Below are 72089 nucleotides of genomic sequence, written 5' to 3'. Positions count from 1 at the left end.
GAAATAAAAGATGGAAGGGGAATAGTTATCCCTCATATATGTATGAAGTGAATGTCTGAAGAGGGATAAAATTATGCATTTTTTGTTAATGAACTAAACTCCTTGCTTATAAATTAAAACATATATACACAGAATGCTAAAGGTATCTTTCCAGCATAGAAAGTGTTTTTTAATCTCTATAGTGTTAACCGGCATAACTCATGCCTTTCAGCCATACAGGGGTTATAGCTGGTGAGAAATTCTGTGTGTTGCAGTCCCAGTGCATATGGCAGACACTATACTGGGAAGACTGAATTAGCCAACATGGATAGGGAGGTCTTGTTATCCATCTGACTCTTTTCCCCTTGAAACTAGACAGCCCTGTGTTTTGTTTTTGTCTGTTTGTTTTGCTGCAACAAAAGGACCTGATTGATCTTGGCTAATCTCAAAAAGCTAAGCAGGGACAGAACCAAGTGTTATCTGGATGGGAGAACCAGAAAGTCCAAGAGTGTAGACTAGATAATGTAGTTAAAAGAAAAATCCTGAAAGAAGGCAATGGCAAAACATTTAAGTATTGTTGTGAATAACATGAAATTTTAGGATTTGAGGCTGATGTGGACTTTACCTTTTGATATAAAACAAAATTCTGCTTTACACAAAGAAGCTTACGTCATAACTGAGGAAAGCAACATTCCATGGCTTGCGATAATAAGTGGCCGTGTTCCCATCACGGACCCGATCACAGATGCCATTGAAAAACTCATTGTGAAATGGGCTTTGAGCCGGTTTCATTCCCAGCACGTTCAGACTTCAAGGAGAGGAAGGAAGGAAGGAAGGAATATTATTAATAAACAACCATCTCATTATACTATTAAATGCCATATATTATCAGAAATAACAAGCAGGAACAACAAAAACAAATAAGTAATATACGTATAAGTAATAAAGAGTATTATGATGCCTTAAATATTAATATATTTGTTGTCTGGTAGAATTTATTTAAAAAATCATTTAACTCAATTTTGAGGCTGCCTGACTCCTTAATGACTCTGGGTGGCTTACAAATAATAAAAAAGAAAAAATATATAAAACAATCATAGTTGGCCAGTAAAGACTAGTAAAAAGCATAACTTATGAGAACTCCACAATCACCTTTTCCCATGGCCTGGGAGAACAACTAGGTTTTAAATTATTTTCTGAGTGTCATTACAGTGGGAGCTGTACAGATGTCTGGGGGGATGTCATTCCAGAGGGCAGGTGCCACAACAGGGAAGGCATGCTTCCTAGAACCCACACGATCACACAGTTTCAAGGATCACCATCCACATTATCAGATGCACATGGCTTTACATCTTATACTATATACATCTGTTAACAGGCTACACTGGATTCATCTGAAGCCTCTTTCTAAAGCACGACAGGCTTATTTGGAATAGATTTTCATTCAGCTAGAGAAGAGCAGTGAATCTGGTCCACTTTGTATTTAGACATCTGTGAAGATCCGGGCTTGATTTATTTGTACTAAGCTGGCATGCTGCTGCCAGGGCAGCTGTACAAAACAGAAGGAAAAAAAAACTGGCTTTGCTAACATCCATAAAATGCCAAGGTTAGGAGATAGAAAATTCTATTCAGTGATGAGCAAGTCTGTTCCTTGTAGAAGCAAGTAAAAATGATGAAAAATGATGAAAATCTCACATCTTCATGAAACATGGGATCAGAAAGCAGAATTCCTTAGCAGCAAGGGATTGATAAAAGGTCTGTAGCACTACACACAATTTGATTTTTATTTTATGTTCAGACTTCTTTAAAAAATTGCTCACGTCATAGAAATGCGTTATCCATGACCTGAAAAATTAGTGATGCTGATCTCAGCTTCTTTCTACCATGGAAGTGTCTCTGCTCAGCAGAAGATACATGACAGTCCAAAGCAAAATCAAAGAACACGCAGAATGCAAAACTCATCAGTGTGCCCCAGTACTTTCCATATTATAAACACTATTTTTGTTCCTTTGGGAATGGCCAGAGAGGGGGGAGAGTGGGGAGGGCTTGTTAGTTCTCTATACACATTTTAAAATGTGGATAAAATATTGTTAGACAAGACCCACACATCAAAGACTTAATCCTTACTAAAATGTTTTTGGACTGGTGTCCATGTTTGGAATTTTTAGTTAAACTTATGCAAGTTTATTTGCATTATGCCAGAAAAGCCAGGATTCGAGATGAATGAAAAGTGAGTTGCGACCAGCAGGACTGTCTGCTGACAGTCTGGTCAATCAAGGTGATCAAGGTGATTTGCATTATGTATCACATGATTTCAGACTGACTCTGGGCAACTCACAGTATAAAAACAGATAAAAATACATAATTTACTTAGAAAAAGTAGAAAAGATAGCAGTAGATAGAGCATCTACTGTCACAAAATGGCTGTGTGTGTGTGTGTTTCAATAAAAAGTCAGATAGGACTGGGAGCCTGGTAGAACCAAGAAACATCTGCAGAACCTTCACATTCTTGGAAGCCATTTTGAGGACTCCAGCCTCATCAGGTAGCACAACATGCAATTTGTCTTCTTCTCATGAACGTTTTCTAGAACTCACCCTTGGCCAGCTGTTCTTCCAAGTTCTGATACCTCCATGTCACGATCCCCACAGGGTGGGCGTTTGGTTTCCCCACAAGCATCTTCATCCGAGAAGTCACCACAGTCATTTTCTGTGTTACACAGCAACCTATTCTTTAGACAATATCCTTAGTGTAGAAGAAAAAATGAAACATTTATAATCGTAAGAACTGGATATGTAGAATACCTTTATAAATCAACACTGCCTTCCCTGATTTGGTGCCCTTTGGATGTATTCGACTTCAACTCCCCAAATTCCCAGCCTAAATAAAACAAACTGTCATTTATATCAGAATGCCTGATTGATTTACAGTGTTAATTTCCCATGGGGAAAAATAGTACACTACTTGTTTGAATGATATAATATCCTTTTGTATATCACCACACTGTTAAAAAAAATGACTGAGGTTTTTTGATTTGCATTTCATAAATTAACTTAACCTTTTCTTCCTGAACCTGTATGTAATGTGAAGTATTAAAAAAAGGTTTCATTTGGTGAAATACAACAATCATTATCATCTAATAATAATAATAATAATAAAATGAAAATAATACATGATGGTGTTTAAAGTATACTAAAAATGAACAAAATATTCTTCAGTATTTTTTTTAATGGGAAAACATAATACTTTGGTATTTAATATTTCTCTGAATATTGCAGTGTGGTTCTCCCATCAAAACCTGCCTTACAAAAATGCATGTATAAAGAAAACCTTCTTGCACAAGTGGTATTAGCAAATTGAACATCCACCACCACACTGTACTATGGAAGTTTCCTGAGAGTAAAGATGCAATGGGAGAAAGCTGCTTTTCTTGCAGCTTAAAAAGCAGACAAAAACACATCAGCCAGTGTGCCATTTCCTCCATCTGGAGGGTGATCCTGAAGCCACTCCTTGCAATAGAAGCCCATTTTCCTAGAGTTTTAAATCATAGGGATGTGGTGGAGCCTCTGAATCATCACCTTGTCGTCAGCCCATTGCACGTACAGTACCACTTTTGCCTGGCAGTGATGGCAGATAGCGAAACGGTGTCCAAGTCTCCACACCTACCATTTTCACATTCAAACTCTCCTTCCTCACAGTGACCTCCCTCTTCCGGACATGGGCTTTCTGGCTCACAGTGGCCTCTATCGCTCAGAGGTGCAGTGCATGGTTTTCCCCCGAACTGTCCAAACTTCCGGATACCCCTTGAGCGGTACTTTGTGGGAGATATTAAAAACAAAATTAAAAGAGGCTCTGCTGTGGAGGGGACCAACAGTTGGGGAAGATGATATACAAGGGGAAAGGAATGCAAAGTTGTTGCGTTACTCCAAAGTGGAAAGAATGGGGAATTCATTGTTCACAGCTATACAGGAGGACAGACTATCACTCCACCACTGGATGATCACCTACAACGGTGTTTCTCAACCTCAGCAACTTTAAGATGTGTGGACTTCAACTCTCAGAATCCCCCAGCCAGCCATGCTCAATAGCTATTGAGGCTATCGTAGCTGTGGACACCTAGACTGTGAAAAGGATTGAAATGGGTGGTTTCTTACCATCCATTCAAATTTAACAGTCACTGGTTTGGGATGGGCAGCTATATAAATTGAATAGATAGATAGATAGATAGATAGATAGATAGATAGATAGATAGATAGATTCTATGATTAGCGGACAACTAGTGATTCAAAACAAGAAATCTCTTCCTTTCCTTTCCTTTCCTTTCCTTCCCTTTCCCTACCTGAAGCTAATGCCCACCAATAAGCCTACACTTCACAAACAGATTTTCTTTATGAAGCCCCTTGAGGCAAATGAAAGGTAAATTATGGACACACTACTTACTCTTTCTTTTGAGCATGAACTACATGGTCCCCAATCACTCCAGGTAGTCAGCAAACAGTCAATGGGCTCCGGAGCGTTAGGCTCTCGTGTCACCCTTAGAATGAAATAGTCTTAAAGTAAATTGAAATGTTTCTGGTTTAACACTTTGTAAGTTCCTGTTTGTATGTATGATGTTTGCATGTACATATTGCAAGGGAATGTACAGTATGACCTTGTTTGCCTGGCCATTTAGTAGTGATGCATGCCATCCTGCTGCCTGACAATACTTGATCTGGACCATGCCATTTCAAGATGCACGTGGGAGCTGCCTATTGGAAGATGAACCTGAAAACTTCACAACCATAGGAAAAAGGGCGGTGAGTCCAAGTGATTTGCAGGTTTTATGTGCAAGCTTCTTTGCTTGTCTTAAAAACAGAATTCAAGCATGAAAGATGCTACCTGATATTATACAGCACAAAGAAACTTTCTTACATGATTTGATGGGTTTGTACATTCACATTTTTAACAGAATTCTCAGGAACTTTCTCTGTACCACTGATGTAGGAAAAAACAATAATGACCCAAGATCAGAGCATATATGTGCATATATGTGTTTGCATGTGGCTGCTAAATAGTTGCCTTTGTCTTATATTTCCTATCAGCAGACCATGGAAGGAGGCAGTGTTTCACTCAACTTCTTCCGTGCTGTTCCTATACCGGCCAGCTATCCTTGAAATAGACCTCGGCAGTGAGATTAGGTTGGCCTCATCCATCAAGCCTTTAGGCGGTTTTAGAAGGTCAACACTTAGCAACAAAGGCTTACCAAGTATTGAGCATTTGAACTCACTGTGTTCCAGTTTGTACATTTGCTAATTTTATATGCATTTCAGGCAAGTTAGAGATGCCACTTGAAAGAGCTAGATTGTTGTTGTTTTTTACAATTCAGATTTTTTTTTTTTTGCAACAAAGTTTGTGGACAAATAACAATTACACTTGTCAGGACTGGCAGAGACAATTTTGGGGACGGTGGGAAAGAACAAGCAGATTATATAAAGTAGGTCCATCCTTTCTAAAGAGTGTCAGAGTCTGACCAATTTGTGTTTCATGAATACTTATAATGTAACAATATTTGCTTCAGCAAAGGTTCGTTACCTTGTCATGGTGCTGGAGCTTGAGCACCTCAATGATGCCATGAGCTAAACCGTGAAGGGCCACCCAAGACGGGAAGGTCATGACAGAGAGGTCAGACTAAATGCGATCCCTGGGGAAGGTAATGGCAACCCACCCCAGTATGCTTGCCGTGAAAACTAAATGGATCAGTACAACCAGAGATATGTCGGTATACCATCGGAAGATGAGACCCCCAGGTTGGAAGATGATCAAAATGCTACTGGGGAGGAACAGAAGATGAGTTCAACTAGCCCCAGACATGATGACGCAGCTAGCTCAAAGCCGAAAGGACGGCTAGCAGCTGACGGTGCTGGTGGTGAATGGCGAATCCAATGTTCTAAGGATCAACACACCATTGGAACCTGGAATGTAAGATCTATGAGCCAGGGCAAATTGGATGTGGTTATTGGTGAGATGTCAAGATTAAAGATAGACATTTTGGGCGTCAGTGAACTGAAATGGACTGGAATGGGCCACTTCACATCAAATGACCACCAGATCTACTACTGTGGACAAGAGGACCACAGAAGAAATGGAGTAGCCTTCATAATTAATAGTAAAGTGGCTAAAGCAGTGCTTGGATACAATCCAAAAAATGACAGAATGATCTCAATTTGAATTCAGGGCAAGCCATCTAACATCACAGTGATCCAAATATACGCCCCAACTACAAATGCTGAAGAAGCTGAGAGCAGTTCTATGAGGATCTGCAGCACCTACTGGACAACATGCCTAAAAGAGATGTTATTTTCATCACAGGAGACTGGAATGCTAAGGTGGGCAGTGAAATGACACCTGGAATTACAGGTAAGTATGGCCTGGGAGAACACAATGAAGCAGGACATAGGCTGATAGAATTTTGCCAAGACAATTCACTCTGCATAACAAACACTCTCTTCCAACAACCTAAGAGACAGCTTTATACATGGACTTCACCAGATGGACAACACCGAAATCAGATTGACTACATCCTTTGCAGCCAAAGGTGGCGGACATCTGTACAGTTGGTAAAAACAAGGCCTGGAGCTGACTGTAGTTCAGATCACGAACTTCTTCTTGCACAATTTAGGATCAGACTAAAGAAATTAGGGAAGACCCACAGATCAACTAGATATGAGCTCACTAATATTCCTAAGGAAGATGCAGTGGAGGTGAAGAATCGATTTAAGGGACTGGACTTAGTAGATAGGGTCCCGGAAGAACTCTGGACAGAAGTTCACAGCATTGTTCAGGAGGCAGCAACAAAATACATCCCAAAGAAAGAGAAAACCAAGAAGGCAAACTGGCTGTCTGCTGAGACACTAGAAGTAGCCTAAGAAAGAAGGAAAGCAAAAGCCAACAGTGATAGGGGGAGATATGCCCAATTAAATGCAAAATTCCAGAGGTTAGCCAGAAGAGATAAGGAATTATTTTTAAACAAGCAATGCGCGGAAGTGGAAGAAGACAATAGAATAGGAAGGACAAGAGACCTCTTCCAGAAAATTAGAAATTAGATGCTGACTGCAGTCAGGAAATCAGAAGACACTTAATCCTTGGGAGAAGAGCAATGAGAAATCTCGATAAAATAGTTAAGAGCAGAGACATCACACTGACAACAAAGGCCCGCATAATTAAAGCAATGGTGTTCCCCATAGTAACATATGGCTGCAAGAGCTGGACCATAAGGAAGGCTGAGCGAAGGAAGATCGATGCTTTTGAACTGTGGTGTTGGAGGAAAATTCTGAGAGTGCCTTGGACTGCAAGAAGATCAAACCAGTCCATCCTCCAGGAAATAAAGCCAGACTGCTCACTTGAGGGAATGATATTAAAGGCAAAACTGAAATACTTTGGCCACATAATGAGAAGACAGGACACCCTGGAGAAGATGCTGATGCTAGGGAGAGTGGAAGGGAAAAGGAAGAGGGACCGACCAAGGGCAAGGTGGATGGATGATATTCTAGAGGTAACGGACTCGTCCCTGGGGGAGCTGGGGGTGTTGATGACCGACAGGAAGCTCTGGTGTGGGCTGGTCCATGAAGTCACGAAGAGTCGGAAGCGACTAAACAAATAAACAATAACAACAAACAATATTTGATTTTTGGTTTGAAATTCCAGTATTCAAAAGATGGTCCTGACGAACATAAATTTTAGCAATCTAGAACTAATGAAATAATGCACATTTGACAGCTTGATTTTACATACTTTATATTTTATGCATGGAAATACATTCTATTATTTTCAATAGGACTGACATATTGTTCAGAATTAATGAAAGCATCTGGATTGCTAATATTACTTAGAGTTAATAAAAGCATCTGGAAAATTGCAGGAAGCAGGTAGTTCTCTTACCTTTTACCTTCCAGAAATTAAAAATAGAGTACTGGGAAATTTGGAGATCACCCACGAAGGCTACCAAATGTTATCTCTATCCCATATATGAACTTACCTTGCTTTCCCTGCTGGGAGAAAACTATTTGCTCCTAAAATGCAGAGAACTCCTATAAGAAGCAAAGAAGTAGACATGGTGGTAGGTCTACTAAAAAAAAATAAGACCCAGATTCAAGCCTTTATTCTGTTCATGTTTGTTACATATTAGCAGGACAATAAATAAAAAGTGGTGCCAGAGGATGATCAAATCTAGTCCTGACTTCCAAGAAGTGCCCTGGAGTTCATTGACAATACTCAATTTGGCAAGTCTGTTTGTACAAATAGAGGAGAAGTCCAGATGGAAAACCCAGGCCTTTGAACTTGAATTCAGCAAGCCGTGAGCAGTGATACCTCATTATTTCCACTGCAGAATAAAGTATGGCAGCAATGGGGTTGGGGAGTGACATTTTAGTGCCAGAGGCAGTATTGATCAATATACAGGAACTGACTGAAATAAGACATGCAATTAAGGACAGCATCCTATATGGTAGTGGGTATTGCTCATGGCACATTAAATTCTACTCTTCAGCATATCACTGCTTCTTATCAGCCATCTGAGTGGACAGTCTCTGTCCAATAATAGGGCTGATCCTATTAGTTAAAAAGTGGAAGAGCAAGCTAGATTACATTTAGTGCAACCAATTCATATGAAAGGGTATGGCTGGAATGAGGTCTTCAAATTGCATCAACCAGGAAACCGCAGATCACTACTGAGAAGACCATAATACACCGATAAGCAATGCCATAGAACTCCTAAACCCTCCTCTCAAAATGGGCTCTCAATCCACCTACTCTCAGCTCTCCACTGAGACTCAGTGGAGACTCACTCTTCAAAGTCTCTTATAATGTTCAAGGGACTCTGTTCTGTCTACTAGCAGGACTGGTCCTACCATTAGGAAGACTGTTCATTTATCAGAGTTTCTTCTGTAATCTGCAGCCATGTGGGAGGTAAAGCACATTCTGAGTTCCTATGGCCGAAAAGAACATGTGGTAGGCAGGAACTGTGATCTAAGCTATTGCGTAGGTAATAGACTGAGATGATAGAATGGGCTTTCCCTTTCAGACCATAAATGGGAGAAATTTTTTTCCCCAAAAAATATTTTCCACATTTTTAAAGAAACCCCACTGCAAAAGAAAAAGGTGGCAGGGGGGAATGTTGTAAGCAAGTAAATGTGTCTGTTTCCAGGGACTTTTTTTTAAAACTCGGGACAACATTTGCAAATATTTCTCATTTTTGTCCTATTCCTGATTCCAAAATGGTGCAGCCCATTCCATTAACTAATGCAATATTTCAAGATTTCATAGTTAAATAATGTGATACAATAGTAATTAGTAGACAGCTTCTGCATAGTTCAAGACTTAATAAGAACAGGGTTTTTTCCATAAAGTGAGTGGCTGTAGTATTTTGTGAGAGCTGAAATTTTAGTTTCATGTAAAGTTTGATGAAAATATTGGAAGCTAAGCCCTTACTATTTGCAATTAAGTCACACTATTTACTTAAGAGATTATCCTATGGAGAGGGCAAGTTTCATTCTTTAGCAAGCTATGTTTGATAAAAGAAATTAAATATTTGCTAGTAGTTTCTTTTTATATTTGCGCTTGCATCTTCAGCTGCCCAGTTCAGGATGAATCAACCCTCTAGCCACCCAGAGTCGTTGTGTACAAGATGGGTGGCAGAGAAATTTGATAAATAAACCAATTTTCTATCGTGTTGAGAAAGAGAAGGTCCCCTCACTACAGCCTTACAGATCGTTTTAAGAACTATATTTAAGGAGAAAGTTATAGCATTAATAGGGTAGGTAGGATGTAGAATCTCCAGATGTTACTGAACTTTAATTCCTAGCAGCTCCAGACAACATGGCTAATGCTGAAGCATGCTGGGACTTGTAGTAGTATTTTGGAGGAACATGAGTCAGCACTGAGAACATGCTTTGAATGCAGGAGGTCCAACCTGCAGTTTGGGGCACTTTCAGTTAAAGCAGTTGTAATGGTATGTGGGAATGACCTTGGGAGACAGGGCAACAAGATGCAACCAAGGGAACAGTCAGTTAAAAGGCAGCTTAGCCCACAGCAGGAATGTGGGAGGGCAAGAGGCTCAGAAAAGATTCTCCCTAGTTTTGGGGCTGTAAAGGGGACAGGGGGAGAGTAGTACTTTCAGACTTGCAAGATTAATGTCAGCCTTACGAGGTAGAACAGACAGGAAACAGGACCAGATAAGCTAATTCTACTTTATTGTAAGGTTACATTAACAGAATCTTGCAAGTCTGAAAGGACTTCTCCATGCCCCCAGTCCACTTTACAGCCCCAAAATTAGGGAGGGTCTCTTCTGAGCCTCTTGTCCTCCCCACATTCCTGCTGTGGGCTAAGCTGCCTTTTTATCTGACTGTTCTCTTGGTTGCATTTCATTGCCCTGTCTCCCAAGGTCATTCCCACATACCATTACAGCTGTCTTCCTTCCTGCAACTTGGGTATCTTCCAAATGTGAAGACTTTAATTCCCAGAATTCTCAGTGATAGCTTTGCTGGCTGGGAATTATTGTACAGTGTTCTAAAGCAGTGTTTCTCAAACTTGGTAATTTTAAGATGTGTGGAGTTCAGCTCCCAGATGAAGTCTACACATCTTAGACTTTGCCAGGTTGATGTTGCCAGGTTTGAGAAACATTGATCTAAAGGGCATCCAGGTTTGGGAAGGCTGAAATAAAAGGATCAGGTGGTCACTTCTCTGTGTATGATTGATTGTGTACCATTAAGTCGTTTTCACCTCCTAGTGACCACATAGATTTTCTCCAAGACAATCTATCCCCGTGTTCTTTCAAGTCTCCCAATGGTGCACTTATCACCACTGTAACTGGGTCCATTCACCGGCTGCTGGGCATCTTCTTCTCTTTCCTTCTACCTTTCTCAGCATTAGAGCCTTCTCCAGAGAGCTGGGTCTTTGCATCATGTGTCCAAAGCAGGATCATCTGAGTCTGGTCATTTGTGCCTAGAGTGAGAACTCTGGGTTGATCTCTGTACATGACAGCTTCAGATAGGCTGATTAGAAATTATATTTATTTAACAAACATGCAATTTTTCAGTGAGGTAGATCAAGGAAATCTATCCTTTCTCATGCCTTCTATTTGTGATGGAACTCACAGGATTGGTCACCGTTAGAGGGCATCTGGTTGAAGAAGTCTATTATGTATTCACAAAGTCCTTCAAGTCCTTCAAATCAACAAAGATGGTCTACCCTTTTTATGCTTGCAGGCCTGCCTCGAGTGGGATTTCAAGCAAGGCCTGCCCAAACTAAGTCCACCAGTTATACATGGCACCTATGTGGAAAGTTTCCCTCAAAGTGAGAAGAAAACTCTTGGGACTGTTTTTAAACACAAGGCTGTTCACACAGGAGTGGTGGCACGCAACTTTGAGCGGCTTTGCCCTAGGCACTCATCCATGGTGCAGAATAGAACAGTATTCCTAGAACTCTCCAGCATTAATAGGCATTGTTGAGAAAGAGGAAACATGTGGTTGAAATGACTAGATTTGCATAATGTTTGCATATGCTAATATGCATATGGGTTCACATTTAAAAAAAAAGAGATTAAAATGTAGGGAGAAGTACATTGTCCCAAATGAAGGAAGATTTTATGCAGGTGGCACACGTGGCTAGTCAGTCTGTTAACCGTTGATGGGCTAAATGTTGCATATGTTCCCTTGGATCTTTTAAGGTTCCTGAGCCTTTAATCTTGGAAGTGGACTTGGATCAGAAAGCCATTCAGATAAAGGGCTGTCCTTTGAAGTAGGTTGCATTTTGCACACACAACACAGCTTCCCAGAAGATGGCTGTATCCACGTTACACACTTACCCATGATTAACTGATCCAGAGTTTATTTCAGTTACAGAATTTTTGAGCTCCACCCTACCCAGAATCAGGGACGCGGTGGCGCTGCGGGTTAAACCGCTGAGCTGTCGATCGGAAGGTCGGCGGTTCGAAACCGCGCGGCGGGGTGAGCTCCCGTTGCTCGTCCCAGCTTCTGCACACCAAGCAGTTCGAAAACATGCAAATGTGAGTAGATTAATTGGTACCGCTTCGGCGGGAAGGTAACGGCGTTCCGTGAGTCATGCTGGCCACATGACCCGGAAGTGTCCTATGGACAACGCCGGCTCCAAGGCTTTGAAACGGAGATGAGCACCGCCCCCTAGAGTCGGACACGACTGGACTTTACGTCAAGGGAAACCTTTACCTTTACTACCCTACCCAGAACCATGAACAATTAGATTTGCACAACACACTTCACTAAAATCTGGTTGGCTAATTCATGGATAAGTGTGTTGTCTGCCTCCCTTTCACACTACTTTATCAGTAAATTAGCTATGGCAACATGATCATCTGTATGAAATAGTCCCAATTCACTGGTACTACTAGACTAAAGGGGGACCTGGGCAAGCTCCTGCCTTTTCAGCAAGCCATCTCTTCACCAACCGCTGACATTCTCTCATTTCTCCATCCAATGTCTTCTCCACATTTTGTTGGGCAAGAGCACTTGGCTTCTTTTCTGTTATGAGAATGTAAAAGCTTGCAATGCAAAGCTACAATAATGCCTAATAAAATTATTTCTCAGGAGGATTTTTAAGACAAGGACGAGGATGGGAGAATAATAGGGCCTCTTTCCTTCCCAACAAAAAAGTTGGTCCTGCACTGAATTTGGGGCACCCCCAGTATGGTTTTAATTTAAATTATTAGCTCTTCAACATGCCTAAAATTAGGGCTGTCTTGGTAGCATTCAGAAAGAGAAAGAGCAAAGTTACATTCAGTACTGGGCACCACACTTTAAGATAGGTTCCAACAGACTAGAATAAGTTAAAGAAGACCAACATGAATAATCAGGGACTAATAATTAAATCCTGCAAAGCAAGGCTGAAGGTCTCAGGTAAGATGGTGCATTTCAAATACCTGGAAGGACATCACATAAAAGGAGGCCAAGCCCTCTTCTCTATCGTTCCATACAGCAGGACATCAAATAATGGATTCCAGTTTGTAGATTTCAGTTTGGAAAAGAATGCCCAACAATAAGAACAGTTTGATTACTAAGGGAGGTAGCAGATTCCCTTTGTTATGTTTTCAAGTAGAGCCATCTGTGAGAAATATTTCAATTTGAACTCTTTCACTTAAAAGAAGGGTGCTAAATGGCCCTGTGCAGCTCAGAGTCTTATTGAGTGTAATTGGTTACAGCTATGGACAATTTGTTCCTCCAAGTCAGACCTTTCTGTAAACTTTATAGGAATTTTGACATACTTCTAATGCACAGAATGGGATTTAAACTCTTGGGATCATGATGGTAGGGGGCTAAAAGAAGACATTTTACCATTGGCAGTAAAGCCAGTTGCATTCTTTAGTGCTTCTGGTTTTGTTTCAGAAAAGAAGTTAAGAAGGCCTTACATTCATTTACATTTGCTGCCCTCTCATCTAATGAAAGCATAGGAAGCAGCCCCACTGGCCCTGAAAGCTTGCACACACTAAATCCTCATGTGCTTCCTTGTAGAATTGTGTTATAATTCAAGATGCAATCTGGGCTGGAAAAGATCCATTCATGAGCAGAGTAACATTGTGGCTGTTAAAGAGAAGAACATGGCCAAAATATATATGTATGTGTGTATGTGTGTGTGCACGCACCTTCAGTTTTTGACTCCTAGTGACTGCCTGGACAAGTCCCTGCAGTTTTCCTGGCAAGGTTTTTCAGAAGTGGTTTGCCATTGTCTCCTTCCCAGGGCTGAGAGAGGGGGACTGGCCCAAGGTCACCCAGCTGGCTTCGTGCCTAAGCAGGACTAGAACTCACTGTCTCCCAGTTTCTAGCCTGATGCCTTAACCTCTACACCAAACTGGCCAAAACACAATTGTTAACCTTTCAGTGTATCAGTTAAAAAGCTAGCTCACCTGAGCTCTCCATTCTACAACCAAGTAGCCCATCACTTTTGTTTTTAATTCACTTAAGGGGATTCAGATAGAGTCCATAATGCTACTGCATTATTTAGGTCTCAGAGAAACCTTGAAAGATATTATCCCCTTTAGTTTCTTATCACAGCCTTTGTCATAATAGGAAGACAGTTTACCAGCTGTGTTTTGGGTGCAAGGCATTTTGTTCCCACCTTTACTTATCAGCTGCAATATGTGTAGGCCTTGCCCATGTGTTTTCTCCCCACTGAAACTTCTGGATCAATTGAACAATTAGGAAAAACAATCCTACTGATTTTTTTCTCTCTACAAATTCTGCTTCCAGTTGTGCTCTGCTCCCTTATCTCCTGCATTATTGAACTTTTTCATCTTTGTATTCCACGGTTGCCCAGTTGAATATAAGCCACCAACACCCACTGCAAAAGCCTTATCATCCTTACTCCATACGTATCTGGAAACACACAATTCTCCTGCCTTTAAAAAAAAAACTCTGGTTCAGGATCTGCTGTAGCTATAACCACAATGTTAGCTATAGATAACTAGTGCAGACATATACCTTAGCAGCAGTTCAGACTTTTCTAAGCAACCTTGTCTGCTACCAATGAATACTATGGACAATCAAAGGAGGGTGGAATACTGTTCATGGACAGTCAAGTTTGCCTACCCATTATAATATCCAAATGGGATTTATTGCTCCATGGGCTTGCACACTGATGCCAGCATAGAAGGTGAAGAAGCTTTTTTATTAAAAAGCCATATTACTACCCAGACAGAACTTAGATACTTAGTGGGGAAAAGAACAGAATGACTAAGCACTAGACAAAGGATACCCCCATTTTCATCTGTTTGGTTGTTTTGTATTGTTAATACATAAACTATACAAAATGTCAAGTTACACACCAACTCACTGGATAAATAGCACCATCCATTGGCATACAGATGCTGCTCACATTCTAGAGGAGTCAAAAGCGCAGGCTTCGTTAAATTGTTCTACTTATTTGAGTTCATCTGATCAATAAACTGAACTCAGTCCATCAGGCGTTCTTCCATATGCAAGTGAAGAAAACATTTAATCACCAACCATTTCCTCTAAAGACAAGTGCCAATTTGAAATGAAGTTACATTTAATTGCCAGAACATCTGAGGAGTACTTTTTACAGTGTAACACAGTCCGTAAGTTTCTGTATTTTCAGTCTGAGACAAACACATACATGGATAGCTTTGCATTACAGGAATGTGCAACGGATTATTATACAGAGCTGAATGGATCACTATAGACTTGGTATTTTCTAGTAATCAGATCACCATGTTGCATTCACCTAAACATTAAAACATGGATACTATTTCAAGTTTATATTGGTAAATGCTGTACTGGAGAGACACCTGGCTCTTACTTTGCCAACTTACTAATACACTTGTTTAAATGGTGAATTCTAGCCATATCATAACATATTAGGCAAGAATGTCATTTTGCTCACTTGCCTTCCAGCTTAATAACTTATTTTAAAACCCACTTATCCACTTTTGTATCTATCCTTTTCTCAGCACTGATTCCATAACAGATAAACTTGCTGGAGGCCAATCCATAATAAAATATGTTCTAGGAAAACAGTACTTTGATATCCTGGACAAGATACCGTCAAGGATGTTTCAGCTTGCATAATTTAGAGCTAGCAATTGCATTTTTAGAACTCACCAGTTAGGAGTCACACAATATTCGCCCATTTCATAATTCAAATATTCTTTCACCTTGACATTTGGGTGGGCAGTCTAGAGTGCTAGAAGGCTTTTTTTTAAAATTGCAATAATATTGGGATGAAGAGTCTACAACAGCACTTGATTATTTTATGTTCTTGGCAACTCAGTGCTGCTGACATCATGATCTTCCCTTGTGCAGAAGTAATTACAAATCTGTGTGGCTTTGTCCATAAAGAACCATTAATTTCTCTTTCATTTTTCACTTCTGGGGCTTCTAAGCATTGATGAAAAGTGAAAGTGAGGGACTAGGAGACACCACAGAGTGCTTGTTTTCTTCAATCCACATGGGCTGAAAATTACCACCAGTTCCAAAGTAAATTGCTTCCTTGGCGTAAGAAGTTCCAAGGTCTTACTTGAACGAACTGCAATCCATAGGTTGAAGAATGAGGCAGATAATGCAGACTGAAGACAGTAAGATCAGTGTCCAGTTGTTCCTTATATCCTTTTGACACAACAATCCAGTTATAGTTTTGCCAATAACACCCACTTCTGGTTAAGAGAAATGAGAGTACGTGTGAGCATCTCAGAGCTGCATTCCACAACACTTGTTCTCTTTTCGCATTTGGTGGGCTGTGGGAAACAGAATTTTTTAAAAAGCCATGTGATTACCTGGATGTATATACACATATTGCTTTTTTAAAAAAAATTGTGGAGTACTTCAGATTGGGGTTGACAATATAATGCCCATGAATGCCTGGGTATCCCACTGCATCTCAAAACAACACTTACAGCCCTCCATAATTAAACAAGATCTGGAAGTTTTGTGAAATAACCAAACCTCATAAATTTTCAAATGAGAACATTGAAATTTAGAAACCTTATCTCAGAGAACTATGTTCTCACAAGACCACACAAGATTTTAGCTATTTTTAATTGTTTCAATTTAAGGAGGGTGCTGCTGCCATCAGGGAAAAGCCCATGTTGGTATATGGGGCCTGAAAAGGTTGCTGATTGTTCAGCTGAGTTCAGATGGGCTTTTCAGAAGCCAGGTTAAGTAGGATTACCACTACAATAAGCATCACTCACCAACCTAATTTATGCAAATGGATTTCCAAAAGGATCATTACAAGGAGCAGAAGACAATTGTGGCTGTTGAGCTGCAATCTGGAAAAAAGGGAAGAGAAAAAGAAAACTTCCACCATGATTTGAAGATATTTCTGTAGACAAACTTTTTGCCAAGTGAAACGTACATGAGCACTACCCTATCTTCTACAACTTATTTGGCATACAAAAGCAAAACTAAACACTGTAATTTTGTAGCAGCTAATGTTATAACCATATACTTCTTAAGGGAAAGCTAAGCATGGAGATACCAATTCTAATCACATTTCACAAAACCTAGAGTGCAGATTCCTTACAGAGATGGAAGACAAGCAACACAGTCCAGCGTAGCCATTTCTACACCTTGAAAAACTGCAGGATATGGAGGACTTCACCGTATTTGCCACAGTAGCTTAGTCCTGCCAATGAATGCTGTTCAGGCCCAGAACTTGTCCAACCCACTGGGTCATTTGGTTGAGCATCAGTGCAATCTGTAGAGACTGTCCACATCTAACCCACTTGAATACACTCTTCTTATTAGCTGTAGATCAAAGATAGCTTAAGAATTATTCATATATCTAAAACTATCATTTTAGGGGGGGGAAAAAAAGAACCAAGAAGCCTTTCCGGAAACATAGGCATTTAAATGTCTCAGTATCTGTATCTCTTTCCAGCACTATCAGCCTGCCAGATGTTAACCAAAGGTGTGAGTTCTGTTTTCTCTACCCATCAGTTAGCTACAGAGTTTGTTCTACAAGATTAGCTGACACAGAGAAACATTGCATTTAATTATGTAACAAAATTTAACTTGAAAAATGTGGTGGGCCAACTTTTCGGTAACCCTTAGAGGCATCTCTGTAGAGCAGCCTTTCTCAGCCTTTTGACCCTGGAGAAACCCTTGAAATATTTCTCAGGCCTTGGAGAACCCCTGCACATTCAGGCTCAAATATAGGCCAGAAGCTACAAATTTATTATATTTGTTTCATGTATAGGCCTGTATATATGCATTAACAGTGTTCTTAAATTAAAAATAAAGAATGAAACTTACCTCTTTAATATGAAGTTGCCTGAATTCGAAATAATTTTTTAAATAAATTGTAATCTCCCAGGGAACCCCTAGTGATCTCTTGCGGAACCCTTGGGTTCCACGGAAACCTGGTTGAGACACCCTGCTGTAGAGGGTCTCCCTTGTGAATTAGAACCTTTGTCATGATCACCGTTGCGATGCTTGTGACATCGCAACGGCTCACATAACAATACAGGGAAATGGGTACCGGGCGGGTTAAGGGAAAAGGCAACTAGCTAACAAAAGAGAGCAACAGGTGCTGGCAACAAAGTATCGACTCTAGCAGGAGGCGCGGAAGGAAGAGATACAATGTTGCAAAGAAGGTAATTGACAAGACCAGACCACAAGGCGCGGCTGAGCTGTCAAAGAGATTACGAACCTGATCGCCCAGCAATGAACCATCACCGGCCAGGAAAGCAATCGAGGAAACGCCCAGAGCACAGGAGGGGCTCCACGACCCCTCACCTACCGGCAACGGAACCGACGGGGCTCGGGGCGCACCCGGAGTAAGAAGGGGTGGAGCACTGACCGGCACGGGCTATTTAAATCCCGTTCCGGCGCACTCCACTCACTCTCAGCTTTTCTAAGGGCATGCATTCTATACTCAACTAAAACCAGAACCTAAGCCTACACTAGTGTCTGTGGTTTTACTGGGTAGCAGGCAGAGCCTGACAACCTTCTTTGAAGGTTTTAAGAAGAACATCCACAGATAAAAGTCTCTCTACTTTGCAGGGAACCCCCCCTGCATAGAGGGCATAGGACAACCAGTGGAGAGGAGCTCACATGCTCATCACTGTTCCTGCTCCTGACACCTAGAGGCCACACATTGTTAGATGAATCAACAGCTTTGTTATTCAGTTTAACAGCTTATGTGTCATGAGTAAGGACATTATGGGAGCCCACGTTCTTTCAATTTAAGAGAAAGCACTAGATCATAGCTAACTAACAGAAATTTGTTGGATTTTCACATAACACTCTAAGCCAGGCTAAAGTGAATTTTGTGGTTTAACTTTTTATAGCAATCCAACTATTGTCTTAATATTTTGTGTGAACTGGACCACTGAGTTAAGCCATAATACAGTGTATTTATCTGAGCACAAAGTTGCTGTGTTCAGCATGCTTTTTTCTTAACTCACAGTTAAGCCATGGTGTCAGTCACCACATGGGAAGTGGAGTCCAGATACTTACTGAAGCTGGTGTGGGAGCAGCAAAAGGATCCATCTTGAAAGGATTTTCAAAGCGGTCTTCGGCCTGGTTGGAAATAACTGGGGCAGCATTTGACCTCAGAACAGGCTTCGGGGGCCCTGCGTTGAACAAAGGAACACTTTTTTTAAAAAAAACAAATTACATTTTAAGAGGTTCACCAAGAAGGTCATTACATAGCAAAGAAATACACGTTTGGCATCAAATAAGCACTTTGCAGGAAACAGCACCCAAACTTGATTGTTCAATGAGGGTACCTCCACAAGGCCCTTGCATAATGTATGTGTTTGTGCATACAACCGCCCAGAGTCGTCGCAACACGAGATGACCGGTGAAGAAATATGATGAATAGATACTCCATGTCAAGGCTAACTAAACAACTTATACAACACACCATACACCCATGTTCCCCAGACTTCATACAACCAACACAAGTCAGCATTTTGTCCTGAAATCAAGGACCCACATTTTTCAAAAAAATTGTACTAGTGTCAGTCCTTCGGGGCAGTCAAGACAAGAAACCAAAACTGTGAGTACTAACACTACTTTTATTGTAAGATTACAGTAACAGAATCTTGCAAGTCCGAAAGTCCTTGTCTCCTTCCCTGCCTTTACTTTCCAGGGAACTAGGGAGGGTCCCTTCTGAGATGCTTCCCATGTCCCCATTCCTTTTGTGGGCTGAGACATCTCGTCTGACTGTTGCCTAGGCTGCAGCTCTTCCTCCTGCCTCCCAAGGTGATTCTCACCGCCCGCTACATTAGTTTACAGCTTTCATTTGGACTTTCCTGCCCTGGCTTATCCCCATAAGCTTTTGAGAAAATTTCTGACTTTCCCCACCCCCGTCCTCCCGACACACTGGGATGCTACCACTTTTACTGGTGGAAAGTCTTCCAATCTTTTTTCAGACGGACAAAAGCACTTCAACAGCCACTGTTGCATCTAGAGGGCACAACTTTTGTAGCTCTGGCCCAACTTCCTAAAAGCCAAGGGGAAAAGTCCCAGACAGATTAAAAACTTGATCCCGATAGCAACTTTCTTTAGCAAGCCAGGAACTCTAGAAGCACCCTGAAGAAAGAAAGGAGCCTTTGGGGATACAGGAGACTTGTGCTGCCTCAGGAAAGCAACGGTGCTGGTTTCTTAGTTTAACAGGTCTCTTGGTGTCAATTCAAAGCTGAAATCTATTTTATTATGGTTGTATCTCATTTGTTGTCAACCGGAGACAGCATATATGACACCCTTACTCAGCCTGGGGCCATCCACATCTGTAGCCATCAACTCCTAGATTTCTGAACAGTGGCTGGGGAATTCTGGGTACTGAACTCCACATATCTCAAACTGTCTAGGTTGGGGAATACTGGTATACAGAGTTCTAGTGCTCTCCACTGGGGCACTGACCACCCCCAGACTTGGTTGTAAAGTAAAGCCAGCTGCATCACATACAACCACATACCACACTTTTTGTATCAGCCACTTAAGAGAAATGCCTTATTCCAGGCCACTCAACACATCTATGGTCAAGAAGAGGCTTGATGTGGAACTAGAGAGATAGCCCTTAAGGTTATTCAACAAGACCAGAAGATTTCAGCAGCCAGATAGCTTCCAAGTTATCATGGTCAACCACATCCTGAGCAACCTCTATTTTGTTACCTGGTTGTTGCTGCTCTGCTCTCCTCACAGGCACAGCAGGTGGTTTCGTCAGCTGGAAGTCTTTGAACATCTCCTTGACATCTTTTATCTCTTTATCTCCCAGAGGATCCAAAGCAGTAAAGGCATCACTTTCTTTTTTCACACTGCTCTCCTTCTGTGGTGCAGTTCTAGGAGGCAACTGAGGAGGGGGGCTAGTAGATGACATGGAGGACATCATAGATGGAGGATGAGATGCCAGAGTAGGTGGAAACATGTTGACATGGAAAGGGTTCCCAGCGGTAGGAGGCTGTGCCCATGCATTGGATGGAGAAACACACACAGATTGACTCCAGAGATCAGGAGCTGGAGTCTGGCCTGGAGCTGCCAAGCATGCTGGCTGGCTCCAACTAGGTGCTTGTGGAGGAGCACCAAAACCAAGAGGTGGTGTAAAGCTCACTGGCTTAGCACTCAGAGCAGTTCCAGGAAAGACTGGGGGTGGCTGACTGAAGACTGCAGACTGGGGACCCCATGCTGGTGTTGGGGATGCTGAGGTAGGCAGCCCACCTGGGGAAGAATAAGATGACTCATTTAAATGAACTCGTTAGACAACTCTAAACACCTTACCAATATGATTTCATAAATGTTGACCATATTCTTCCCTTTATATCCATATTAGCCGTTACCCCCTCTATTTGCAAGAAGGCTTTGTTGACAGATTTTGTTAGAATGTATTCACCTGCAGCAAACCGTTTTGTAAAAGTCTGGTGACTCTTGAGTAAAGGGCAACTTTGTTGTGTGGTCTTAAAATTCTGAAAATCCAAGTACAGAATATGCTGTATCATTTTAATAGTCATGTTTTGAATGGCAAAGAATAATGTGTACAAGGACAAGATCCAATATCTTGCAGATCCCCATAATGGTGTCTGTAGCATAGCACCCACCTGTATCTTAAACAGAGTTAAATAAACTTGGAGCAGCTCCGGCATTGTTGTACATGAGAGATGTACCGTACAATTTTACTTTTATTTTACTTTTATTCTTGAAAAAAAGAAAAGGTTATGTTGGGCCAAAGTAATTTTCTCTAGCCAGTATTGTAATAAAAGTCAGTAACTATCTCAGGCAATGGGAACCATCACATGGTTTTCCATGTGTCAAAACGTTTACAAAGTTAAAAATGAAAGATAGACAAAATCACATGAGATTCTATGTCACATAAGATTAAAAAAATAATAAAAATGGTTAATTGTGGAAGTCAGTAGATATCATCTAGTGATGTTTATTGTGCTCATGAGGACCATTTTGCCACTCCTGTAGATCAAAGAGTTTCCTATATTGTATTAACACACACAAAGACCAATGTACTAGATCTACTTTGGAAATGTAATTCTTGGGAGAAAATCCCTGAGTACTACATTTCTTCCTTCTTTCCAAGCCAGTGTTCTTCCCAAGGAGCCTACACTGAGTTGCTTAAAATCTGCCCCAGAGATCCTGCTTGAGATCAGCCTTCTCACTAACAGTGCTTGTTAAGCTGTACCTACCTCAAGATGATCACTGAACTAACCAGTCCCTTATTTTCATTTTCAAAGGTTACAGGCAAAAAATGGATATGCTATGTAATCTTTTTTAAAGCCAATTTTTAGATTGTTTTACTACCAGCTGATTGACTTATTTATACACACACACACAGTGTACCAAAAAGTCAGGCCCCATAGATATTTTATTATATAGATTACATTAAATGTTCAGATTGGCTGCTATTCTCTTTTAAATACTTCCCTACTTATATGACACATGACTTCTAAATATCCCTAAATACAAATTAATAATATACATTGTGTTTGGCCTATGGGGCCTGACTTTCAGCACACCATATATACACACAGTTTTCAGAGGAATTACAAGCTACTTTTCTGCAAATCAGGTTTAAGCTCATAATTTCTAATATCTTCATATATTTCAAATAGTGGGGATATAGCCAAGGAGAACAAGTCATATTGACAATCCTATGAATTTCCTAACTAAATATAACAATTGTAAGATAGGCCCATACTACGTGAGTTAATGACTGAGCTCCTGAATTCTACCTTTAACAGCATGCTGCATGCAACCATCCCTTACTGAACATTCTTTAAAGTGTACAGTGTAGATGAAGCCATTTTGTTCTGTTTTAAGTTAAAAAGAGACTCGTTTCACACTGTTATATTATTAGAATAATCTGCCATTGGTTTGCAAAAATGAAATATTTAAGCATCCTCATCATTGTCCCTCTGTTGGAAAAAGACTCAGATATTGACATACAGCATGTCAACAGCCTGGTCAAATTTCCTAGAGTTATGTTGTCTATGATATGAATTTCCATAAATCACTGTATTACACACAAAGTATTTCTACAGATAAATCTTAATCCAGACCATATCATTTATTAATGTTTGTGTAATACTGAAAAATGCATTTGTGCCATAATATACCATCATCATCATCATCATCCTCATCATCAATAAAGCACATAAACCTCTCGGGTTCAGTTACTCAAATTTAATTTTTCAGGGTAGTTCTCTCTCTAAAGATGAATATTCCTCCCTTATTCTTCTACAGTTATAAGATTCTTTCTTTAATGAAACAAGCTGAAATACTTTCAGACTCACTTTATTAAATTTGGGACTTTAACCTCACAGCTCAGCAGTACTTTTGCCAACCTCTAGCCTGGAGGTATGTAATTGTTAGGGGGTCAAAGACGTGAACTTCTTAATGTACGTAGAACTACGACAAAAAGCTAAATGAATTAAAAACAGTTAATAGAACAACTTTCCAAGTGGGGTTAATGACAGTCCATCACATAAACACTTGCAGTTTGGTGACACTCAAAGTTCTGAAGGAAGAACTGTGTAGGCTGTCCTGGCTGTGGCAGAAATGAGCAACCTGCTTTTGTATCGTTTTTTAGGGTTGTATCCAACAGTGTCCTCCACTACTAGATGCCTTCCCAAAAATGATCATAAGGGCTTGTTTGCTTGACATGCCTTCCCATGATTAACTGATCTACTGCTTACCCTGCAACCCCCTTTTGGGGGTCTGCATAAGACACTGGACCATAAGCTAAGGCTATGAGCTCAATCCACACAACATACTTGGCTAACATGCAGCTAGGTTAATTTTTCACAGTCTTTACCAACCTAGTCCAGGTATGGGAGCTGCTGGAGGAGGGTTGGTTTTGAAGAGGTCTAGTGGGCTGGCTTGTACCCCAGAAGGTTGCCCTACAGTAGTCAGAGCACTTGTTGCAGAATACCCAGGAGCAAAGATATCAGGACCAAACAAGCCGCTGGCTGCATTCTAGAAAGAAACCAGAAGGAGCCTTTGTTAGAAAGGCTGTTTTTTGCACAGAAAGTCTCATGTTATTTGGAGTAAAGGGACTTCAGTCCTGTTTTATGCCCCCGGCACCCCCAGTTTGTTCAGCAACACTGCTTCTGAAACATCATGCCATGATGTTTAAATTAATACAAACCTGCTCCCCTTTAATAGGGTAGTCTGTCCTAAAAATCTGAAAAATAACCAAGGAAGACTTTGCAATGTTTACAGTTGTAGCATCTCTTGGCTTGCAGAGCTTTTGTGTGCAACTTCCTGTAAATGATGATGGAACATCAACTGCCAAGAACATTTTATTGTGAAATGCAACCTTGCAGCGTTTTGACATGCACTCTCTCTAATGCAGAAGGATTGGGCAGCACACAAATTGAATAAGCAACCCCAAAATGTGACATATGGGAAAGTTAATACTGCAATTTGTCTACAACCTCAGAAGCATATTTTTATATATTCCTGAAGAAGTGAACACTATTAGAATTAGTTCAATACTAACATTCATGCCATGGCACATCCGGTGCCAGAACTGTCAAATCAGTTTCCAATAAAATGATCATTAATCAGTGAGAGTAGTAATCAAAGCACTGCGACTAGGGCTGGGGAAACCAAGTGAAACTATGGTCCACTCTCAACCATAGAAACTCATTGGGCAAGTTGGTGTCTCTAAGCCCAACCTACCTCTCAGGAAGTTGTTGCAGGGAAAAAGTGGTGGTGTGTATACTGCCTTTAGCTCTTGTAGGAAAGATGGTATCCACATTTTATAAAGAAATAAATCTCTTAATGAGAAAACCTTAATTTCACAACACATGGACAGATTCAACCACAATTTCAGCTGGGAAACTGTTAGCACTTTAGATCAAGCCCAATCCAAACACGCTAGGGAATTCCTGGAAGCTTGTCATTCAGACAAATCAATCGTCAGACACACAGAGATAAACCACATTTACATGCAATTCAAAACAGGGAATAAAAAACCTAAGAAGGAAACAAAAAGACTAAAACACATCTCCTCCAGCAGCCAGTATCCCTCCAATAAGCAGGGATCGATGCCAGACATACAATCAGGCAGAAAAAAATACCCTAATCGAGGAACCACCAAGGAGGAAACCACACCCCCACCAACACTGGCAGGGCAAGCTACTGTATATAAACAGACAGCAAACTTCACACTCACTCACACTGATGATGTTACCGAGTTGAGTAATGAAATGTCTACAAGCAGACGACCAAGTTCAGAGAGCACCAAGGACTCCACAGTTCAACCTGGAGCTACATATTCTCTTCTACTGGAAATAAACTCAGCACCACCTTTGGCCGACTTAAGCGGGCTCATCAGCTGCTCAGCAAGGCGTGCTTAGTCTGCCCAGATCCCAGCTCTGACAGAGGCCTAACTGTGCGACTTGGCCGAAAAGGCTTTTTCCCGGGAGACAAAAAGTGGAACTCTATCTCAGAACTTCAGTAGGCTGTATGTTACAATGTTTTGTTATGGGGCAAAATGTTTTGCTCCAGCAAGATTTTGCTTTATTGGACTCATATGAGTCCAGTACAATGGATAAGCCTTTTCATCATGCAGTAGTTAATGCTGGAACCTACATTTTTAAGATAGGCTTTTAACAGGAGGGTATGCCCTGAACACTGTATTTGGTTTGGCTAAGTGATCTGGCTCTATCGATGTCCAAATCCAAAGCATAATCTGTGCCCCCCATTCATTAGAATGGGAAAACAGCTATCTTCAGTCAGTCAACCAATCTTAATATAAATATAAATAAATAAAGGGATAAGTTTGCAGACATAGCTGTCCCTTCCACAAAGATCAGTTATACTTAATTTCAGATAGGTACATACAGAGGGCATAAGTCAATATCTGGATTGGAGGAAGGTCATTCTGAATCTCCTTTTTCCTAGTCTAGCATATTGCAGCTTCACATGAGCTAACAATGTTTAAAATCACTCTTGTAATCAGGTTTTCATTTATTGTAATTTTGATTTTATTGTCTCTTATCTCTGCTTTCATTTGACAGTTGCTGGTACAAGATAAATCTTTACTTTTTTTTTTTGCAGAATGCAACTGTTTGTAGCCTCAGCTGTACTCTGATCACCTTAATGCCATCTGATCCATAAGTGTGTGTGTGTTGCTTTTGCCTCAGAGCTGCAAAATCAGTCTAAAGCAGCCTGAATTGATGGTGTTCAGCCAAATCTAATGCACACTCCTAGTTTTGTTTTTTTTAAAAAAACCAAAAAGCTACATTCCTGAAAAAGCTTTCAATCCAAGCATATACAGGTAGTCCTCACTTAATGACCACAATTGGGACCAGAACTTCAGCTGCTAAGCAAAGCGGTCATTAAGCAAATCTGACCTGATTTTATGACCTTTTTGTGGCAGTCATTAAGTGAATCACTGTGGGTGGTACATGAACCATGTGGTTGTTAAGTGAATCATGCAGTTCCCCATTGATTTTGCTTGCCAGAAGCCGGCTGGAAAGGTCAAAAGCGGCAATCACATGATCATGGGATGTTGCAACAGCCATAAATGTGAACCAGTTGCCAAGCACCCAAATCGTGATCATGTGATGGCTGCGGCCGCCATGAGTGTGAGGACTGGTCATTAAGTCGGTTTTTCTAGTACTGTCCAAACCATCACTAAACAAATGGTTGTTAAGCGACGACTACCTGTACATGGTTGATCCTCCAATACCAGATTCTGGTACCTGAACTATACAAAGAAAACGTTTTGCTTCTTCCAAAACAATATGCACAATACATGCATTACTAATTTACGCATTTTACTTACCCAAGATATAAATACATGGCAGCATTAGGAGAAAGAAAATGAGAGTAAGAAAGAATGACTACTGAGAACGTTAAGCTCGCAGTGACTGCAGCATTTACAGAGTGAAGGCAATGCCTCTCTTACCAGCAGAGCTTTCAGGAGGAGAGGAAAAGAATTTCCTTCACCTACTCCAAATAGAAAACATGCATGTTACCACCTTGTGCATGCCCCAACGTTCACCTGAACAGTCCTCCTTCCTCTTCCTGGCTTTGTACTTTGTGGAGGTGGGCTAATCGTGATGGAATCTTGTGGCACTGGCTGAAGGCTGCTCTCAGAGTCTAGCCGTAACCCATTTTGCACAGGCATTCCTTTGGGAGAGCTTTCTGTAAAGACACTCAAGGGGGATTTGGCCACGAAACCATTCTGTTCTCTCTCCGGGACCCCGTCGGATGTCTTCACTGCTAAATGCGCTGATTTACTTTCAAGCAGCCATTGGCTGGCCGGCATCTCCTGCTTGCTAGTCCGGTTGGAAATCTGATCAAACTCTTTCCCAAAGCAGTCTATATCCCCGTTCACACCACTGTTCTCCATCTTCTGACTGGAAGGTTTTAAAGAAGAATCAAGGGAGGGGGGTGCCAATTGGTCAGGCTGCGTGAAGGGATCATCACTGAAAGGGTCAGGGCTGGGGGTGGGAAAGAAGCTCAGGTTTGCAGAGAAAGCGTTTTCAGGCAAGAAAGGCGGTTGCAGCTTTGACAATGGCAGGGAAGGCGTGATGTCGTTCAAGAAAAGGTCCTCCCCTTTGAGAGAAGTTGGAGGGGCCTCAATTTCAGAGTTTAAATCCACTAACAGGATCTCTTTATCCTCCTCCTATTAGGTTTGGGAAAGAAGACAGATTAGCATGTGCAAGTAGTCTCATGAGCTATTGATTAAAAAAATGATAAGCAAGCAGATTTGAAATGGATTTTTTTAGAAACTGTGTGTCTATGACAGAGAAGCATTTTGCTGCCTTTTTTGTTTGTTTGTTTTTAACCATCAGTTATTGAACCAGCTATTCAGTCTTGGTTGGGATTTACAACAGCCTGGACAATATATCAAACCAATCAGGCTGGGAACATGCCTGCACTGGTATCTTGTCTCCTGTTTTATTTAATTATTTATCAAATTTATATAGGCTCCAAAAGTGACCCTGGGTGGCGTACAACAATTAAAGTAATAATTATATAAATCCAGTCATGAGATCAACAGTTTTGATAATTCTTTAACTACCGTTTCTGGTTCCTCTATGGCATAAACATGTTGCTTGAACATCTGAGTAGGCACCATTTATAGTTAGCATGAACCAGAATCTAAACAACAATTAGCTAGCTTTTAAATTCTCATTCATTCCAACAAGACACGATGACTCCTCCAAACTCAGACAGTGCACTGAGCCATGAAAAAGCCAGAGTTTACAACAAGGAGACATGAGTTTAGATAGCTGAGCGCATTTTCACATTAACCAACTGGATTGGCTTAGTGTGTTGTGCAAACATGCCTATTGGAGACCAGGATCATCCATGCCTGATTATGAAACAGTGGTAGAAGGAGGAGGCTATACAGGCTTTTACTGAAACAGCTCTGAATATCCATTGTTGGATGCCAGTTTCACAGTGACTTGCTCATAGCAATGTTTGATCAAGAGCTTTCCAAACCTATCTAATTAGCAAACCAAGTGCATTAAGGCAATTTATTCAAGTAAACTTTGCCAAAGCTTTCCATGCTTCTTCCTCCAAGCTTCTTTCTTTAGGCTCATTTATTATCTTCTTCTGGAATATAATGTGCTTCTGTGCATATCACTAAAGTTACTGTTGTTCATCAAGCCAGCCAAAGCCATGCAAAGATACTTTATGGAAACTCAGTTTGGGGCCCATTTATGCTAGGCATTCTTCCTTAGATATCCAGATCAATCCCTCTACTAAGCTATAATCATCCTTTTGGCATTTATCAATAGTACAATCTGCAGTTTGTTCAAGGTCCCTTCATCAAGATCTTTGAAGGGAGGACTGTCTATATAGGATGATTTGATTATCCAGGAACGATGGGAGGAACCATCAAGAGGATTTGTCAAAAATTCTGCAGCGAAAATCGTTTCAAATTCCACTGATTTTGAAGGCAGTAATTATTTACTACTCACTGTGGGACTGTTGAGGTCAGGAGGAGTAGACATGTCTCCAAATAGATCCATCTGGTCAACACCCTTTAAATGCAAAGTATGCAAGAGTTAGGATTCCATACTTCAATCTCTAAGTCAGTCAATTCCAAACAACAGCAGGCACAGGAATGCTGGAAAAAAAACAAGCTGTTGCTGCATTAAGCTATACGAGACAAACTATCTATATTAGTTCAGCCAACGTTTGCAGCAATAATGCAACCCATTCTGGTTTAACCACCACTCAGGAGCTTATTAACCTGCTCTTCAAGTTAGAAATTTCTACGTACCAGCTTTATTTTGCCAACTTGATCAGCAGTTGCTTCATCATTACCATTCTGGAGGAAAACAAAATTAAGTCAGGTTTAAGAAATCGATTGCTATGCTGTTTGGTGCATAACTAGCCAGATAAGATGCTTCTTTCTTACCTCAGTTTTACTGGCCTCTTCATTCTGAAATAGAGGAAAAAACTTGCATCAAGAATATTCATGAAAAGTTGCTTTAGACCAGTGTTTCTCAAACTTGGCAACTTTAAGACATGTGGACTTCAACTCCCAGAATTCCCCAGCCAGCAGGCCAAGTTTGAGAAACACTGCTTTAGACCATATCAGACTTACGTCAATCCAGCTGGTATTGTCCTGTCTGACTGGCAGCAACTCTCCAAAGTTTTCTGTGAAGTTTGCTTCATCAAAAAAGTAGACCTTCAGTGGTGTTTTAAGTTGATTATTATATTGTTATATTGTTGGCACTGGTATTATATTATCTTGTGATTTTTATTGTTTGCTTGAACAGTGCTTAGGTATTAAGTGCATACCCAATAATCTTCAACTCTGCTTTTAAAATTAAAGGTTAAATCCGGGCATTGTGTATGCTTTCTAGCAACCAGTTATGGTTGCCCTTGGACATGCTAGGGATGGACAAAGGGGCAGTCTGGGGTTTTCCAGTCAAACAGGCCTCTCAAATTACCCCCTGCCCTCAGACTGGCAGCAATATTGGCCCACCAGTCCAGAGTGCAACAACCATGCATACTTTAAAAAAGGAAAGCATTTTCCTCAGTGTAAATGGCAGGCAGCTGAATCAATCAGATGCTGCTTTGTGGCTGTGTAGCCAATGAGAGTACTGGAAGAGTTATAGCTTCTTCCCTCCCTTGCTACCACAGTGTTTATTACATGTGCACAAAAGCCACTATTGTCAAGTGAAGCACTATGCCCATGTCACCAATTAAGAGCAAAGCACCACAGTATTTTTGCACAGGTAGTGCGCTCAGACTTTTACCAAGGCAGAGGGCCCCTTTGAACATTCTGCACAGCCCTATAATTTAGCTAGAAGTTCAAGAGGTAGCAAACAGCTGTGAATCAACTGCAGTGTTGTCTTGCTTTATATCCAGTTAGAGCGTAGTCTGAAATCTGTTGAGTCTACCATGAAGCAGCATTACCTTCCTCTTATCATCCTCTTCTTTTTTCTTTATATTATAGATTACTTGGAAGAGATCCTTCAGGTCTACAACTAGAGGTTCAGCCTAAGAAAAGAGTGAAGTGAGAAGCATTTTTTAAAAAGCTGGTAAACATTGGAACAGTCAGGCATATGGCGCAAGACCGAACAGCATTTCGTTCTGTTGTTCTGTTGTGGTAAACGACTAGAGGGCAACTAACAACAACAATTCAAGTGCTTGAATTACAAGCACTTTAAATGGCAGATAAACAGTTTCAAGAAATGTAAATGATTGTGCTAAGCACCATCCAAGGAGAAAAGATTGCCCCAGGCCTGCAGGACTAAGAGGAATCCCAGCAACTGATCTGCAGTCCTCTAGGAACATCTTGCTTGGAGATCTAAGGATAATTCTGAGCCAGAATGAAGCACAGCTCCTGTTTTCAAGCTGTTGCTTTATTATGCATCTCAATGTAATAGATAGGATTACAGATTATTATCAGACTAATAGGAATGTCATTAGCAATGATTGTCCAAACAGTATGCTTATGGATAAAGCACATTCAGGGAGAACCTGCAACTGAACTGAGTCAGGGAAGTTACTTTAAACCAGAGGTGGACAATCTTTTTGGCTGGGGGAGGTGTCACCTTTCCCTTTCTTGTCTGGGCTGGTGGCAGCAAGGGACAATAGCTTCTAACTTTACCTACACCCTTTTCTGAACTACACAATATCACCATCCTAAGATAACCTGTATTATTTTTGTGCTGTTCACCATTACTGTTGCATTATTATCCTATTACCTGTTGTGCTGTTTTTATGGCAAAGAACTGGTGCTGCCCTTCTCCCCCACAGACATAGCCAAAGGCTCGATTGTCAGTCACATCTCGAGCAATAAAAGAGATTTTGTTGACTGGATGCTCATGCTCAATAACCTAGAATCAGATCAAGTGATATCAAAATAACCTTGAATAGCATAATCCCTTGACAAAGTAATCAGAACTCAAGACAAGCAACTTGACAAGTTTGTGTATCACTCTTAATCGTTTAAAGAAGTTTTCTAATCAGGAATGCTGCTACACTTGTTCACTTAAGCTGATGTTCAGTAATTTTAAAACTTTTTTTTTACTCTGGTAGATAAAACACTGTAAGTAGATTCACTTATCACTGTTTAACCTTGGTTGATTGACTAAACCATACTTGGCTGGATTTATACATTACACTAAGCAAAAAGCAAATAAACTGCATTATAGTTTAACATGTAGTTTGAATCTACCAGTTCAAAGATCTAGAAAGCTAAATTTTCCTGAATAATATGCATACACTGATCATAGAACCAGAAACCCTAGACAGAGTTATGAGGGTCAAAAGTATTTTATACAAGAGAAGTGTTACATTCCAGTTTAGAACAAGGAATATAGACAAGAAGTCAGATAGTGACTGAAGATGTCACATTAGTTGCTTATCTAACCTAACAAGAACTAAGAAGAGTAGAGCCTCAACATTTATTTCTCATTTGCTGTTTACAAATCACAGCTAACCCAGTTTTACGTAGTTATTCATAACATATAGCAAGGGTTAGCAGGTGAGTAATTTTTTAGTTAAGCGCAGGATACACTACTGTGGACAAGAGGACCACAGAAGAAATGGAGTAGCCTTCATAATTAATAGTAAAGTGGCTAAAGCAGTGCTCGGATACAATCCAAAAAATGACAATGATCTCAATTCGAATTCAGGGCAAGCCATCTAACATCACAGTGATCCAAATATATGCCCCAACCACAAATGCTGAAGAAGCTGAAGTAGAGCAGTTCTATGAGGATCTGCAGCACCTGTTGGACAACACGCCTAAAAGAGATGTTATTTTCATCATGGGAGACTGGAATGCTAAGGTGGGCAGTCAAATGACACCTGGAATTACAGGTAAGCATGACCTGGGAGAACAAAATGAAGCAGGACATAGGCTGATAGAATTTTGCCAAGACAACTCACTCTGCATAACAAACACTCTCTTCCAACAACCTAAGAGAGAGCTTTATACATGGACTTCACCAGATGGACAACACCGAAATCAGATTGACTACATCCTTTGCAGCCAAAGGTGGCAGACATCTATACAGTCGGTAAAAACAAGACCTGGAGCTGACTGTAGTTCAGATCACCAACTTCTTCTTGCACAATTTAGGATTAGACTAAAGAGATTAGGGAAGACCCACAGATCAGCTAGATATGAGCTCACTAATATTCCTAAGGAATATGCAGTGGAGGTGAAGAATAGATTTAAGGGACTGGATTTAGTAGATAGGGTCCTGGAAGAACTATGGACAGAAGTTTGCATCATTGTCCAGGAGGTGGCAACAAAATACATCCCAAAGAAAGAGAAAACCAAGAAGGCAAAATGGCTGTCTGCTGAGACATTAGAAGTAGCCCAAGAAAGAAGGAAAGCAAAAGGCAACAGTGATAGGGGGAGATATGCCCAATTAAATGCAAAATTCTAGAGGTTAGCCAGAAGAGATAAGGAATTATTTTTAAACAAGCAATGCATGGAACTGGAAGAAGACAATAGAATAGGAAGGACAAGAGACCTCTTCCAGAACATTAGAAACATTGGAGGTAAATTCCAGGCAAAAATGGGTATGATCAAAAACAAAGATGGTAAGGACGTAACAGAAGAAGAGATCAAGAAAAGGTGGCAAGAATATACGGAAGACCTGTATAGGAAGGATAACAATATCGGGGATAGCTTTGACGGTGTGGTCAGTGAGCTAGAGCCAGACATCCTGAAGAGTGAGGTTGAATGGGCCTTAAGAAGCATTGCTAACAACAAGGCAGCAGGAGACGACGGCATCCCAGCTGAACTGTTCAAAATCTTGCGAGATGATGCTGTCAAGGTAATGCATGCTATATGCCAGCAAATTTAGAAAACACAAGAATGGCCATCAGGTTGGAAAAAATCAATTTATGTCTCCATACCAAAAAAGGGAAACACTAATGAATGTTCAAACTATTGAATAGTGGCACTTATTTCACATGCCAGTAAGGTAATGCTCAAGATCCTGCAAGGGAGACTTCAGCAATTCATGGAGCGAGAATTGCCAGATGTACAAGCTGGGTTTAGAAAAGGCAGAGGAACTAGGGACCAAATTGCCAAATCTGCTGGATATGCAGATATGCAGATGATACCACTTTGATGGCTGAAAACGAAGAGGAACTGAGGAGCCTTATGATGAAGGTGAAAGAAGAAAGTGCAAAAGCTGGCTTGCAGCTAAACCTCAAAAAAACCAAGATTATGGCAACCAGCTTGATTGATAACTGGCAAATAGAGGGAGAAAATGTAGAAGCAGTGAAAGACTTTGTATTTCTAGGTGCGAAGATTACTGCAGATGCTGACTGCACTCAGGAAATCAGAAGACGTTTAATCCTTGGGAGAAGAGCAATGACCAATCTCGATCAAATAGTTAAGAGCAGAGACATCACGCTGACAACAAAGGTCCGCATAGTTAAAGCAATGGTGTTTCCCATCATAACATATGGCTGCGAGAGCTGGACCATAAGGAAGGCTGAGAGAAGGAAGGTCGATGCTTTTGAACTGTGGTGTTGGAGGAAAATCTGAGTGCCTTGGACTGCAAGAAGATCAAACCAGTCCATCCTCCAGGAAATAAAGCCAGACTGCTCACTTGAGGGAATGATATTAAAGGCAAAACTGAAATACTTTGGCCACATAATGAGAAGACAGGACACCCTAGAGAAGATGCTGATGCTAGGGAGAGTGGAGGGCAAAAGGAAGAGGGGCCGACCAAGGGCAAGGTGGATGGATGATATTCTAGAGGTGATGGATTCATCCCTGGGGGAGCTGGGGGTGTTGACAACTGACAGGAAGCTCTGGCGTGGGCTGGTCTGTGAAGTCACGAAGAGTTGGAAGTGACTAAACGAATAAACAACGAACAGGATATACTTAAGCCAGATGCATAATTAACTTCTCCAGTCTATAACAGCTATATTGAAGCAACTCCAGCTTCTATTTAGGCACAGTGTTTGGGAGTATTAAAGATGTAGGGGGACACTAGCATGTCCTTGTTTCAGTAGCAGGTAGATCTCTAAACAGAACCAGACCCCCCTGTTGCAGATAGCTTGACTCCAGAACTCACCCCAGTCTTTTCATCTATGATTTTGATTCCAGCAAGAGAGATGTTCACCCATATTTTCTGCTTGTGCTGTCCTTGGGAGCGGGCTGCAACTGCCATTCCCTATTAATCAAAAGCCAGCATGAATACTATATGAATTGATTAAATAAATAATAAAAAATAAATGTTTCATTATTCAAATCAACCAACTTCACTTTGTGTTCTTTTCTTAAAAGCACATGTAAAACCTATTTTAGAGCCTTCTTGTGCTTCCATCCAAAGAAAAATGTAACCACAGGATTACAAACTGCCTGCCTCGATTGGCTGATTCTAATGTATCCCTTGATTTTTGCATTCCTACCAGATCAGGATGCAGTGAACTGTCACTTCTCAAAATACGGAGATTTATCCATATTTATATTATATTAGCAAATACACAGCTCTTGAACTTTACTTCCCCCGCCCCAGTTAGTAAAGCTTTCTGATAGAAAAATACAAAGAAAAGTGACTCTCCGGTAAGAAAGCTAAATACAATTTATATTTAAATTGCTCATTGTTCTAGCAATGTTTCAATCTTATTTTTTTTTTATCTTGCGCAAATTCTAGATACTGTATTTTTCTCTTCTTTGAACACTTGTTTTATAAAACTCACAAACATGACCTTTGGCCATCTCTAAATTAAGTCTGCATCAGCATGCATACAGGTAGTCCTCGCTTAAAAACCATTCATTTAACAATGGTTCAGAGTTACGATGGCTTTGAAAAAAGTGCTTTACAACCTGTACTCACACTTATGACTGTTGCAAAATGTTGCACCACCCCTGCAGTCACACGATCACAATTCAGGCACTTGGCAGTTGGCTCGCATTTACAACCAGTTGCAGCGTCCTGCGGTCACATGATTACAATTTGCAACCTTTTCTGCCAGTTTCCAGCAAAAGTTGTCCATTGGGGAAGCTGGATTCACTTAACGACCATAGTAAAAATAATCATAACATTAGGTCCAGTCACATGGTGACTCACTTAACAACCACACTTAACCAGTTTTCTGTTCCCTATTGTGGTTATTAAGTGAGGACTACCTGTAATGAAGTACTCTGAAAACTCTGGTAAATCTAGATTTGCAAGCACCTCCTATCCAGTGTTAGCAATCCATCACCCTCAATGCTAAAGATGCTCTTCTTGGATAGAAAGCCATATCTATATATCTGATATGCCTTAAACTTGCAGGAGATGATTCAAACCTACCTTTAATTTCATCATTGAATCTTGGCTCATCTTGTCTCCCCTTGCTTCTGGAACATCATCAATACCAATCAGTTTGGCCTTGTACTTTACCCCATCACCTTGAAATCTGGCCAAAAGGAATTCCTCTGTCTTTTCCAATCCTGAAAAGCCAGTTTAACTCATGTCAGTCCATCTGCACTCTTGCTGTGGCTATAGATAACAGAGTACAGTATGCATTTTACAACAGCCAGTGCCCCGCATCTCTGTATTTAATAAATAACTAGGTCTCCTACTGGGTGCAATGAGAAAACATTCAGCATACAGCAATTCTTCCGTCTTGCACTAACCATAAAAATACTTGAGCTATAATTGTGCATAGAGGAGCACAAAGGGTCAATTCTCTGAACTTAAGGTTACATATAGGTAAAAGTTGGAAGAGCCAAGATTGGCTGCCCAGTTTACAAACTCAAATAATTCTGCTATGTATGGCAAGGCCATACGATGGCAGTCTAATGCAATATTCCAATTAGTTTGCTTCTAATTCAGAATAACTTAAAATAAAAAGGATAGATGGATACTTGAGAGACTGTAATATTATACCTTACACATGTTTTTGTACCCTATAAAGATTCACAAGCTTCAGGGTCAAGATTTGCTGGACTGGACCAAATCTGTTCATTTTACCACTGTGTTTTTCAAAGCACAGTTTGATGTTCTTGCATCAGTTTGCAAATGCTTAAAATATATTTGGCATGAACTTTGTTGTAATTTTCACACATTTTCCCCAATTATAAGCATCCCCTGCAAACAATTCCTCCTACTATCTGCTTTCCCAGTTAATATTTACCCATAGATACATTCATGCCTTTAATGCATAAGAGAAGTACATCCCAGCATTTGGACAATTCCAAACATGAGTGCAATTTGATTTAAACTGTACTGAAACACGGTTTAAAAGGACCTTCATCCTATGTTGATCTGCACCAGGCTCTGCTTGCTTTTCACAGGTCTTTTCCAGATTGTTTCAGAAATGAACTGCCTTCTGATTCACTTTTACACCTTACCTTTCTTTTTCTCTTTTTTGGAAGGCTGTGGTTTGAGTGGCGTTTGCTGCTGGACAGTTTGCTGCTGATGGTTGACACTGGTGGTTTCTGCTTCACTTGACATGATGAGAGGCCAGCTTCAACTCCAAAGACAAAGACTGTGCTTAATAATAAAACTCGTATCCAGTTCCAGATCCTCAGAGGACAAGCATACCAGTTTGACCTTCAGAACAGAAAACGGATATCCCGATTTATCTCACTGTGTGTTGCATTTGAGCAGGGAGGAACAACTCATTGTGGATCTGTGATGTTTAATGATCTCCCTTTGGGAGCAAACCTCTGATCTGGTAGACCTCCATTCTCTCTCTCATTAAAAGTCAACAGAAAATTTAACCAGGTCTGTCCAAAGGCAGGTCAGGCCATATACTAAAATGCATGAAATTACTTAGGTCTCCTCCATTTTCCTTTATTTTTTTTTAAAAGCCCAGCACATTTACAATAGTACTGAACTCTCTGAATGCCAGAGGCCTCTTTTCAGCACATCCTAGTCATATGGACATTCTAGGAAGCACCAGGGAAGAGGTCTCCTACCTCCAAAGAACTCAGTCCTGTCCTGTTTTAAGTATGGCGGGATTTTGAACAGACTGTCTTAGAAACCTTGTCTACTCCAAAAAGTGAAGCTCGGCTGCCCCCTACAATCAGCTCCTTCTGAAAAAAGGACAAATCTTAACTGGACTTCTTTCCAACTAGCACCAATCATGCCAGAGATCCAAAATGGTAAAAAAAGAATCCACATTCACCTCAACAAGCTTTGTGGTAGTGTTTTTTGATTCCTGTTCTAATTTGAACGTGAAGCTCAAGAAATGGAAACCTATAAAGCTGCTTTATATTAGCATAGAATATTTGTCCATCTTGCCTCGGTCTAAAGTTGATCCTCCCAATTCTAGGTCTTATTAAATAAGACACTGAATGCTAGATTTTCTGCATGGAAAGCATGTACATTACAACTGTACTATAGTAAAGATAATTTGTCTTTTGAGTTGAGCTTGATGATAACTTCTTGGAACCTCAAAGCAGTTGTCTTCACAACAGTATATAATTGCTTTCCCACTGCCTTTTCCCAGTATCTTTTTTTGCTGGTTCCAGTATTGTCTACCTGGTACCAATAGCCTTCCATCCAAGCACAAATAAGGAATAACCCTGCTTAGCTTCCAATCCCAGACAAGGTCAGATACCTCCATAATAATTACAATAGTGTTGAAATTCTATCTTGCAATTCCCCGACAGTGACAATTAAAAACCAAAAGGATCTTGATGTAGTTCCCTTACATTATTTCTTGATAAACTACATAATCAGCTCCTTGATATTAGAATGGTTCTTAAACTGACAAGATTAATGTTGAAGGGACTTGATCCAATTTGGATTCAAATAGGTTCTGACAGTACTCAGACTGGAAATGAACATATGACTCAGTTTCCAGTCTCCAAAGGGTTGCCCCACTCTCTAAATTCCTCATTTCAGGATCTAATCAAAAGGTTTCTGAATGCTTCTCTCTCGTTATTTAGAGACATATCCTGCTCCTGTTTGTTCCATCTCTTCCTGCATCACGGTGAGCAGCTACAATTAATACTATGTTGTCTAATCTCTTGAATACTGTCTTCCCTTGGAAAAAAGGTGCCTGTTCCTCTACCTCATTCTTAGATACTTTCAGTATTATAAGTTTACTTTGATGTTGCAAAGTGGCCAATGGCACTATTTTATGTTCATGCTGTGTGTGTGTGTATGCACTTTAAACTTTTCTACCAAAGATTTTAATTAACCTCATTTGGCTGCACATGCATATTCTAGTTGCATGTTTTAATTTATAAATGTAATATTTGAATTGTAACATTAAGATGCTGCAAGCTACCATGGGATAGCTTTGTTTAGAAAGGAAACATATAGTAGTTTAAAAATAATAGTGGTAATAATATAATCTCCCATCATTCTATAGCCTCTCTGGTTCCCCTTGCTTCTTGATTTGAACAATCTCCATCAGAGAAAGTGTTTCATTTTGATAACCTTCCTTTGGCATAAACTGAAGTAGAAGCATCAGGCTAAAAACTGAGGATGAGATAATGACTAGACAGTCTTATACATACATACATACATACATACATACACCCATCATAACTAAGAAAAGTGCCAGAGCACTACTTCATCTGGTAAAAATTTGCCAGAATATTTTAATTGCTTTTCCATCAATCTGAAGAGGAATAATAAAAATAAAGGAAATAAAGACTTCTTGGTGGGGCCCTAAGATAGCAAACTGTATCAGAACTTTTAGTACAATTGACACAGGTCCCATCTTCCACGTTTGCTCTGAAGGGAATTGGCTTGCATAGGAAGGAGGGATGGGCTATAAATGGAGCCAGGGTTCTGCCGTTTAGTTTATGACCCCCATAGCAACTCATCAATCAAATCAAAATATTAAATGCTATGACCCTTTTGGCTGCAGCCTGCGAGACACTGTGAATTTCAACTCTCATTCCCCCATCAATCAATGTGGCAACTGACAAATGATTCTGGGAACTGCAGTCCAAGCTGCAGAGCACCAAGGTAATTTTAGACCCTAGACCAATGTTTCTCAACCTTAGCAACTTTAATGCTAAGTTTAATGCTAAGTTAATGCTGGCTGGGGAATTCTGGGAGTTGAAGTCCACATGTCTTAAAATTGCTAAGGTTGAGGAACACTGCCCTAGGCTAAAAGAACTCCCAGAGATCTTCCTTGCAGAGCATACACTATGTTGTCTTAGAAAAATACAGTTGTACATTAAAATGTTTTTTTTAATAATCTGTACATACTAATATTTTCTGTTGTCTGTGAAAGTAATGCTGTGGCAAGCAGTATCAACCCAGTAGCTCCTGCCATGCCCTTACCAGCTCAGGTGTTGATTTTAAATGCCAGGTTAGGTGACCTCTGCCTGATCCTTAGCATTCTCTGAATAGTCATATGGGATCCAGAACTTTTGCCCTAAGTAGCAGCCACAGCTGAACCACTGAATCCAAACCCATGGAGGGCATCAGCCTGCCCATTCTCTTCTACCTTTGAGATTCCACTATTTTTTCTACTTTTCCAACTTCTTTTTTAATCTGTTCAATCCTGTCCAGTTCTTGGAGAACGCATGGACAAATCCCTGCGGTTTTCTTGGCAAGGTTTTTCAGAAGTGGTTTGCCATTGCCTACTTCCTAGGGCTGTGTGTGTGTGACTGGCCCAAGGCCACCCAGCTGGCTTTGTGCCTAATGCAGGACTATAACTCAGTCTCCCGGTTTCTAGCCTGATGCCTTAACCACTACACCAAACTGGCTCTCACTTTTCTAAGAAGGTTAAAACAGACTAGTCAGTTGCAGAATAATCCATTTATTCCTACCAAACCAGTCTTCCCCAACCTGCTGCTTTCAAGATGATTACCTACGTTATTGCCAAACAGCAAAAGTCATATAGGTGAAACCTGGCTCTCCAGAACATTAACTTGGTGAAGTTAAGTGATGCTTTGTCACTTTCAGCTCAAGGCACTTCACCCAGATAAAGCAAGTAGATCATACTGTACAATCCAAGGAAGTCTACATCACTTCCAAAATAAAATGGTTGCCTGCACAGATTGTGCCACAATGATTGCTTGACCAAAAGCATTTCCCTTGACAAGCATCTTGAAATAATATAACAATATGAGGCCTGTTGAATACATTGAATGGATTGCAATCTCAGGAAGCCTCAGAACTTGGAAGGTTGCTGCAACAAGCGATGCAGTATGATGATGTACTCAACCCAGCCTGCTGAAACTTTTTGTTCGAGTCTTAGAAGTGCCAAATGTTCTTACTGGAGCTGCTTTTCCTCAGTCAAGTTTGGAAAGTCTACCTGAGGTAAGGTTGGATTTCAAAGTATTTAGGATGGGGGTACAAGTGTCATAGCTTCTGGAGTTTTTGAACAGTCTTATATAATAGTCTCTGAAAGCTAGGATACTGTATATCTTGCCTCATTCAGGGAAGTTTCCCATTAGCCACAAGTATGAGGTGGTGATAGATATTTTTATATTTCAAGCAACTCATTTCCATTTCTTCATTTCTCTTGGATCACCGACCTGAATGACGACCAAGAAAATTATGAAAAAAACATCAAACTCTGCATCTTAAGAACCTGAGAGTTTCATATCTCCCCCAAAGTTTTGTTATGAGGTATTTTGCTGAATGCTGGAAATAAAAGATTCAGAGATTCAAGCTGCATTCCTGCTGACTACAAGGGCATATCCATGTAATCTTCTTGGCAGCAATATGGAAACATCATTACCTGCTTCCAGCATGTTAGGTCGCCTTCTCAGTCTAGTGTAGAGCTCTAAGATTTCCTTGTGATCTCCCATTCCCATACTGACTCTGTATAGGGAGCCAGGGAGATGACCCTGGAGAAGGCAACCAGAAGCCATTCGGAGGACAACAGGCACAGGGGAACAGGAAAGCATTTAAAAACCGCCTTCCCCGATTTCCTGGGACGTAAGAGGGAGGGAAGGGAAAACACAGGCTGACTTGCAAGATTCTGTTACTATAACCCAGTGTTCCTCAACCTTGGCCACTTTAAGCTATGTGGACTTCAACTTCAACTCAATTCTGGGAGTTGAAGTCTCCACAGCTTAAAGCGGCCAAGGCTGAGAAACACTGCTATAGCCTATCTCGATAAAGTCCAGTCCTAGACTTCCTGTGGTGTCCGTATCCTGAACTGGTCTACCTTATAAGGCTGACCCCATGCTTCTCTTTTTCAGTTTTAGCCAAGGTCAGCTATCTGCTGCTACCTTCCATATTTCAGTCCTTCTCATGAGAAAGATTCATTTCATTATTTCTACTGATTAATGGTCTGAAGCAGTATATAGGCCCCAGTAAATTAATGCATATATTATAGGGTGCTCATGCATCTATTTTCCAGAAGACAGCCTTTGGTTCAAAAGGGCACTTATAACTAATTTAAAGATAAAGAATAGTGAGAAGGAGAATATAGGCTTTGAAAATGCTTATGATTGATTAGTATCTGGTCAGCATCCTGCAGACCAATGGGCATCAGTCAGTCTTCCCATTAAATCGTATTTTATTTAGTTACATCGACATTTGTGTTGTTTCCAGATTTGTGTCCTCTTGTTTAGTGATATGAGTATTTGTCCTACCTGCTTATCCCTGTGTCCCACATTGTGCTTTAGCCAGGAACATAAATATATTTGCAAGAGAACGCCCCCCCCCCCAACCCAAGACTGAACCATGTTTTCTTCCCTGCTTGTAATTTATCTCTCAGCTGAATCTACTGGAATGCTGACCAGGGTTTTTGGAGTACAAAGGTTGCAGCCTTAACAAGTTAATATTTTAGTCCCCGTGATTCCTTTGATCATTCCATGCTCTTCAGCTAAGGAAGGCTTTTGCTCCTGAATTCCAGCTCACTCTGAAGCTTTGCTTCTTTAGTCGATCGAGCAGCATCAGCAAAAAGAGGAAACTTTCCTCTTTTTGGAGTACAAAGGTTGCCTAGCTGATTTAAAAATCCTTATCGGGGACTCAAATGACATTGAAAGCTTCTATCCTTAGGCACTGCCGGCCTTAGCTTCCATTACCCACCTTTCTATTTGCAAACTAATCACATTCAATCTTAAAACACTTTAGTAAGAACTACTGTTCCTAAAATATATAAACATGGCTTTCCAGTTGTGGACGAGAGTTGACAAATAGTATTTAGACTTGTTTCTGAAATATATACCCATTAAATGTTGCACCATTTCTTTTCTGCTTTGTTTCATGTTAATGCATGTATGTATGCATGTATGTATGTATAAATAAAAAAACAACAAGTACACTTTAGAAAAGCGCCTTGGAGTAATAACAATTCCTAGAACAGCCTTCCTCAACCTCGTGCCCCAGAGAAGCATTAGGAGAAAGGGAAAGCTTATGTTACATTATAACTAAAGCCTTTTCAGAAAGGACACTCAAAAAACCAAGACATGTTTCCTATTGAACTTAGAGCAATAGAACCCTATTTGAAGCATTCCACTGGAATATTTCAAGTGTTCCATAGTCCAACACAACAGAAAAAAAGACCGTGCCCCTTGCCAATTTGTTTATTACTATAGTCCGTGTTGTAGGCCATCCAATTTATGGAAAAGTAGGCCAAAGGGATTGTTTTCATTTATACTTAAACTCTGTAAAGACAGGCAACAAAAAGTACATTTATTTCTGCTTAAGTGTTTTCATGGTTTGCTATGTATGAGCATTTCAAAAGTTTGTTAAAATTAAAATAATCCTATTAATGAATCTATCTGTAGGCTGGGTATTAGGTAAGTCTTAGAATGGATTTTTTAAAATTTTTGTCCGAGTCAGTGTTGACTTCTGGTGACTGCCTGGACTAGTCCCTGCAGTTTTTTGGGGGCAAGATCTTCCAAAATGCTTTGCCGCTGTCTTCTTCCTGGGGCTGAGAGAGAAGAACTGCCCAAAATCACCAAGCTGGCTTCATGCCTAAGACAGGACTAGAACTCATGATCTCTCAGTTTCCAGCCTGCTGCCTTAATCACTACACCAAACTGTCTGTCTTAGCATGAACTAGCAACCCATCTGGTGGTTGTTCCTCTTCTTCTTCTTTTTTGTAGCTCTAAGATGAAAAAACAAGTGAGCAAAGACTAGTTTCAAGCTCCCATTGTTCTTTGGCAGAATGCTTGAAACAAAATATGTTGTTTTGTCCCGAACTTCAGACAATTCCCCCCTCCCCGACTCAAGTGTTGTGTTTCAGATTCAGAACAACCATTTCAAATACTGATCATTTTGCATACCCATACTCTTCAGGAATGTATAAGATTTGTAAGTGCAGAGGACAACAGGATGTTATTAACTATGCCTGTTCAAATAGGAAGCCTTAAAATGGAAATCTACGTTTTGCTTAAAATAGTCACAGAGCACAGTAAATCTTTGCCTTACTAAGCTTCCTGCTTACACAGAACTCTGTTACAGTTTTAAGTCACAAAACATACTTCTCGTTCCACTAAACACGGGCCTTCAGGACTCTCCTCATCTGTTCCATCAATGCCTGCAGTTGGTTTGGGCAAATTCTCAACCTTATCCTCACTAACACATACCTTCAACCCTTCAGTGGCATCACTGCATCCACCCTTGTACTAGCATATTGATACCAACTGCCCAGTTTTAGAGGGTTGTTTTATATTTAGGTGTTTTTAACCTAATATCGTATTGTGAAATAACAGCAGCCACAACAGAAAAAAACCACAGCCGTAACTGCCTAAGACTGCACAATGTTTCTTTTCTTGGGGCGGGGGGGGGGACTTTACCTGAAACCCTGTATGTGATTTTATCCTGTATGTACTTGACTCTCCAGGCATGGTGAAAGACGAAACAACCAACTTCTGCTTGACACCTCATTCTGTAAGCAGGTTCATAAAAGTACAGCAGTGTGACCTAGATTACTGAGTGACTCAACACATCCTTTTGGCCCTATCTTAGAAGGTCAGTTGATATTGATACGGCTTCTCAGCAGTTCATGAGTCTTTCTAGAAGCCAAAAGCAATACAGGCAGTCCTCGCTTAACAACCATTCATTTAGTGACCATTCGGACTGAAAAATGACAGTGCTGAAAAACTGACTTATGATGGTAGTGAAAAAACAACTTACTGTACAACCAGTTCCCTCATTTACAATTGTTGCAGTGTCCCCACAGTCATGTGATCATAATTTGGGCACTTGGCAACTGGTTCATATTTATGACCATTGTAGCATCCTGCAGTCACATGATCATCATTTTCAACCTTCCCAGCCAGCTTCCAGCAAGCAAAATCAATGGGGAATTGTGAGATTCACTTAATGGCCACATTGTTCACTTAATGGCCACCACAAAAAAGGTCATAAAATTGGGTCAGATTTGCTTAATGACCACTTAGCAATCAAAATTCTAGTCCCAATTGTGGTCATTAAGTGAGGACTATCTGTGAGACTAAAGGTCAACTAATTCTTTGTACAACACATAACTATCTTGTGAACCTCCAAGAGTCTTAATGGATTGTGGTGGGATATAAATGGAATGAATGAATAAAATAATGATTCATTACTGCAAATGTTATGATTACTAACTGGAGAAGTGGATAATTCATAAAAGACAAGCCTATCAAAGGCAATTTGTCTTGAAGACTCAATATTAATACTGAGAGAGCATGCTTCCAAGTACCAGGAGAATGTTCTCCATCTCCTGCTTGTTACCCCCAGAGGCATCTGATTTGCCACTGTGAAAAAATTGCAGTAAGATGGGTCTTGGCCTGATGTAGCAGAGCTGTTCTTATGATTTGTGCCAAAGGACTTTTTCAACATATAATAAAAGTGATCAACAGGGTCCCAACGTCTACATGGGTTTGCATACTGTCCATATTTTTCAAGCAAATGTTTTATTTCCTAAAGCTTTCTGGGAAAAATGTTCTGGGTTATCATAAGTGATAGGCTATGGTGGCACATGTGTCCACGAGGAGTTGGTCCCCACTTGATGGTACCTCTTTGATGGGGAACAAAGGAAACAGTATTGATTGCTGCTTCCATGACTTATCTGGATAATTACTGATGTTCAGGTGTAGGGTTTGAAACAAAGTTTGCCAAGACCCTTACTTACGTTAAATAGTATATCCCCCACCCATATCTTTCCTCTACCATCACATTGTTCCTGGTTGGATCTCAATTGCTTACTGATACAATACTATTCCACCTCTTCCAGCTGCTACTTGGGTCACCCTAGGTTTATGATCATTCTTCTCTGGCTCTTGCCCTAGGTTAGAGGGGGAAAAAAAAAGCTAAGAACCTATAAGCCCTGAATCACAGAGAAACACCATTAGCTTACAGATGGTAATCCACTGAAACTGTCAGCCCCACTAGCTAGACCAGATCAGGAAATCAACTCCACAAGAAGGGTAAAACTACTTTTATTGAGACTGGCTATAACAAGAGAATCTTGCAAGTCTGATGGGGCTGAACCTCTTTCTTCTTATACTTCAGTAAATTAGGGCATCTGCCTGAGCTGCTTCTGAATGTTATCTTCTTGTTCTGGACTTAAAACATGCTTCAGCCCCTTTTGCCTAAGTAATGGTTTCTGCATATCTCCATCAAGGTCATCTTCCTTACTCTCTACAGAAACATTGTGGCAGATACAATTACCAGCACCGATGGAAATAGGCAATGGACAGACGTAAAACAGTAATTACCCTATGATAAATATGTGAAAGCAGTGCAGATATTGGTAACACTTGTGTTTTCAATAGTAATTCCTGGACTCAGAAACCATTCATTTTGCATGAGACTGTGATAAGGTCTTACAGACTCAAGATAGTCACATCTATGGATGTAACAGGAAATATTTTCCACTTGTTCCTGAGGAGGGCAAAAAAAATCAGCTGGAAGCCACTAACAAAGTACATCAGAAGAATGGAAGAACAAAATCCTGCTGTGGTTACAAAGGAGCCAAAAATGGCAGATGAAGCAAAAAAAAAAAAAAAAGCATGGCTAATTGAGCAATGTTGATGTGATTTTTGTTTTTTTGTTTTTTTAAAAGATGAGCCATGGGAATAATTCACAAAAAAACCTAATGCACTAATGTGCATGTTACGCAAATGAGATCTGTGTGTCAGATAGTTCATTCTGGGAACAGCCAGCTCTAGGAAGTTCCCAATAATTTAGGAGAAAGGCCAGAGTTTGTGCTTTGCCTGAAATAGGTCTCAGGTTGAATTCTGGCATCTCCAACTAAAGCTGAAAAAGATTCCTGTCGGAACACTGGAAAACCTTCAACCGGTACGCAAAGCTGAAGGGCAGCCCAGCTGGTGTCTACCAAAGATTTTGGATAAAAATTTCTATAACCTCAACCACTTGTTGTATTTGGTGGGTTCAGCAAAGCTGTAGTCCATAACATTTGGAAGGCACCCGGTCATTTACTCTAGAACGGGTGCTTTTGAACTACATGAACCAGTGGTATGTGTGGCACCATCCTATTACAACACAAGACCAGTGGTGGATCAGGTCAAGCTGCATCAAATCTAGCATTCCATTTGCCTCTTCCAGATGCCTTTGGGAATCTTGTCAACATGACCTGACTGCCTAGACTAAAAATGTTCCTTTAATCTGGGTGTTCGACTTGGCCATTACAGCCAACTAACATAGTATATTCACCAGGGAAACAGAACTTCTTCTTCCTTCAAAACTGTTCATTAGAGCAACCTTCTTAAACCTAGTACCCTCCAGATGTGTTGGACTGCAACTCCCCATCATGGTAGGTAAGTAGCTAGGGATGATGCAAGTTGCAGCTGAATGAACATAAAGAACAACAGATTACTCCAGCACAATTGCATCTGAGAACAACTTCTGTTCTTGGGGAAACACAGCTTTGCAAGCAAGCTATTCTCTATGAAGAAGTGGTAGTTTTGGAAAGAGATAGCTCTTGAAGCTTCTTATAGGAGATACCTAAGAAAAAATCCTGGGACAGTATGTTCAACCTTTCAAGCACATTAGGATAAAAGAACAAAGACATGGAAGTTAGCAAATTCCAAGTAATCTGATGCGGAGAGGTGTACAAAACATTTCAAGGTCAAAACACTGTTCTGGCCTTAGAAAGAAGTATTTCAACTTCTGTTTCAGGTCAGAATGTCTCAACCTCAAAACATTTTGCATACCTCAACTTGTGTCCTTCAGATGTACTGGATGACAGTTTCCAGAACTCCTAGCTAGCATGAGCACCAGCTTGGAAACGTTGCTGTAGGGTGACTTACAGAGCTTTCCAGATCTTTCCCAATCTTACAGAGGTGAGGGACTAGAACTGGGACCTTTTTCATGATTAGCAAGTGCTACTACAAATCTATGGACATTATCAGAGGACAAAGGTGTTTTGTCCAATTTAGTTTTCTTTATTACCTACCATACTAAAACAAAGAAACATCAACAACCCAAGCATAATTGTCCCTTGAAGAAAGCTTATATAGCTCTACCCAAATGCTGCTGTTATTTGAACTTTTGCTTCCTGGGAACTCTGACAGAAAAAACAGAAAAGGAAAAGAACTTTTCACCCTCTGGGAGAAGGACGAAGAGCCAAACATTTCCAAACACCAGGTTTCTAGAGCAGGTCTTCTGGAAACATTTCCATTCACTGATTTTGATCCTGTTGTTTTTAACTATTAGGAGACTCTACCTTACGCACTCTGGAGACCCACTGGCTGCTGGGATATATCCAGCTTGTCATGTCAAAAACAGCTATGTTCTTTTTCATCTCCTACTTTCCTCCATAAATTCAGAAAATGTTAAAAACTGAATTGTTTCACGGAGTTTTCTTAAGTTTCCTGATTCTATCTTGTTTTCTTGTTTTTTGAGTTTTGGTATTTTTAATGTGGTTTTGATATAGTTATTGTTATTGTGATTTAGGTTAGTTTTAATCTCACACTGGATGATTTGATTTGATTTATATGTACTGTAAGCTGCCAAGAGCTGTTTGATTACAACAGAGTAGAAATGTGATTCATCAATCAATCTTGGAGGTCCCCTTCTGGAAGACAGAGGAACAGCAAGGGCTTTTAATGATGTGCTGATGGTATCTAAAAACCAGCTTTAGATCCAAGTATTGAAGAACAATTGTGCTATCAACACCCCATCTATTCCCTATGTATTCCTATCGCCTATCAAATTTTGTGATTTCCAAGTTTGATGCTGGGTTTTGCCCGCTGATCAATGTCTTCTGTCCTCAAAATAGAGTACTTCATGTTTAAATTACTCTGCATTCCCCACACTTTTCATCCAACTGAAGAAGCAAAGCTTTCAAAGGAAAAGAGAACTTGTCATGGTGCAGTGTGTTGTTTTTGCACTTAGAGACTCTGTGGCCAACTGATATGTGGGAATGTCTGTCCAAACAGAAAATTATAGAACTCTGCACTGCACATTACAAAGCTTGTGTAAAGCCAAAATGCCATGACATTTATAAATTGCAAAAATTAGTCCAAGCTGCTCACTAGTTATGCACTGTACAATGGCACAATCATTTATGCCTGCCAGCCTTGACCTATTATGACGTGAATCACATAAATCTTCACCCAAGCCCTGTTCAGCTTTGTGCCTTGCATTGGCCCTGCCTTTCACTGCTTGACAGAACCCCAAGAAAGCGTAAGACAAGGAAGGGTACTAGTTGGATGTGACTGAATAGCTGGGTCACTGTGTGACTGGCAAGTCAAGTTCTATTTTCAGAGTTACATGCACACTACAAATGTGCCAACAGGATCAGGTACAAAAATACAGCTTGTATTTTCAAAGTCTTTTTTGACCCTTGTAGGTGCAAATAAATGAATGCTTGCTGAAGTCTTCCCACAGCTGATCATTAGCAAGACCTGAATCACGTTGCAAGATTATGGCTCAGACACTGTTCAGCTAAGCCATAATGTAATTTGACTGTGGCTTACTGTGCTGCATGACCCCAGTCATTGTGGTTTTCGGTAAACCACAATTTATGTCTTGGTATAGGGCTCATTCAATAAACCATAGATAAACAAGCTGAGACTTACCCTAATGGGTGAACCTGGTCTCAAGTGGTTACATTTTTAAAATCTTGGTACCTCAATTCAAACTGAAAGATGGGATTACTATTTGAAATACTTCATGGTTATCAGTGGCCATCTCGGAAACATTACTTACTTCCCATGAGATGGGCAGCTATATAAATTTGACAAATAAATTACAGGTAGTCTTCCTTTAGTGACCACAATTGGGACTAGCAACTTGGTCATTAAGCAAAGCAGTTGCAAAGTGAAAATCACATTGCGAAGTGAAAATTGCATGACCGCGACTGTGCTTACCGTTTTATTCCAGTTTTCCCTTCCTTCTTGCTACTTCCTTCAGCTGAGCTGGGGTTCTTTTTCTCTCTGAGGACATGTTGGTATGGGGTAAATAAGAGAATATAAAAGCAGAGAGAAGCTACGAAGGTTGTAAATGTGAGGACTGGTCGCTAAGTTGTTTTTTAGCACCATCATAATTTGAATGGCTACTAAATGAGGCAGTTGCTAAGCAAGGACTACCTGTCTTTACCTTTCATTCAAGAAGAAAGAGGTGTCTTTCAAGCTGGCCTGTGCTGAAATCATAATTGATTTGGGGTGTAGAGTCCTGCCAGAAGGGAAACTATCTCACCATCAAGGCCCTTTTGTTTAATTTCTCTCTCTGGACCTGAATGCCCCACTGGTCACAGGAAGAGCAGGAATTTGCCCTATGTTCTCACTCTCATGTCAGCTTCATATGTTAGGGAGAGCTGATGAGAGTTGACAGGCAGCTACAGAAAGTAACTGCTGCAATAAGATCAGGGTACCAAGAGAAACATTGCTAACCAGGCTGCTAATGGTGTCGATGCCCAAGAATGCCAGAGCTAGGCATTAACGCCACGCTACAATGCATGCAACATCTTAAAAAGAACATTGTGCTATTAGTCTGCAATACACCAGCCAATAACCATTTCTTTAATTAGCCCAGAACTTTATGGATACCTTTTGCAAGTCTGTTTATTTTCATCTTAGATCTGGGTATTTACTACCATGAGGTCTATTAAAATGTAGCCAGGCAGCTAACAGTAAATGCCTTATTTTGACCTAGCATTAGTGTAGCACAACTGGCTGGGGAATTCTGGGAGTTGAAGTCCACACGTCTTAAAGTTGCTGAGGTTGAGAAACACTGGTCTAGCAGGTACCCAAGATTTACAGTTTACATTTCACATGCAGTTATGTGGGAAGTCCCAGAATACTTATCCTCTTCCTGCATCTTGCTAAGAATTTACAAAGCATCTTAGATTGTAGATGATAGGCTTTGCTTTTTTGGAATTTAAGAAAGTATGCAGCTTTTTGTGTATTATATGGTTTTTAAGCATGTAATGAATATAGTGTTTGTGGGGGAAGAGACCGCTTTGAACATTGTCATTTCCCATTTTCTCCCTATGTGCAGGAAGGGGATTTTTTCCTGGATTGAAATGGGTGACCTTTGGTCTAGAAACACTTGTTTTAGGCACCCAGAGCAAAGATAAATTGTTAACGTGCCAGGAATTATTGGAAAATCTCCAAGAGGAATATACAACTAAATAAAGAGAGCAACTAATGGTAGAAGATATAGTTGTCAATGGCTTTCCCATTTACAGTTATCAGAAAGATTTAAAATGGATAAAAAGACGTATGGTATCGAACAAAAACAGAATGTGAACATGTAATTACTAAAATGTATAAACTTTTGTTGAAATTTGAAATGGAAGAAGAACAGGTTAAAGAATGTATGATAAAGTGGGCTAAGAATTTTGGTTATAATATGGGAAAATTTGTGGTTAAAAGGGCTGAAATTTACATTATGTTATAAACTTAAAGAGGACTGTTATAACACGATGTATTGTTCGTACATGAAGCCAGAGAAATTATCTAGAATGTACAAAGGCACTTCAGATGTATGTTGGAAATGCGAACAGTATGAAAGGACATTTTATCAGGCTTGGTGGATGTGTAAAAAGGCTAAAATGCTCTTCTAAAGTCAGTGAGCTACAGTTAGGAGGTTGAACTGAGGAGATCCAGTTAGAGTAAACTTGTCTTTTATATTAATATGCATCTTCTTCCCTGGAGAAGAGACAACTCCTTTACTTGGCCTTTTATAGGTACCGCTTCGGCGGGCAGGTAACGGCATTCCATTTAGTCATGCCGGCCACGTGACCACAGAAGTGTCTACAGACAAACGCCGGCTCTTCGGCTTTGAAACGGAGATGAGCACTGCCCCCTAGAGTTGGACACAACTGGACTTCATGTCGAGGGAAACCTTTACCTTTACCTACAGCTGTGGTTAGGGATGCGGTGGCGCTGCGGGTTAAACTGCTGAGCTGCTGAACTTGCCGATCGGAAAGTCGGCGGTTTGAATCCGCGTGACGGGGTGAGCTCCCGTTGCTAGTCCTAGCTCCTGCCAACCTAGCAGTTCGAAAACATGCAAATGTGAGTAGATTAATAGGGGGCAGGTAACGGTGTTCCGCTTAGTCATGCCGGAACCATGACCACGGAAGTGTCTATGGACAGACGCCGGCTCTTCGGCTTTGAAACGGAGATGAGCACCGCCCCCTAGAGTTGGACACAACTGGACTTCATGTCAAGGGAAACCTTTATCTTTACCTTTACCTTTACCTACAGCTGTGGTTACGGGGAAAACCTGGAGGAGGGGTGAGTACTATATACAGTATGTCATCTTGAGAAGATAGATACCATAATAAAGACTAACATTTAAAAGCAAGAACTGGGGGGGGGGGGGACCCAACATTTTAACCCTGCTATTTGCGTGCAGCTGTGTGAAGAGCTCCAAATACAATCTAAGAAAAGTGTGGCCTTTGACCAATCAAAAGCTTTCCATAGTTCATACATCTAATCCCCATCACTTAGGGAAATCAGTTAGTACAAGCTAACTCATGCATTACCAAAGGACAGAAAAGGAATGTTTTATAAAAGCAGATACAGATCTGCACATGCCAACTTCTATTCATAGACATAGATATAGGCAAATTTAAATGTTAGTATAAAAGAAAAATCTCACTATAATTAGGAAAACCATGCCTACTCTATCTCTTGTAGCTAACAACAGATGTGCAACCTCAAGATTTTGGCTCCTTCCAATAGTTCCTTGTCTTTAAATCACTTGAAACCAAACAGTTCAAAGGTCTACCGAACATACTATTAAAACCTGGTTGCCTATTTTATAAGCTGATCAGTGCACTATTCAACACACTATGAGAGCCCAGGCAGTTGAATTAGTTCAGTAACCAATGTAAGGCATGTTGTATAAATTCAGCCAACTAGACACTTGTTCTCATCAGTGTAGGACACGTGGCTATCTTAAATATGCCTCAACTTTAAAGGGGGCATAATTTTGGAAGTTTTTCTTTGTGTCAGTCTTTATGCCAGGCTCAGCAATAAATCCCTATTTTCAAGACACAAACTCCATACTCAGAGCCTTGATTAGAGCAGAAGCTCAGACTAATAACATGCTTAGGTTAGGTGCTGATTGCAAACAAGACAGAAGTCATATATACAGAAGAGACCTGTCTCCTGAAGAACACAGAATGCAAGCCCTGTGCATATGTTTACTCCAGGGTTTAAATCCTAGGCTTTTCTAAGTCAATGGGAATTCGGCCATTCTTTCTCATCCTCAAGATCAAGCAGATGGCCCTCAACCCTTACATAATGGCTCTGTCGAAGTGAAGAACTGCTGGTTCCCACCTCATCAGTTTCAGCCCTTACTTTTTGTTATCCAAGGATTTCAGTTCATGAGTTGCAATTAGAGTAAACTTGTCTTTTATATTAATATGCATCTTCTTCCCTGGAGAAGAGACAACTCCTTTACTTAGCCTTTTATTATGCAGAAATAACCAGGAAGGTATACATTTACTTAGCAGGAAACAGATTGTTTTTCCTCCTTTGCTCAGCCATGCATGGGAATGAGTATTATAACTGAGTGCATTCCACTGGAATAGAATTAGTAATACAGTACTGGGAATTTATGCCAAGAATTTGCTAGACCAGTAGATCTATTGTACTCATACCACCAAGTATGGTGGTATCCTTGAGTCAAGGGTAAGTCAAGAAGAGGGTAATTCATGAATTGTTACATACTTCAAAGGGGAAAGGGAAGTTGTGAAATTAATGAACTACAGCATCCCATCTCAAAAGCTAAGGCACATTTGCTTATACAGCACATTTTAGAACATAGCTCTTCAGTCATCAGCAAATGTACTTCCTTCGAAAAATCGAGTTATATTCCTTTCCTATCAATGTATCATCAACAAAACTGACTATATGAGCATTAAGCATGCTCTTGGGGGATGATGTTCTCATTAAAGCCTGCCAATTTCTAGAACATCAAGTTCAATATTGATTTTACATTTCAATATTTCTAGTGTTCGAGACAGCACATACACTAATTATGATCATGACCATGACATTAATACTTTAAATCACTATTCTCCATATATTTCAGACACACAGGGAGAATGAGGTTGAGAAGATTTGCCTATAAAATTTAACAAGCAGAACCAGGATTCAGACCAAACTCTTTTGAACTCCTAACTTCATTTTTTGTTACTATTCTATGCTGTTTTTAATTGCTCTTCTCTATTAAGAAATTTTGGAAAATTCCTTTGGAAGAGATTCATTTCTAAGACACATCTTAGATATATAATAAGATACATCAAATTTTATAATAATAACATCAAATCCTACAATAATTTATTATCTGGACCCTTTTCAGCCTGGGTTCAGAGTGTGTTAAAGTATGGAGACAGCATTGGTCATGCTTCTGGATGACTTCTGGAAGGCTCAGGACAGAGCTGGTGTGACCATCCTGGTCTTCCTGGATCTCTCAGCAGTTTTTGATTCCATCAACCATGGTATCCTTCTGGACCAGCTCTGGAGATTGGGAGGCACTGCTTTGCAGTGGTTCTCCTTTCTCCACAGCTGGTTCCACTGGGTGTTGGTGGGGGGAAGCCTAGGTCCCTCAGGGCTTGGGTCTCTCGCTGCTCATCTTTAACATCTACATGAAGATAGGTGAAGTCATTTGACATCACCAGGTGAGGTATCATCAGTATGCTGATGATATCCAGCTATACATGGTTGGGCAGGAGATGCCATGTCACTGCTGACCCAGTGACTGGAGGCTGTGATGGTCTGGATGGGGAGGAGCCAGCTCCCATTCGACCTTAGCAATACAGAGTGGTTCTGGGTTTTTGGCTGCCCTAGGTCCAGTGATGTGTTATCTTTGATTCTCAATAGGGTAGTGCTTCTCCAGATAGCGGTGTGCAATCTGGGGTTTCTCCTGGACTTGCAGACCCTGCTCAAAGACCAGGGCAGCCATGGCTCAGGGGGCCTTTGCACAGATACATCTTGTGTGCCAACTGCACCCATTCCTAGACCAGGGGGCCTTGCTCAGTCACTCATGTCTTGGTCACATCCTGGCTAGACTATTACAATGCGGTCTACATGGGGCTGCCCTCAAAGAACACCTGGAAGCTACAACTGGTCCAGAATGTATCTTAGGCAGTGTGGAACATTCCTTGGTTTGCCCATGTTACACTGCTGCTGCATGAGCTGCATTGGCTCCCAGTTTCTTTCTGAGTGCAATTCAAGGTGCTGATTAAGCCCTACATCACATACAGCCAGGTTATTTGCAGGACTGCCTCTTCCTGAGGGTATCTGCTGGACCCACCAGATTGGATAGATTGGTCCTGCTTCAGGTCCCTTCCCTTAAATGCTGCATCTAGCGGGATCTAAGAAGCGTGCCTTTTTCTTAGCAGTCCCTGCCCTATGGAACACCCTTCTCCCAGGATCTGGCAGGTCCCCACCCTTTGAGACTTCCAGAAGGCCATAAACAGTTAGCTTTTCCCCAAGGTGCTGGGATAGGGTGAGGTTGGAGCCTGAGGATTGTATGATCTGATGGGATTGGTGACTGTGGGTCAGTTGCCTGGCTTTCTAGTTTTATTATTGTTGTGAGCTGGCTGATGTTGTGTTCTACAAGATGGGCGGCCATATAAGTATTTTAAATAAACAAACTTGTACCTTGGCTTTACTACTTCATACTAGATGGATTTTAAAGGAATCTGCTACTATAGATCAGTGCTTCACAAACTTTTCCCTTCATTACCCAAAACCGCTTATCAAAAAGGGATTGGATAATGGGTCTGTGTGTCATTACCCAAAGAAAAACTACTTTTACCCAATTTTGGGTAATTTATCCAGGTTTGGGAAGCGCTGGTATAGATAATTAACAAGTCTGCAGTGAAACAGTCCAGTTACAAGTTTATAATTTAAACAGCTGTCTGTGGAAATAGTCTGTAATAAGGCTTGGATGTCACTGGCAGCTGGCAGTTCATATTTGGCAAGATCAGGTTGGTGGACCCTCCTGTACCCCACCCGTTTAAGGCATAGGCATTATTCTTCCACCGGAACTACATATTTGCCAGTTCACTCATTCTAGCTATCAAGAGGCTTAATTATAAGAGTTTGCATAGGTAAGTATGCATCAAAGCACAAATCCTTTTGCTTCAGGAAAAACCTCTGTTGTGGCATTGAATTCCTAACAGAAAATATTTATAGCATGCTTCTCAAGATTGTATAACTGGGGCCTCCCTTCCTCGTCCTGGAATTTATGGTGGCATTCCTTATTTGCTACAACATCCAAGGCAGATCAATACAATTCTTTTGATCCTAAATATTCTTGAATGATTACAAGAATAATCCACTGCTACAGGTTCCTGAAATGTTAACATATTCAAACTTCTGCTAAATTTGTTGAAAATCTTTTGTCAAGTTTTGTCAAACTTTGGACAAATCTTCCCAGCAGTTTCTGATAGAGACAAAGACCTAAGACACCCTCAAATTATATGGTATTTGTCATCATGTCACATAACACTGATGGTCCCACTATATCTGGAAGACACCTGGAGAAGCTAGTCCATGACATCCTGACACATGATTTGGGATCCTTCCCTTTAGAGATGCCAGCACCAAACAAGAACCCCCAGTTCTGTAGCCCCTGTTATGCCAAACTAGTGGGGAAAGCAGCATAAGGAACATCAGTAAGGCCTTAAGAATAATATGCACTGGTGGTTCTAGGCTGGGAGACAGCATGAAGGTTAACAGCAAGCATTACCTTTGTTAGTTCAGAAGGCAGGCATGGCTATGCATTTGTCACAAGGCTGACTGCAATGGTGCTGAAAAATTCCCGTGAGTCAGTCTAATGATGCAAAGCTTCTCTTGGCTAATTCATGGATCCCAGAATTAAGACAACTTGCTCTGTCAGGTATACATCAATTAATAGATTATGTTCTTTATCACTAATTTACAATCCTCTGTTGATGGTTCCAGAAGTCACAGGTGAAAGTTAATTATACATTATACACTATGCTTGTTAAGGTTGATTTTATTTTTATTTTACCCTTTGTTTTATGTTACTGGAACCAAACAAGAGTGTGAAACTGTATTCAGTCTGCTTGTGTGTTTCTCATAGGTATTCACTTAGCAACCACAAGACCAGAATGTTAGGCAAGATCCCAAATTCAAGTTTCTCCTTGGCCATGGATGCTCACTTGGGGACTCTGCACCAGCTCCCAGCCCAACTATCACACAGAGTTGTTGTGGGGAGGATGAAGTACTAGGTACACTCCCTTAAGCTGCTGGAGAAAAAGGATATACACCAGATTGCTACACAATCTGTATCCTCCATTATAAATGCAGAACATCTGAGATATACAGTATAAACTGAAAAATAATGCTATATTACATCTCCAAAGGATAGGATGCTTGCTATCAACTGCCCTAAGACAGTTGTCTATATTGTAGTCTCTACCTTATTGCTCAGTTTCTGCTGGGTAGAAGGTTCAGAGTATAAATGAAAATTCAGTGACATTACAATATCCTTAGATGTTTTTACTAGAGATTGAATTTAGAAGTTAAGGCTTCGGTATCAGTAGTACGTGGATGACACCCAACTGTACATCTCAACCCTGAGCTACACAGGTGAAGCTGACAATGTACGAACCTGAACAACCTCAAGACATAGTCTGGATAGGGAGGAACCGACTTCAGCTCAATCATGACAAAACTGAGTAGCTGTGGCTGTTTGGGCCCCCTGGGTTAGGGACATTTTCATCATTGGTCTTGGAGGAGGTTGCACTTCCCCATTCAAGACTAGTGTGCAATTTGGGGGTCCTCCTGGACTTGTAGCCACTGCTTGATGAGTAGGTGGCAGCTGTGGTCAGGAGGGCCTTTGCACAGGTTCATTGTGCCAATTTCACACCCTTTTCTCAACCAGGAGGCCCTTCAGGCAGTCACTCATGCCCTGGTCACCTCAGAACAGGACTACTGCAATGCACTTGACATAGGGCTGCACTTGAAGACCATCCAGAAGCTACAGCTGTTCCAAAATGCAGTGGTGGAAACAGCAATGGGCACATCTCGTTATGCCCATGTATCATCACTGCTATGCAAGCTGCATTGGCTGCTGTATGCAAGTCAAAGTGCTGGTCATCACCCATAAAGCTCTTTGTGGCATAGGGCCTAGTTATCTGCAGGACTTCCTGTCCAATCATTTCTGCCTACCCAGCACATTCAGGCACAGGAGGTCCCCTCAATTAAACGTTGCCATCTTGTGGAATTGAGAAAGTGCACCTTCTCTGTCACTGCTCCTGCCTTCTCGAACAGCATTCGCACCCCCCCACCCTACAGGAGATACATATAGCACCCACGCTTCTGGGGTTCTAAAAGGCCCTTAAGACCTGGCTGTATTCCCAGGCCTGGGGGTAGTGTGCCTGGTTATTATGGCTGTTTTTTGTCCAGGCTGTTATATTTTGCTTCTGTTTTTAACTGTTTGTGCAGCGTACAACATATCAAAATACACAAGAGTCTTTTGGATTGGACAGGCATAATAAATGTAATAATTTCTTCTGAATTTTAGGTTCTATTAATACTCAGACACAAGAGAAATTATGTTCACATATCTATGCAACCCAATGAGTTTTTAAAAATCATGATTTTAAGCCAAAATGTTTTGATTCACTCACCTTTGAGCCATAATATGGTTTTCATTTATTCAAGTTATTTAAAGAATTTGTGCGGCCTCCAGACTCAAATGTTGCGACTCCGGTGGGTGCGCAATAAAACCAAAAAGAAAAAAACCAAGCTAATCCCAGTTAAAATCCAGAGGAAAAAAACAGGTTTTTAAATGTCTTTCTGAAGGCCAGTAAGGTCAGCTGTATGTCAGGGGTGAGGTCATTCCAGAGGGCAGTCCCAACAGATGGCATTGTTTCAAGGAGAGGGCCCAAAGCATGCCCACCTTATTACCGTATGTAGGATGGGAAGTGGGGAGAGGCAGCCCCATAAATAACCTGGCCTCATGCCATGTAGTGCTTTGTAGGTAAACCAGCCCTTGAATTGCAGCCAGATGATTGAACGGTACGGATCTGGTGCAGCTTGCAAAGTAGTGATATTACATGGGTGTATGAGGTGCATCCATAACTATCCCCACCACTGCATTCTGGACTGTTGGAGTTCTGGGACAGCCTTAAAGGACAGCCCCACACAGAGCACATTGCAGTAGTCCAGTCAGGAGCAGTGAGCAGGGCCTCCCAGTCCAATAATGGGAGTAATTGATGCACAAGACAAAGTTGTACAAAGATACTCCTGGCCAATCCACGAGCAGGCGCTGCCAGTCTAGGAGGATGCCCAAATTGCACACTAGTTCTAAGTGGGGGAGTGCAACCCTGAGCAGAACCAAGAATGGCCAACCTTGCTAAGGTTGAGCCAAAGACCCTTCTTCCCCAACCAAACCCTTATAGTCTCCAGACACTGGGCCAGAACTTTGACAACCTCACATGTTCAGCCAGGGGCAGAGATATACAACTGAATATCATCAGTGTACTGATAATACTGCACACCATGTTGATGAATGACCTTCCCCAGCAGTTTCAAGTAGATGTGAAAAAGTAGGTAGGGGGTACAGCCCTACATATTCTGCAAAGCAGCGATCTAGGGCTGGACCACTCCAACACCAGCTGGAACTGGCCATGGAGGAAAACCATCACAGCAGTTTCTCACACCTCTGAGCTGATCCAGAAGGATACCATGGTTAATGGTATTGAAGATCAGTGAGGTCCAGGACAGATGCATTAAGGTCATTGACTTGTGTGGCTAACAGTGTATAAGGCAGACCCAGGAATAAATGATCTGGTACCCTCCAAATGATTCAGACATCAGTCCCCTTAAGCTCTAGACAGCATAACCAAGACATAGGATTGTAGAAATTGTAGCCAAGCACAATCTGACTAGAAGGCACTTAAGGGATAGGTAATTAATCTGCCTTCTTCACTATCCTTCCTAATCAGCAAAGCCCTCACACCTTGGCAACATTAGTGAAAAACTATATTAGGCTAGAAATTAATCATATCCTCATCACAAGTGCCATCCAATCTATTTCCAGTAGAAGCAACTCTTCAGAAAAATATGTGCAACGTATTTTGGAGGTTCCTCAGAATTTATTACAGGAGTTTGCATCCAAAGAAATCCAAGGGGTTGAGGAAGACACTCTCAGCATGACATGTTAGAATAAGGATGAAAACATTCAAGCAAAGTTCCTGCATGACCACACTTTGATGCCAATTGCCCTGCTCAGTAGTGTTCACCAGGAAATGCATTCCACATACCAAATGGCTAGTAAAATTGACACTGGCACTAGCTGTGCATCACATTGCTTCAAAAAATTCCCATAGATTTACATGCATACAGACTTTCAAGCCTTCTTTCAGCCTTCCCCAAACCTGGCACTCAGGAAGTTGTGGTCTCCTATCTGGAGAGTATCATGCTGGGAAAGAAAACCTTGCTGAAACAAGCTTTCTGATTAACCCTCCTGCTGGCTGTATCTCAGCTGTACAGAGCAAGCTAAGCTGGTTATCCTCTATATATCTATTTGCTGTTACAGCCCCTTGCTGGGACCAAAAAGATGACTCGACATTTACATGACTGAAAGAATGCAGTGAGTCCTTATGATCTTGCACAGCCACTGTGAGGGGCTGGTTGATTAAAGAGACTACCACTGTCTTCAAGTTTCCTCATAAGTAACTAATAAAACTGTACCATCACATTTCACATCTGCATTGTACTCCTTGATCCTACATTGCTCCCAAATTCAGTAGCCCGATTAAGACATTTTTAACCAGAGTTAAACATTACCTCTGCGCTCATACAGCCATTCATCTGCTTACAAAGCAATTTCTCAATCTTCCCAGACATCAAGCCCAAGAGAAAATTCCATCTTTTGTATCAGAGGTCACAAAAGCTTTGCTGAAAATTATTTTCCTTGACATGTAGCAGCCAACTCCACAAATCAAACAGGCTGAGTGAATAGCAAGCGTTTTAGCTAATCAAAATTACATAGAACAGCATGAAACCTACCATGTCGCCATCTACTTTAGATTTTATTTCATCAACAGAAGCCACAACTCAGCTTGACTCCTATATCCTTCAATCTTTACCACACCTGTAAAGAAAGTCAGCTGTCCCTATTTTTTGCTTCATACAGCCAAAAACCCATGATGTGACAGGGCAATTACTTAGCTCCCTGTCCTAGCTTCAACTAAGCTTTTGCAGGATGTCTACATACAGCTGGAGACAATTTTCCTTTGAAGACATCAGCAGCTTTCCCTGCAGCCAGCATCAATACACATTAGGGCAGTGTTTCTCAACCTTGGCAACTCTTAAGATGCGTGGACTTCAATTCCCAGAATTCTGGGAGTTGAAGTCCACACATCCTGAGGTTCCCAAGGTTGAGAAACACTGTATTAGGGTGTATGCTAGAGCTGCCACGTTAGAGCCTTCATAAATCTACCAAAGAGAGGGTCTTTTCCTCATATGAACCCAGCCTGTGGAAGCCAGACCAGCAGAGAAAGGGGCTAACCCACTTTCTTCGTGAGCAAGAATGTGTCTGCTGTTCACAATTAATCCTACAATCCCAATAAATAATCCTTGCTTCCACCTTTGCTAGAGAACAAGACATCGTCCTGAAACCACAGACTATGTATAATTTCACAAAACTTCAGAGTTTTTTTTTAAACCCCAAAGACAGATGCTTCCAGGTGCAGACACTAAATCTGCATTATGTCCCATAAGAAAGGGTTGTCCTTCCTCATGTAGCATACAGGGGACTGAGGGTGGGCAGGTTTGAAAGGAACAGAAATCTACAACCCCTCCAGGGGCTTTGAATATTAACAATACTGTATCTTCAAAAGCTGAGCCATGCACTCTGAAGGTGATCCCAACATAACTGGTTCACTAAAGCTCCATTCAGCCACCACTGCTGGGAGAGCCATATTATTGTACCCTGGGCTGCCTGGGGAAGTTCCTATTTGTTTTCACTTGGGCAAGGAAGGGGCTGCAGGAATAATGTTACACCTGGGAGGAAGTTCTGCTCCAGGCAAAGCTATTATGTTTAGAACATTGTCCAGAGACTCTGAAAGTACCAGGGTTTAATTTAACCTCGTTAGAGTAAGCACAAGTGTGAGTTTACATTAGCAGATAAGGCCTACAACTAGTGTTAACCAGAGAAAGCATCATCCATTTTTCCCCTTCCAGTTTTGAGAAATTTGCAGTTGCACCTTCTGAAATGTCCTTGCAATCTTTAACAATTCTTCCAAGTTTCTTTTCCCTTTCCAGCAGCTGCAAGCATTTGCCTGGCTTTTTAGGCTGTGCCAATACTTATTTTCTTAAGTCACCCCCCCTTTAAAATCCTGGTCTCTTGGGTGGTATTTTCCATCCAGCCTTCACTAAAAAGGTTATCTCCAAGCCAAGTTTCCTACACAAAACACCATATTTACAGCTCGGTCGGTCTCTATGTGCTTCCATTCATTCTGTTACCTCCCTTTTTCCTACCGTCACCCTCCAGGACTGGCAAGATTTCTGGATTCCTCGAACAACTCTTAGAGCACTCTTCCCCTCTCCCCCATTTTTTGGCAACGGATGGTTTCTCTAAAAGCTTTTTAAAAAAAAGATAAAGGGAAAAATCTGTCTCCATAGAGGTGTCCTAGCCCGCGTAATCCACGCGCGACTGCTCGGCACTCAGCGAGCCAGCTCGGATGGCGATCAGCAGAGAGTCCCTCCGCGTTTCGCCCGCAGCTCGAGCAAAGCAGCCGCTTTCGGCAAGGAGACCAGCCGGGCCGAATCGATCCAGCGAGTTTGCTTTGGGGCCGGGGGAGGAAGGAGCGCTGCGGAAACGCTTCCCTCCCAGAGCCGCGACTGGCTCGGCTTCATCTCTTTAGCTATCGCCGGTCTCTTTCCTTCCTTCCCGACCCAGCTCGCCGCTTCCCAGCGCGGCCCCGTCGCAGCTTCGCCCTCCGAGGCTCCCAAAGACGCGCCTTACTTACTTGCCAACTTACCCGGCTTATCCCCGACCCGCTCGGCGCATCAGTCTTCCTTCCACTGGAGCCGGCGAAGGCGCAGCCCCGGCGACTCCGCTTAAATAGACGCAGCCGCACTCCAGCCTTCTGCTTAGTTAGCCACTCACAGCGAGAGAGATGGCTTTAATCAGATGCTGGCAGCTGAGGGCTACCCAGGAATGCGCCGCGATGTTTGCGCTGCCTGCCTCGGCTTCGGGCGACTCCCCCTTACCGTGTCTTGTGCTGCCAAACTTAACTCCTTCCGCGCCGAGGAGGAGGAGGGAGGCATAGCGGCGGACGGCAGTCACAGCTTCCCTTACGCTCAGGGGCTGCGTTCGCACGACGCGCGAAGCCCTCGCTGAGTGAGTGATTGAGTGACTCCAGCTGGGCGCGTTCGCGCATCCCTGAACACCCACGCTGGCAGGCGTCGGCCGGCACACAGCCTGCGTTCAGACAACACGCTCGATTGCGGCGGGGTAGACATTCACTAAATAAATAAAATAATCCCATGATTGATTTCCTCTCCTTACTAGATTTTGCATAATACTTTGACCCATAAACTAGCCATGAACCCCCTAGGCTGGGTTTGCACAGTGGGCTAAGTTGCCCTCCTCACATTAAAAAAAAAAGTAAGGTTAACACAAGGTTAATGCTAACTAAATTTAGCATGTTGTGTGGATGCAACTCCTTGCTCTTTGACAGATTTGGTGTGCCAGCAGATCATAAATGAACCAACCATATTCCAGCCAAGCGGTTCCTGAGTTAATGGCTCAGTGTCTCTGGGAACCTAGGCATTGACAATGGAGCGTTGGCTGAGGCTAGCCACATACTAGCCAACCATCTTTCACCCTACAAAGTGGGGAGAGCACAGCCAGAGACTGAAGAAGAGCAGGGCAGAAAGAGGCAAGCAAGGGATGGGATTCAGATAACTGGGTAGGCTCAAATGTAGTTGGGGAATTTGTGGCAGGGCATATTGAGCAACCAGCCAGTGCAATGTTTTATGCTTCAATGGGTAATGTGAATCCAGCCAATTGAGTAAATTCTGACTAAGTAAATTGTTAGTTAGAGTGGTGCTGGAAAGGGAATGTTTTATTTTTATATTTGAAAGCAATGAATGGAACGGATTTTGCTTCCTCATTTCCAAAATTCTATGGAAAGGCTACAATGAAGAAGAAAAGTAGAGTGGGCCTCTGTGCATTTTAGGCCATGCATTCTAGACTGGGACTTCCATCATCATCACCATCACCATCATCATCATCATCATCTGATACCTCAGCATGCCAGTCTTCCCACTGTTGCTAGATCCTGCCCATTATCATTAATGGATTTTTATCCTGCCTTTTTATATATAAATATAAACTCAAGGTGGCAAACATACCTAATGCTCAGGCGTATTTTCCCCCCAACAACCCTGTGAAGTGTGTTGGGCTGAGAGAGTGCGACTGGCTTAAGGTCACCCAGCTGGCTTCTATGCCTAAGGAAGGCCTACAACTCAGTCTCCTGGTTTCTAGGCCAGCACCTTCACCATTACACCAAACTGGCTCTCCATTGGATCCCATTGCTTAACAGCAATATTGTCAAGCAGGGCCTTCCACAGGGAAAGTCAAAAAAGTCAAGATGTCAGTGGCGCAATTGAAGTCTTGTCCTTTTCTATCTACACCAAAGAATGCAAAAAGGAATAGACACCTCTGTGGTCAAGTAAGAAGGCTGAGAAAACTGCTGCATGGTAGCCACTAAAGGCAATACATTTTACCCCATTTGGCACTGCCCTCTTCTTGAGTCTCCTCTTCCTCTTCCTTTTCAAATACTTAAATGATGTTTAAGTTTATTCAGGGCCAGCTCTATTATTAGACTGGGTGTGGTGTCTGATTCAGGCTACTGCACTGGATACTGGGAACAATAACACTATGTTAGAGAACAGACATGTGTTCTGTCTTTGGGCTTCTAAGCAAGCCAACAGGTATGGTGGAAAATATTGTCTGGTGGCTAGGCTTGAGCAAGATTCAGTTTCTAATCTGATCAGTTTCACTGCAGGGAATGAGAGGACCTGTCTTCTCTTTTGCCAGGAGCAGAGTGAGTATGTCTAGATCAGCTTGAGCCACGGTATATAAACTGAGAGCAAGGCCCACTCCCTCTTTGCACTGAAGATGTTGCCTAGTCTGGCAATGAAATGTCTGCAAGAAAACCACACGGCTCAGAGAGCACCAAGGACTCCACAAGACAACCTTTGTCAGTTCTAGCAGCTGGTCTGCAGAACCCACATATATGGTTGAAATCACCAAATCTTATGAAAATTCAGAGTTCTCCTGAGGTTGAGGTAAGAACATCAACATTTCATTGATATCTTGGGGGTTGAAATCTAAAACAAAGAAAAAGATAATTCCATGAGATTCCACCCATTTAAATTGCTTTTATTTTCTGCAACCTGTGTTATCATACAGTAAGTAAAGAGGTAAAGGTTTCCCTTGACATGAAGTCCAGTCGTGTCCGACTCTAGGGGGCAGCGCTCATCTCTGTTTCAAAGCCAAAGAGCCGGCCTTTGTCCATAGACACGTGGCCGGCATGACTACACGGAACGCCATTACCTGCCCGCCGAAGTGGTACCTATTAATCAACTCACATTTGCATGTTTTCGAACTGCTAGGTTGGCAGGAGCTGGGACTAGCAACGGGAGCTCACCCCATCACGCGGACTCGAACCGCCAACCTTCCGATCGGCAAGCTCAGCAGCTCAGCGGTTTAACCCGCAGTGCCACCGCATCCATCATACAGTACCACACAAAAATTTCATGGTTCAAAGACAGCATAGGCAATTGTAAGATAGGACAACAGCTGCAGCTCTACACCTGTAAGGCTGCTAATTGCCAGACTACTACCCCCTGTTTACAGAGCTGGGAATTCTGGGACTTACAGTCTAACACATCAGGGGATTCCATGTTGGAAAAGGCTGGCTTACAGGGTTATTATAATTATTAATTATTATAGTGATTTATTAAATAATAAAGGTGGGATAATAAATAAATAAATAAATAACATTATAGTAAGGAAACATGGAACGAGAATACTATACAACTATTAATTATTACAATTAAGAGTGTTACACACTCCTCATGTTCCTGAGCGGTGATGGGCAGGATGACAGGGCTTAATTTTCTTGGGATGACAAAATGTGCTATGAACAAACATATAGATGGCGAAGGAACAATGGCACTCTTTCAGGGCCAAGAACAGAGAACAATTTCGGCAGCTCTCCAAGACTGCATCCTGGGTTCTGGCTAATACCAGAGAGAACCCTTCTGTTCTCTTTTCTTTTCTCCTCTGCCTCTTCCTTCCAAATGACCAGCCCTGGACTCACACCCCTTACTACTGACCCCACCCTGCCAGCAGCAGCAGCAGCAGGAGGGGTCATCTTCTTCAGATACAGGTACGTGAGCCATTCCAAAAATACTTCCATCTCTCAGGAATTGTTCCTTTAATGGTTAGCTTCTGCTGATGGAATATCAACCAATCTTTCCTGACTGTGTTGAACAAAGCAGGCCTTGACCAAAAGCTTCAACCTGAGCTCATCCGTTTTACATTACTGGTCTTCAGAATACTGACATCTCAGGGTGGGAAGGCCAACATCTCCTATAATTTCAAACATTTTTAAACAGCTTTCTTTTTAAAAGAAAAAATAGCCAGTTTGGTCTTGTGGTTAAGGCAATAGGCTAGAAACCAGGAGACGGTGAGTTCTAGTCCTGCCTGAGGCCTGAAAGCCGGCTGGGTGACCTTGGGCCAGTCCTCCTCTCTCAGCCCAACTCACCTCACAGGGTTGTTGTTGTGGGGAAAAGAGGAGGAGGAAGGAGTATTAGGTATGTTTGCTGTCTTGAGTTATTTATAAAAAGAATAATAAAGGTGGGATAAAAATATAAAGTAAATCAATAAATTTTATTATGTATTATTTCTAACGTGTGAGATTTCACAATAATAATCAGCAACTGGAAGGGCTGCCAACCTTTTACTCTACCGAAAAGCTCACATCAGTCACTCTTGGGTATTACTACAAGTGTATTATTAAATGAAGTTGATTGGCAGGATTGACCAAAGCCACACTTCTCCACTTCTTTACACAAAGTATACAGGGAGTCCTCGCTTAACAATTACAATTGGGACTGGAATTTTGGTTGCTAAGTGAAGCAGTCATAAGTGAATCCGGCCCAATTTTACGATCCTTTTTGCGGCAGCTGTTAAGTGAAACATCTCAGGCATTAAGTGAACCATGTGGTCATTAAGTGAATCATGCAGTTCCCCAATTTGCTTGCCAGAAGCTGGCTGGAAAGGTTGAAAATGGCGATCACATGACCACTGATCTGCAATGGTCATAAATCTGAACCAGTTGCCAAGCGCCCAAATTGTGATCACATGACTGCGGTGATACTACAATGGTTCTGAAAGTGAGTTCCGGTCATAAGTCTATTTTTTCAGCACAGTTTGTAAGTCCAAACCATCACTAAATGAATGGTTGTTAAACGAGGACTGCCTGTAATTTAGGATTCCCAAGATCATTTATGATCATGTCCATGAGTTGAGGATATTTCCAGACTGACTGCACAATCAGAAGACACTGCATTTATTTGGGAACTGCACAACGTAACATGAGACAATTATAAGTGGAAGACATTATCTAAATTCACTTCTTTCTTTAGAAGCGTAATAGATAAATTCATTGAGGATGTGGCTATTATTCTCAATGACTATATGCTACTCCTGTATTACCACTGAGTAGGCAGTGCTCAATGTATAGCATTGCTGGGATACAACATTTAGCACGAGTTATCACTTTCAGGTTCTGCTGGTGGAATTCTGAAGTCTTTTTGGTTAGCCATTGTGGGGAGCAAAATGTTTGATTAGATGGGGCACTCTCCGCCGCTTCTGTCCAGCTTTTCTGGTCTTATTATAAATAAGCTGTATATAGCCATCACCTTAACCTTCATGTAAGCATTAATTTGTACACTGACTTACTATACATATCTCCATTTCACATACCAATCATATTTTAGACCATGGTTTTTGTGATATACCGTAGTTACCTTTATTCGCTTACAAGGAGGTAAAGTGGTATGTTTAACTGTCTTGTCTTTCATTGTCCAGTCATCTCTCCATTAGTCTGTCACCTTCTAGGCTTCCTACATTTCCATTAATTCCCAGAGAAAGAACTCATGGGGCTTTTTCAATAGCCATGCTACTGTCAGCACTAAGAGGGAGGGAGAAATTGTTGAGGACTTTCTTCTTCACCTCAAGAAACCATCCACTCAGTTCCTCTGCCCAAATTTGGTGGAGAACATCAGCATGGCTATTTCTGCTCCACTTTGTTCAAATATAGTCCTCCCGGCCACAATGTTATGATTCAGCTGGGAAGGTAAAAAGCATAAAGGAGTCAGAAACTTGAGAGAGGTCACAAAGGTGTGTGAGTGTGTGTGTGTGTAAAATGCAATTATAATTAAAATAAACTAATATTGAGAGGAAAAAAACAGCAATAATGTCATGCCAGATAAAATAAACCATAAATTTCTATATCAACATTAATTGGTGTAATACTTCTCACCCATTAAAACATTTTGTAATCATTATATATATGTGTGTGTGTCTGTGTGTGTGTGTATATATATATATAATTTTAAAGAAGTTTTTCTACAAAGTAAAAACAATACGAATTTTAAGTTAAAGGTAAGAGAAATAGAGAAGTAATAGAAAAATGAAAAAGAAATAAAGAAAAAGAGATAGAAAGGAAGCAAAAAGAAAGAATAATAAAGAAGTGGCTTTCAATCTTCTTAACAGCAGTTATAAGTTCATTTTTATTTTACCTTCCCTCTCTAAGATTTCATCAAAATTTCCTTCTTTCCATAATCCACCCCTTCTAATCAACAAATCCATAAATCACCAGTTCATTTTTTTCTTTTTTCAGCAAAAAGTCCATACGGGATTTCTGGTCACTAATTAATGTAGTAATTGATCTTTCTCTAAGCAAACAAGTTAATTTTGCCATCTCTAAAATGTTCTGTAATCATGAACTGATATCTCTTGTCCAGTGTGGACTATCAATATGGCTCCCATTTCACTGATCTGGAGACAGGGCAGACTGAGGCTTGTTCCTGATCCTCAAAAAACAAAAGTACGTGACTGAATAAAGATTGGCATTTTAATTTATTAGGGAATATTAACAACAACAAACCTGAAGCCTACTCCTGAAATGTATCTAGCAGCAAATGCCCTCTTTATTGTAGCAGATTGAATCATATATTAGGTCACAATATAGTAGTCCTTATTAGATTATATATGGCAACTAAATTACTTGCATACAAACAAATCTTTTCCCACCCAGATTGTAGACGTTGTTTAAAATGCCAATATCTTCTTTCTCTAGTCTCCTTAAAGCATGCTTGTAGTGTTCTTCTAGAAGTTATAGCTAATTACAGCTAATTATTGAGATCAATGAGATAATTCCTTTGCAAATTAGAATTTGGAGATCTGAAACATCTGTAGATTTCACTTAAAAGAGACTATAATTGTCTGTCTGTCTATCTATCTGTCTATCTCCTCATAGAATCAGGCAAAAGTTTTCTCTAACCTGTGAGAAAAAAACCCTTAGCCCATCAATCTTCACTAAATCCAACCCTTTTCATCCACTGGTTTTAGGTTTTCACATTTAGAATTACACATTTTCTGTGCAAGATAGTACCCTTAATCCTGTATTAGCTGGAGATTCTGATATTGGGGGAGCTTTCTTTGGCTATATATTGTTCAGGCACCATTAACAGATTTCTGAAGATACCTCTGTTTCAAACAATTAAAAATCATTTAAAATATATGATAATTAAAAACAATTAGTGGATAGGGTTTTTTTTAAGAAGGAATGCTTAATAAGTAAAAGCAAATTGAGATGTTTTTCATTAGAGGAGCAGGGAGAGAAGGTGGGTTCCCTGAAGCCCTGTGGTCTGAGCCAAATAATTGATTTACTTTCTCTTGCCCTTGATGAATCATCTAGGAGTATCCTTGGAGCATCAAAGTGTTGGCAACGTATTATATCAATGAGAGCTACAAGGGATATGGTTACCTTGAGGATTAAATCAAAGATGCTCAGCAGTGTAACACACACCCCTCAAAATCTTCAAAGCCAATCTTGTTAGACATAACTATCCCACTGCTATCCTAGAAGGAGCAAAGATCTCAGGTTTGCAGCCCGTGATCTATGGAGCAGGTGGCAGAAAGCTCACATGAACTTCTGTCCTAGTTAATTTGCAATTTGAAGATATATACCCTTCCTTCCTCTTTTCTATATTTGGAACAGAAGTCTGTTTCCTTTTGACCAGTCCGGTTCTACAACCATGATATCAAGTACAGCAAAACAAGTGGAAAGTCTCTGTAATTCTGATTGAAAAGTAAGACTGGGCTGATCAAACGTACCAAGATAGATGGTACAGTAGCTATTAGTCAGTGGTGAGAGAAAGGCATTCTGCTCTTGCTCACAGGCCATCATGGTGGTTTTGGATATTCAGATGCGTGGATAGTTCCCCTCCAAACTAGGCAAGTTCATTGGAACAGGGGCTACCATCTTGTTGCCCTCATGTGTTTGGAATGACAACTTCCATAAGGCCCTTAGAAGGGCCAGTTATAATGGATTTTGGAGGCCACTAGGTTGTCCCCAGACTGCAGGAATTGCCAACTGAGATTCTTCATTTTCTCTTCCGCACATCCTCCCTCCAACAACAGTAGAAAGAATGCCACTTACTCCCTGAGTAGCCAACCAACCGCCCTATCCATGTTGCTCTGATGGAGTTTTGAAAGCAACAAGTTGTGAGCTAGCCATGGCAATTGCGTTTGCAGGCAGGAATCACAGGGAGCCCTCGCAATGATGCTCATAGGTAGTCAGCTGCTGCAGAGAGCCCTACAAGTTCACCGCAATGAAGCAATCACTCCAGGCAGGAGACTGGATAGACTATTCTATGAGCTTTTCCCCATTTGCCATCCAATGTGGTTCTTTCTTTGTGCCTAATATTAGGACTGGCCTTGATAAAGACCTATACATGTATAGTTCTCTAGCTCAGGGATGAAAAAAACCTGTGGGGTTGCCAAATGAGAGTTCCCAGCAGCCCCAACAAGCATGATCATGGATGAAGGATGATGGGAGTTGTAATTCAGTAAGTCCTGCAGGACCAAATGTTCTCCATACCTATTCTAGGCTCTGCTTAAATTTCTGTTATGACTCTATAGTGCTGCGTAACTCACCACCTGTAGCAGCTGTTTTATTGTGCTAAAATGTAGACATCATAAGAACAACCTGCCACCCCCAGCCTGGGGAGTGGAGATTATGACCTCCTCCAACCTGTTTCAATTTGGAGTGGCTACAAGAGGAATGTCTGGCTGTCTCTCGCTAAGGACTTCTTAGCTGCAACCTTGAAAAGAGTTTCCATATCTCAAAAGCAACTCTACCGAAGAGCGGGAAGGAATAGACTATAAAAAGCAAGCAGAAAAAAAGGGAAGTGATGCAAGTAAATCCTAAGAAGGCAGATGCTGTAATCCAGGATGTGAATGTCTGCTAGACATCAGCTTAGAAATTACTCATAGCTGTATGATTATCATCAGCCTTTGCAGTGGATCCCGATGGAAGGACCGCTGCAGGTTCTAAGAGATCCCACAAAGGCACCAACAGTGTGGCTGTAAATGCATATGTTCAAGATGATCTCAAAATATTATTTTAACAATAGACTGTAACTCCTGGTTGAAAAAGGGGGCCCCACCCTCCAAAATTTTACTGGACTAGTATTTTTTGCTTCAAGTAATTTTGCAATTATCTCTGCTACAATTCCAAGATATGCATGGGTTAAAGCTAGAAATATTGCTACACAAAGGACTCTTGTTGCCAGCAAGTGCTTAAATGTAATCCTTTCCTGCCCTGCCCACCCATGTTTATTTAATCTTCATTAAAAACAATATGAGTAGAATAATCACTAGCTTTAGAGTTCTTAAACATTCATTCAGAAGTCAGCCTTGGAATTTACCAGTGGTGTCACTTGTCAGAGGAAAGACAGATGTGCTGAAAAATAACTGACTCCTGCAATGTCTGCATTCATAGGTCATTATCCCAGTCCCTTTCTTTTCTTAAATGATTTAAGATCCAGTGCACATAATACACATGCACGCACATGTGTGCTTTTTTTTTGCATTACTATCTGGATGGGAGACGACTAGAAAATGCCAGCCAGGAAGTCCAAAATATATCCCAGAAGAAGGCAATGGCCAAATATTTCTGTACTGCTGTCAGGAAAGCTCTATGCCCATGAAATCACCAGGACTGGAGTTTGACCCAAGGAGATCTTTACACTACCTTTCCCC

General features: G+C 41.1%; 2 protein-coding genes across 10 annotated transcripts in view; both read right to left on the bottom strand.

The window, feature by feature from the left end:
• Positions 1–8097, bottom strand: part of C9 (complement C9) — a 20464-nt gene extending 12367 nt beyond the window's left edge. For both annotated transcript variants that reach the window (XM_063295720.1, XM_063295719.1), the window contains exons 1-5: positions 7992–8097; positions 4418–4511; positions 3644–3791; positions 2575–2722; positions 649–787 (exon numbers count right to left, since the gene is read on the bottom strand). In XM_063295720.1, the coding sequence (XP_063151790.1) occupies positions 649–787; positions 2575–2722; positions 3644–3791; positions 4418–4511; positions 7992–8068 (606 nt within the window). In that variant the 5' untranslated portion in view covers positions 8069–8097. The remainder of the gene's footprint in view (positions 1–648; positions 788–2574; positions 2723–3643; positions 3792–4417; positions 4512–7991) is intronic.
• Positions 8098–14944: 6847 nt separating this feature from the next.
• On the bottom strand, positions 14945–62915 carry DAB2 (DAB adaptor protein 2). Of its 8 annotated transcripts, none has more exons than XM_063295723.1 (15): positions 62707–62915; positions 36755–36956; positions 35712–35851; positions 34488–34586; positions 31143–31274; positions 30349–30432; positions 29342–29365; positions 29204–29251; positions 28899–28961; positions 26966–27592; positions 23769–23925; positions 20620–21162; positions 18958–19073; positions 16693–16766; positions 14945–16232 (listed from the first exon to the last, which is right to left on the bottom strand). In XM_063295723.1, the coding sequence occupies exons 2-14, from the start codon at positions 36855–36857 to the stop codon at positions 16698–16700; spliced, it is 2205 nt and encodes a 734-aa protein (XP_063151793.1). In that variant the 5' UTR covers positions 36858–36956; positions 62707–62915; the 3' UTR covers positions 14945–16232; positions 16693–16697. The 8 variants fall into 8 exon arrangements, with proteins under 8 accessions (XP_063151793.1, XP_063151792.1, XP_063151795.1 ...); XM_063295722.1 differs by having other exon boundaries at positions 16689–16766; positions 62719–62915; XM_063295725.1 differs by having other exon boundaries at positions 14945–16151; positions 16689–16766; positions 62719–62915.
• Between the last annotated feature and the right edge of the window lie 9174 nt (positions 62916–72089).

The sequence above is a fragment of the Candoia aspera genome, chromosome 2, assembly GCF_035149785.1.
Source record: "Candoia aspera isolate rCanAsp1 chromosome 2, rCanAsp1.hap2, whole genome shotgun sequence".
NCBI lineage: Eukaryota > Metazoa > Chordata > Lepidosauria > Squamata > Boidae > Candoia > Candoia aspera.
Note: the sequence above shows the minus strand (reverse complement) of the source record. Positions and strands in the feature narration are given on the sequence as shown.

Coding starts and splice junctions, on each gene's coding strand:
- DAB2 (XM_063295723.1), bottom strand. CDS start 36,857: ATGTCAAGTGAAGCAGAAACCACCAGTGTCAACCATCAGCAGCAAACT. Junction 35,852..36,754: donor CAAAAAAGAGAAAAAGAAAG/GTAAGGTGTAAA, acceptor CTGGCTTTTCAG/GATTGGAAAAGACAGAGGAA. Junction 29,366..30,348: donor AAGAGGATGATAAGAGGAAG/GTAATGCTGCTT, acceptor CCTCTATTTCAG/AATGAAGAGGCCAGTAAAAC.